This window comes from Triticum aestivum, chromosome 3A (assembly GCF_018294505.1).
Source record: "Triticum aestivum cultivar Chinese Spring chromosome 3A, IWGSC CS RefSeq v2.1, whole genome shotgun sequence".
NCBI lineage: Eukaryota > Viridiplantae > Streptophyta > Magnoliopsida > Poales > Poaceae > Triticum > Triticum aestivum.
Window position 1 is genome coordinate 683467458 of NC_057800.1, and position 72089 is coordinate 683539546.

Sequence of the window (72089 nt, forward strand, 5' to 3'; positions counted from 1 at the left end):
CGGCTGCGACATACGGTGGCTCGCAGTAGAGTAGCAGCGGGTTCAGGTGCTGGCCGCGGTCAGGCGAGCGACGGGCACGACAACGATGCAGGCGAGGAACGAGAGGACGGTGCAGAGCCAAGGAAGCAGCGGAGCTTCTAGCTCGGCTCCATGGCGGTAGGTGCGAGAGGCGCCTCGAGGTAGCAGGGAAGCGGCAACGGCGACCTTGGCGCGGAGGGAGGAGGTGGCGGTGGCCCAAGGGCGCAGGTCATTTGGGAGGCCGGAGAAGGGGCTCGCCGGCGTCAAGGCAAGGAGGCGAGCAGAGGACAGTCGCGGTGGCGGCTTGGCGTTGAGGAAGGACGTGCGGAGGACGACGGATGCGGGCGCGGGTGCTCGAGGAGCTCCTCTCCTCGAGTGCTCGGGCGATGGGGAGATGGGGATTGAGCGTTGGGGAGCTCCTCTCCTTGGCGATGCGAGCCGGCGGCAGGATGATGGAGGGGATCAAGGGAGACCCTGGTGACGGCGCTCGGGAAGGGAGGAAGGGAGCGAGGGGGTTAGGGATATGATACGTCCATTTTGCATCATGCTTTTATATTGATATTTATTGCATTATGGGTTGTTATTACACATTATGTCACAATACTTGTGCCTATTCTCTCTTATTTTACAAGGTTTACATAAAGAGGGAGAATGCTGGCAACTGGGATTCTGGGCTGGAAAAGGAGCAAATATTAGAGACCTATTCTGCACAGCTCCAAAAGTCCTGAAACTTTACGGAAGTCATTTTCAGAATATATAAAAAATACTGAGCGCAAGAAGTTCCGGAGGGGGGCCACACCCTGCCCACGAGGGTGGGGGCGCGCCCCCTGCCTCGTGGGCCCCCTGGTGGCCCTCTGATGCCCATCTTCTGCTATATGGAGTCTTTCGATGAGGAAAAAATCATAAGCCAGCTTTCGGGACGAGACTCCGCTGCCACGAGGCAGAACCTTGGCGGAATCAATCTAGGGCTCCGGCGGAGCTGTTTTGCCAGGGAAACTTCCCTCCGGGAATGGGAAATCATCGCCATCGTCATCACCAACGATCGTCTCATCGGGAGGGGGTCAATCTCCATCAACATCTTCACCAGCAACATCTCCTCTCAAACCCTAGCTCATCTCTTGTATCCAATTCTTGTCTCTAAGTCCGGGATTGGTACCTGTAGGTTGCTAGTAGTGTTGATTACTCCTTGTAGTTGATGCTAGTTGGTTTATTTGGTAGAAGATCATATGTACAGATCCTATATGCATATTAATACTCCTCTGATTATGAACATGAATATGCCTTGTGAGTAGTTACGTTTGTTCCTGGGGACATGGGAAAAGTCTTGCTATTAGTAGTCATGTGAATTTGGTATTCGTTCGATATTTTGATGAGATGTATGTTGTCTCTCCTTTAGTGGTGTTATGTGAACGTCGACTACATGACACTTCACCATTATTTGGGCCTAAAGGAAGGCACTGGGAAGTAATAAGTAGATGATGGGTTGCTAGAGTGACAGAAGCTTAAACCCTAGTTTATGCGTTGCTTCGTAAGGGGCTGGTTTGGATCCATATGTTTCATGCTATGGTTAGGTTTACCTTAATACTTTTGTTGTAGTTGCGGATGCTTGCAATAGAGGTTAATCATAAGTGGGATGCTTGTCCAAGTAAGGGCAGTACCCAAGCACCGGTCCACCCACATACCAAATTATCAAAGTACCGAACGCGAATCATATGAACGTGATGAAAACTAGCTTGACGATAATTCCCATGTGTCCTTGGGAGCGCTTTTCTCTATATAAGAATTTGTCCAGGCTTGTCATTTGCTACAAAAAGGATTGGGCCACCTTGCTGCACTTTATTTACTTATGTTACTTGTTGCTCGTTACAAATTATCTTATCACAAAACTATCTGTCACCCAGTGCTTGCAGAGAATACCTTGCTGAAAACCGCTTATCATTTCCTTCTGCTCCTCGTTGGGTTCGACACTCTTACTTATCGAAAGGACTATGATAGATCCCCTATACTTGTGGGTCATCAAGACTCTTTTCTGGCGCCATTGCCGGGGAGTGAAGCGCCTTTGGTAGGTGGAATTTGGTAAGGAAAAATTTATATAGTGTGCTGAAATTTACTATCACTTGTTACTATGGAAAGTAATCCTCTGAGGGGCTTGTTCGGAGTATCTTCGCCCCGACCAGTAGAGCAAAGAGTTGCTCCTCAACCTATTGAACCTACTGAAAATGAAAATGTCTACTTTGAGATTCCTTCGGGTATGATAGAAAAACTGCTAGCTAATCCTTTTGCAGGAGACGGAACAATGCATCCTGATGAGCACCTAATATATGTGGATGAAGTTTGTGGATTATTTAAGCTTGCAGGTGTGCCCGATGATGTTATTAAGAAGAAGGTCTTCCCTTTATCTTTTAAGGGAGATGCATTGACATGGTATAGGCTATGTGATGATATGGGATCATGGAACTACAAATGATTGAAATTGGAATTTCATCAGAAGTTTTATCCTATGCATCTTGTTCATCTGATCGCAATTATATATATAATTTTTGGCCTCGCGAAGGATAAAGCATCGCTCAAGCTTGGGGAGGCTTAAATCAATGTTATATTCATGCCCCAATCATGAGCTTCCAAGAGAAATAATTATTCAAAATTTATATGCTCGGCTTTCTGATAACAATCGCACCATGCTCGATACTTCTTGTGTTGGCTCTTTTATGATGAAGACTATTGAATTCAAATGGGATTTATTGGAAATAATTAAACTCAACTCTGAAGATTGGGACCTCGACGAAGGTAAGAAGTAGGGTATGACACCTAAGTTTGATTGTGTTAAATCTTTTATGGATACCGACGTTTTCCGTAAATTTAGCACTAAATATGGACTTGACTCTGAAATAGTAGCTTCTTTCTGTGAATCTTTTGCTACTCATGTTGATCTCCCTAGGGAGAAGTGGTTTAAATATCATCTTCCCATAGAACTAAAAGTAGTTGCACCTATTAAAGTTGAAGAAAAGACTGTCACTTATAATGATCCTAGTGTTCCTACTGCTTATGTTGAGAAACCACCTTTTCCTGTTAGGATAAAAGATCATGCTAAAACTTCAACTGTGGTTCATAAAAGCAATATTAGAACCTATACACCTCCTAAGCAAATTAAAGTTGAACCTAATATTGCTATTGTTAAAGATCTCTTGTCTGATAATATTGATGGGCATGTTATTCATTTCTGTGATGAGACTGCTAGAATTGCTAAACCTTGTGCTAAAGATAAACATAGACCCATGGTAGTCATGCCTGTTATTTCTGTTAAAATAGGAGACCATTGTTATCATGGCTTATGTGATATGGGTGCCAGTCCTAGTGCTATACCTCATGACTTATAAAAAGAAATTATGCATGATATTGCACCTGCTGAGATAGAAGATATTGATGTTACCATTAAGCTTGCCAATAGAGATACCATATTACCCATTGGAATTGTTAGAGATGTTGAAGTCTTGTGTGGGAAAACTAAATATCCTGCTGATTTTCTTGTTCTTGATTCCCCACAAGATAGCTTTTGTCCCATTGTATTTGGTAGACCCTTCTTAAACACAGTTAATGCTAAGATAGATTGCGAAAAGGATGTTGTTACTATTGGTTTAGGTGATATGTCTCATGAATTTAATTTCTCTAAATTTCGTAGACAACACCGTGAAGAGGAATTGCCTAGTAAAGATGAAATTATTGGTCTTGCTTCTATTGCCGTGCCTCCTAGTGATCCTTTAGAACAGTATTTGCTAGACCATGGAAATGATATGTTTATGAATGAAAGAAGGGAAATAGATGAAGTATTCTTTAAACAGGAACCCATCCTGAAACACAATTTGCCTGTCGAAATCCTAGGGGATCCTCCTCCATCCAAGGGTGATCCCGTGTTTGAGCTCAAACCGTTACATGATACTCTTAAATATGCTTATCTTGATGAGAAAAAGATATATCTTGTTATTATTAGTGCTAACCTTTCAGAGCATGAAGAAGAGAGATTATTGAAAACTCTGAAGAAGCACCGTGCTGCTATTGGATATACTCTCAATGATCTTAAGGGCATTAGTCCCACACTATGTCAACACAAAATAAATTTGGAGAAAGATGCCAAACCAGTTCGTGATCACCAACGGCGGCTAAATCCTAAGATGAAAGAAGTGGTAAGAAAGGAAATACTAAAGCTCCTTGAGGCAGGTATAATTTATCCCGTTGCTGATAGTCAGTGGGTAAGTCCTGTCCATTGTGTCCCTAAAAAGGGAGGTATTATTATCGTTCCTAATGATAAAGATCCGCAAAGAATTATTACAGGTTATAGGATGGTAATTGATTTCCGCAAATTAAATAAGGCTACTAAAAAAGATCATTACCCCTTACCTTTTATTGATCAAATGCTAGAAAGATTATCCAAACATACACATTTTTGCTTTCTAGATGGTTATTCTGGTTTCTCTCAAATACCTGTGTCAGCTGATGATCAATCTAAGACCACTTTTACTTGCTCGTTCAGTACTTTTGCTTATAGACGTATGTCTTTTGGTTTATGTAATGCACCTGCTACCTTCCAAAGATGCATGATGGCTATATTCTCTGACTTTTATGAAAAGATTTGTGAGGTTTTCATGGACGATTTCTCCGTCTATGGATCCTCTTTTGATGATTGCTTAAGCAATCTTGATCGAGTTTTGCAGAGATGTGAAGAAACTAACCTTGTCTTGAATTGGGAGAAGTGCCACTTCTTATATTTACTAATTGGAGGCACCATACGAGGCACCACGTTAATCCTTAGAATTAAAGAATTTTGACCGTTGGATTAATATATAATCTATCCATAGCCATCAGATGAAGTATAAGAAATGTTGTCTCAAACTACCATGTATGGAAGTCTTGACCCCTTAGGACTCTCTCTATTTCCTAGAAAAAACAAAAATCTGAGCGGCCATATGTTGTCTTATACTACCACGTATGGAAGTCTTGATCCCTTGGGACTCTCTCTATTTCCTAGAAAAAACAAAAAGCTGAGTGGCCATATCAATTAGATGAAATCGTTACATTTGTAGTCCAGCTTCCTCACGTCCAACATTGGTTGAAAGAAAGAAAATCAGCCATGGTTCCATAAAAAGGATAGCCCACTTCCAGAAAAATTGGGCGCTAAAAAAGAAAAAAAACATATCGCATCTAGAAAAGGAAAAAAACAAATCACATCTGTCACGTTATAATTTGGTGAAACAAAACTAGGAAAGACTCCACGGTTCCCTCAAAAAAGAATAATATCCTTCAATAAAAACACCACCGATGAAAAAAAACAGATCTAATCTCCTTGCATAAAAAACTCCAGGGATGAAAAAAAATATGTTTGACTAACAAATCTTTTTTTCCCGATTTAAAAGGAAATAAACACCCACACAAGACTTCCATACGTGGGTGAAAGTTTTTTTTTGAAAGATACGTGGGTGAAAGTTATACGTAACATATAGATGGCCCGGCCAAAAAACCAGGCATCTACATGTAACGTTGGTGAAAAGAAAGTAGGAAAACATCCTCATATAGATGGTTCCTTATATGAAAAGGGATAGCTTCTTTACATAAAAACTACACCGATGGAAAGAAAAAAGAAACAGATTAAACGTAAGAAAGGAATGACATCTCATCCTCAAAGAAAAAAAGGAAAATAACCCCCTCGAATCCTGTACATGGCCACTTAATCCTATATAAAAAGGATTAACATAATTCTTTGGAGGTGTAGATTGTCATATATAGTAAGTACGTACATGTATTTTTTATCCTAATAAAAAGAGAAAAATAATAGCTATTAAAACATCATTATATACATATAAATCGCTGAATTATTAAAAAAAGAATTTGATTGTATCATTAGCCACAAATATCTCATATAAACAGTACAGTTTTTCTATAGCCACTACTGTCCCTCTCATATAAACATGATTGTCTATGTGATATGCATATGTATAGTACGGATAGAAAATATTTAAATTTTCCCATACATGTTAATCATAAGAGAAATTCTTTAATAAAAGTTGGTACATACAAGATCTTATAATCAGAATAATCTATGGTGCTTATAGTATAATGAGAATATACAACTGCCTATTTTTTAAATATGTACATTATTCGCTACGACGTGGCGTATGTTGATAAAAATTCATTCATGTATGTATCCATTATTCTGTATAGAAACAAAGTTTTTAAAATTCTACCATACTTCCGTGGCAAAAAGAAGACGTCTGTCTTTTTTGGCTTAATAAGAAAGTAATATATATGGTGCAATTGGGCACTTTATCTTTATACCTTCTAGAAACTTTTAGATCATAAGTACATGATACATGCAACAACTTCTAGGTCCGTAACCATGTCTTTTACCAACATAACACATATATACCCTTATGTAATCTTGATAAGTAGGACATCCATATGTCCACATATCGGCGATAAATCTGACGTGGATCGCTGTGACATAATTGGATGCAAACAGTCTAATCACAAAATAGTCAAAGCAATGTAACTTCATTGCAACCTATGTGCATGTGTGATAATAATAACTTATATCAACATATGCAAATTATTGTTTGACATTTGGAATCTCTCAAAACATTGTTATATATAATATTAAAATTGCTAGCCCGTGCAGGTGCACGGGTTGACGACTAGTTATGGTTAATGAAGGTATTGTCTTGGGGCATAAAGTTTCTGAAAGAGGTATTGAAATTGATAAAGCTAAGGTTGATGCTATTGAAAAGATGCCATGTCCCAAGGACATCAAAGGTATAAGAAGTTTCCTTGGTCACGCCGGTTTTTATAGGAGGTTCATTAAGGACTTCTCAAAAATTTCTCGGCCTCTCACTAATTTATTACAAAAAGATATACCATTTATTTTTGACGATGATTATGTAGAAGCATTTGAAATACTTAAGAAAGCATTGATCTTTGCACCTATTGTTCAGCCACCTGATTGGAATTTACCCTTTGAAATTATGTGTGATGCTAGTGATTATGTTGTAGGTGTTGTTCTAGGGCAAAGAGTTGATAAGAAATTAAATGTTATTCAATATGCTAGTAAAACTCTAGACAATGCTCAGAGAAATTATGCTACTACTGAAAAAGAATTTTTGGCAGTTGTATTCGCTTGTGAAAAGTTCAGGCCTTATATTGTTGATTCTAAAGTAACTATTCACACGGATCATGTTGCTATTAAATATCTTATGGAAAAGAAAGATGCTAAACCTAGACTTATTAGATGGGTTCTCTTGCTACAAGAGTTTGATTTGCATATTATTGATAGAAAGGGAGCTGAGAACCCCGTTGCAGACAACTTGTCTAGACTAGAGAATGTTCTTGATGACCCGCTACCTATTGATGATAGCTTTCCTGATGAACAATTAAATGTCATAAATTCTTCTCGTACTGCTCCATGGTATGCTGATTATGCTAATTATATTGTTGCTAAATTTATACCACCTAGTTTCACATACTAGCAAAAGAAAAAGTTTTTCTATGATTTGAGACATTACTTTTGGGATGACTCACATCTTTATAAAGAAGGAGTAGATGGTGTTATTAGACGTTGTGTACCTGAGCATGAACAGGAACATATCCTACGCAAGTGTCACTCCGAAGCTTATGGAGGACACCACGCTGGAGATAGAACTGCACATAAGGTATTGCAATCCAGTTTTTATTAGCCTACTCTCTTCAAGGATGCCCGTAAGTTTGTTGTATCTTGTGATGAATGTCAAAGAATTGGTAATATTAGTAGACGTCAAGAAATGCCTATGAATTATTCACTTGTTATTGAACCATTTGATGTTTGGGGCTTTGATTATATGGGACCTTTTCCTGCCTCCAATGGATACACACATATTTTAGTTGATGTTGATTACGTTACTAAGTGGGTAGAAGCTATTCCAACTAGTAGTGCTGATCATAACACCTCTATTAAGATGCTTAAAGAAGTTATTTTTCCAAGGTTTGGAGTCCCTAGATATTTAATGACTGATGGTGGTTCACATTTTATTCATGGTGCTTTCCGTAAAATGCTTGCTAAATATGATGTTAATCATAGAATTGCATCTCCTTATCACCCATAGTCTAGTAGTCAAGTAGAACTGAGCGATAAAGAACTCAAATTAATTTTGCAAAAGAATGTTAATAAATCTAGAAATAATTGGTCAAAGAAACTTGATGATGCATTATGGGCCTATAGAACTGCATATAAAAATTCTATGGGTATGTCTCCGTATAAAATGGTTTATGGAAAAGCATGTCACTTACCTCTCGAACTAGAACATAAGGCTTATTGGGCTATTAAAGAACTCAATTATGATTTCAAACTTGCTGGTGAGAAGAGATTATTTGACATTAGCTCACTTGATGAATGGAGAACCCAAGCCTATGAGAATGCCAAATTATTTAAAGAAAAAGTTAAAAGATGGCATGACAAAAGAATACAAAAGCGTGAGTTTAATGTAGGTGATTGTGCATTGCTATACAACTCTCGTTAAGATTTTTTGCAGAAAAACTTATCTCTAAATGGGAAGGTCCTTACGTTATCGAGGAGGTCTATCATTCCGGTGCCATAAAAATCAACAACTTCGAAGGCACAAATCCGAAGGTGGTGAACGGTCAAAGAATTAAACATTATATCTCGAGTAATACTATAAATGTTGAAACCAATGTTATTGAAACTGTAACCCCGGAGGAATACATAAGGGACACTTTCCGGAACGTTTCAAACTCCGAAAAGGAATAGGTATGTGGTATGGTAAGTAAACCGACTCCAAAACAGTTCTAATGGCATTTTTTCCGTTTTGGAATATTTAGAAAAATAGAAAAATAAGAAGCAGTCCAGGAAGGACATGAGGGCTCCACGAGGGTGGAGGGCACGCCCCCTACCTCGTGGGCACCTCGTGTGCTCTCCGGCTCCATTTTCTTGCACGTTACGTATTTTGGTCGGTAAAAATTCATTATATAATCTCCCGAAGGTTTTAACTCATGTATCACGCAAATATCCTCTATCTTTGTTTCGAGCTGTTTTTCTGACAGATCCAGGTCGTCATACCTTGCGGAAGTGCTGCAACACCCTCAAACCATTGAGATGCGTGAGGGGTTGTTGCACATCTGCGATGTTGAGGGACCAAGGAAGACCAGAAGCACAGAGGCAAGGCTCGAGACATTGGAGCAACAAGTTTTCAAGTGTCAGGAGATGGTGGAGCGTGGACTTGATTCCAATCCCATTATGATCACGGAGTTCACCAACAACCACAAGATGGATGTCAAGGACATTGGGGAGGCCATCTTCAAGCTTCATGAGAAAATCGAGCACCTCCAAGCCCAGATCTATGACCTGCAAAATCAAAACTGTGAGTATGAATATGTTGGGGAACGTAGTAATTTCAAAAAAATCCTACGCACACACAAGATCATGGTGATGCATAGCAACGAGGGGAGAGTGTGATCTACATACCCTTGGTAGATCGACAACGGAAGCGTTTGGTTGATGTAGTCGTACGTCTTCACGGCCCGACCGATCAAGCACCGAAACTACGGCACCTTCGAGTTTTAGCACACGTTCAGCTCGATGACGATCCCCGGACTCCGATCCAGCAAAGTGTCGGGGAAGAGTTTCGTCAGCACGACGGCGTGGTGACAATCTTGATGTACTACTGTCGCAGGGCTTCGCCTAAGCACCACTACAATATTATCGAGGACTATGGTGGCTGGGGGCGCCGCACACGGCTAAGAATAAGATCACATGGATCAACTTGTGTGTCTCTGGGGTGCCCCTGCCTCCGTATATAAAGGGCTAAAGGGGGGGTGCGGCCGGCCTAGGAGAGGCGCGCCAGGAGAGTCCTACTCCCTCTGGGAGTAGGATTCCCCCCCCCCCCAGTCCTAGTTGGAATAGGATTCGCGGAGGGGGAAAAGAGAGAGAGAGAGAGGGGCCGGCCCCCTCTCCTTGTCCTATTCGGACCAAGGGAGGGGAGGGGCGCGCGGCCCATGTTGGGCTGCCTCTTCTCTTTTCCACTAGGGCCCACTATGGCCCATATAGCTCCCGGGGGGTTCCGGTAACCTCCCGGTACTCCGGTAAAATCCCGATTTCACCCGGAACACTTCCGATATCCAAACATAGGCTTCCAATATATCAATCTTTATGTCTCGACCATTTCGAGACTCCTCGTCATGTCCGTGATCACATCCGGGACTCCGAACAAACTTCGGTACATCAAAATGTATAAACTCATAATATAACTGTCATCGTAACCTTAAGCGTGCGGACCCTACGGGTTCGAGAACAATGTAGACATGACCGAGACATGTCTCCGGTCAATAACCAATAGCGGGACCTAGATGCCCATATTGGCTCCTACATATTCTACGAAGATCTTTATCGGTCAGACCGCATAACAACATACGTTGTTCCCTTTGTCATCGGTATGTTACTTGCCCGAGATTCGATCGTCGGTATTCCAATACCTAGTTCAATCTCGTTACCGGCAAGTCTCTTTACTCGTTCTGTAATACATCATCCCGCAACTAACTCATTAGTTGCAATGCTTGCAAGGCTTATGTGATGTGCATTACCGAGAGGGCCCAGAGATACCTCTCCGACAATCGGAGTGACAAATCCTAATCTCGAAATACGCCAACCCAACATGTACCTTTGGAGACACCTGTAGAGCTCCTTTATAATCACCCAGTTACGTTGTGACGTTTGGTAGCACACAAAGTGTTCCTCCGGCAAGCGGGAGTTGCATAATCTCATAGTCATAGGAACATGTATAAGTCATGAAGAAAGCAATAACAACATACTAAACGATCGGGTGCTAAGCTAATGGAATGGGTCATGTCAATGAGATCATTCACTTAATGATGTGATCCCGTTAATCAAATAACAACTCCTTGTTCATGGTTAGGAAACATAACCATCTTTGATTAACGAGCTAGTCAAGTAGAGCCATACTAGTGACACTTTGTTTGTCTATGTATTCACACATGTATTATGTTTCCGGTTAATACAATTCTAGCATGAATAATAAACATTTATCATGATATAAGGAAATAAATAATAACTTTATTATTGCCTCTAGGGCATATTTCCTTCAGTCTCCCACTTGCACTAGAGTCAATAATCTAGATTACATAGTAATGATTCTAACACCCATGGTGCCTTGGTGCTGATCATGTTTTGCTCGTGGAAGAGGCTTAGTCAATGGGTCTGCAACATTCAGATCCATATGTATCTTGCAAATCTCTATGTCTCCCACCTGGACTAGATCCCGGATGGAATTGAAGCGTCTCTTGATGTGCTTGGTTCTCTTGTGAAATCTGGATTCCTTTGCCAAGGCAATTGCACCAGTATTGTCACAAAAGATTTTCATTGGACCCGATGCACTAGGTATGACACCTAGATCGGATATGAACTCCTTCATCCAGACTCCTTCATTTGCTGCTTCCGAAGCAGCTATGTACTCCGCTTCACATGTAGATCCCGCCACGACGCTTTGTTTAGAACTGCACCAACTGACAGCTCCACCGTTTAATGTAAACACGTATCCGGTTTGCGATTTAGAATCGTCCGGATCAGTGTCAAAGCTTGCATCAACTTAACCTTTTACGATGAGCTCTTTGTCACCTCCATATACGAGAAACATATCCTTAGTCCTTTTCAGGTACTTCAGGATGTTCTTGACCGCTGTCCAGTGATCCACTCCTGGATTACTTTGGTACCTTCCTGCTAGACTTATAGCAAGGCACACATCAGGTTTGGTACACAGCATTGCATACATGATAGAGCCTATGGCTGAAGCATAGGGAACATCTTTCATATTCTCTCTATCTTCTGCAGTGGTCGGGCATTGAGTCTTACTCAACTTCACACCTTGTAATACAAGCAAGAACCCTTTCTTTGCCTGATCCATTTTGAACTTCTTCAAAACTTTGTCAAGGTATGTACTTTGTGAAAGTCCAATTAAGCGTCTTGATCTATCTCTATAGATCTTAATGCCTAATATGTAAGCAGATTCACCGAGGTCTTTCATTGAAAAACTCTTATTCAAGTATCTCTTTATGCTATCCAGAAATTCTATATCATTTCCAATTAGTAATATGTCATCTACATATAATATCAGAAATGCTATAGAGCTCCCACTCACTTTCTTGTAAATACAGGCTTCTCCAAAAGTCTGTATAAAACCAAATGCTTTGATCACACTATCAAAACGTTTATTCCAACTCCGAGAGGCTTGCACCAGTCCATAAATGGATCGCTGGAGCTTGCACACTTTGTTAGCTCCCTTTGGATCGACAAAACCTTCTGGTTGCATCATATACAACTCTTCTTCCAGAAATCCATTCAGGAATGCAGTTTTGACATCCATCTGCCAAATTTCATAATCATAAAATGCGGCAATTGCTAACATGATTCGGACAGACTTAAGCATCGCTACGGGTGAGAAGGTCTCATCGTAGTCAATCCCTTGAACTTGCCGAAAACCTTTTGCGACAAGTTGAGCTTTGTAGACAGTAATATTACCGTCAGCGTCAGTCTTCTTCTTGAAGATCCATTTATTCTCAATTGCTTGCCGATCATCGGGCAAATCAACCAAAGTCCATACTTTGTTCTCATACATGGATCCCATCTCAGATTTCATGGCTTCAAGCCACTTTGCGGAATCTGGGCTCACCATCGCTTCTTCATAGTTCGTAGGTTCATCATGATCTAGTAGCATGACTTGCAGAACAGGATTACCGTACCACTATGGCGTGGATCTTACTCTGGTGGATCTACGAGGTTCAGTAGTATCTTGTTCTGAAGTTTCATGATCATCATCATTAGCTTCCTCACTCACTGGTGTAGGTGTCATAGAAACAGTTTTCTGTGATGCACAACTTTCCAATAAGGGAGCAGGTACAGTTACCTCGTCAAGTTCTACTTTCCTCCCACTCACTTCTTTCGAGAGAAACTCCTTCTCTAGAAAGTTTCCAAACTTAGCAACAAAAGTCTTGCCTTTGGATCTGTGATAGAAGGTGTATCCAATAGTCTCCTTTGGATATCCTATGAAGACACATTTCTCCGATTTGGGTTCGAGCTTATCAGGTTGAAGCTTTTTCACATAAGCATCGCAGCCCCAAACTTTTAGAAACGACAACTTTGGTTTCTTGCCAAACCACAGTTCATAAGGCGTCGTCTCAACGGATTTTGATGGTGCCCTATTTAACGTGAATGCGGCCGTCTCTAGAGCGTATCCCCAAAATGATAGCGGTAAATCAGTAAGAGACATCATAGATCGCACCATATCTAGTAAAGTACGATTACGATGTTCGGACACACCATTGCGCTGTGGTGTTCCGGGTGGCGTGAGTTGCGAAACTATTCCACAATTTTTCAAATGTACACCAAACTCGTAACTCAAATATTCTCCTCCACGATCAGATCGTAGAAACTTTATTTTCTTGTTACGATGATTTTCAACTTCACTCTGAAATTCTTTGAACTTTTCAAATGTTTCAGACTTATGTTTCATTAAGTAGATATACCCATATCTGCTTAAGTCATCTGTGAAGGTGAGAAAATAACGATATCCGCCACGAGCCTCAATATTCATCGGACCACATACATCTGTATGTATGATTTCCAACGAATCTGTTGCTCTCTCCATAGTACCGGAGAACGGTGTTTTGGTCATCTTGCCCATGAGGCACGGTTCGCAAGTACCAAGTGATTCATAATCAAGTGGTTCCAAAAGTCCATCAGTATGGAGTTTCTTCATGCGCTTTACACCGATATGACCTAAACGGCAGTGCCACAAATAAGTTGCACTATCATTATCAACTCTGCATCTTTTGGCTTCAACATTATGAATATGTGTGTTACTACTATCGAGATTCAATAAGAATAGACCACTCTTCAAGGGTGCATGACCATAGAAGATATTACTCATATAAATAGAACAACCATTATTCTCTGATTTAAATGAATAACCGTCTCGCATCAAACAAGATCCAGATATAATGTTCATGCTCAACGCTGGCACCAAATAACAATTATTTAGGTCTAATATTAATCCCGAAGGTAGATGTAGAGGTAGCGTGCCGACCGCGATCACATCGACTTTGGAACCGTTTCCCACGCGCATCGTCACCTCGTCCTTAGCCAATCTTCGCTTAATCCGTAGTCCCTGTTTCGAGTTGCAAATATTAGCAACAGAACCAGTATCAAATACCCAGGTGCTACTGCGAGCATTAGTAAGGTACACATCAATAACATGTATATCACATATACCTTTGTTCACCTTGCCATCCTTCTTATCCGCCAAATACTTGGGGCAGTTCCGCTTCCAGTGACCAGTCTGCTTGCAATAGAAGCACTCAGTTTTAGGCTTAGGTCCAGGTTTGGGTTTCTTCTCTTGAGTAGCAACTTGCTTGCCGTTCTTTTTGAAGTTCCCCTTCTTCTTCCCTTTGCTCTTTTTCTTGAAACTAGTGGTCTTGTTGACCATCAACACTTGATGCTCCTTCTTGATTTCTACCTCCACAGCTTTCAGCATTGCGAATAGCTCGGGAATAGTCTTATTCATCCCTTGCATATTATAGTTCATCACGAAGCTCTTGTAGCTTGGTGGCAGTGATTGGAGAATTCTGTCAATGACGCAATCATCTGGAAGATTAACTCCCAATTGAATCAAGTGATTATTATACCCAGACATTTTGAGTATATGCTCACTGACAGAACTATTCTCCTCCATCTTGCAGCTATAGAACTTATTGGAGACTTCATATCTCTCAATCCGGGCATTTGCTTGAAATATTAACTTCAACTCATGAAACATCTCATATGCTCCATGACGTTCAAAACGTCGTTGAAGTCCTGATTCTAAGCCGTAAAGCATGGCACACTGAACTATTGAGTAGTCATCAGCTTTGCTCTGCCAAATGTTCATAACATCCGGTGTTACTCCAGCAGCAGGCCTGGCACCCAGCGGTGCTTCCAGGACGTAATTCTTCTGTGCAATAATGAGGATAATCCTCAAGTTACGGACCCAGTCCGTGTAATTGCTACCATCATCTTTCAACTTTGCTTTCTTAAGGAACGCATTAAAATTCAACGGAACAACAGCACGAGCCATCTATCTACAAACAAGCATAGACAAGCAAGATACTTATCAGGTACTAAGTTTGATGATAAATTTAAGTTCAGTTAATTTACTTAAAGAACTCCCACTTAGATAGACATCCCTCTAATCCTCTAAGTGATTACGTGATCCAAATCAACTAAACCATGTCCGATCATCACGTGAGATGGAGTAGTTTCATTGGTGAACATCACTATGTTGATCATATCTACTATATGATTCACGCTCGACCTTTCGGTCTTCCGTGTTCCGAGGCCATATCCGTATATGCTTGGCTCGTCAAGTATAACTTGAGTATTCCGCGTGTGCAACTGTTTTGCACCCGTTGTATTTGAACGTAGAGCCTATCACACCCGATCATCATGTGGTGTCTCAGCACGAAGAACTTTAGCAACGGTGCATACTCAGGGAGAACACTTCTTGATAATTAGTGAGAGATCATCTTATAATGCTACCGTCAATCAAAGCAAGATAAGATGCATAAAAGATAAACATCACATGCAATCAATATAAGTGATATGATATGGCCATCATCTTGTGCTTGTGATCTCCATCTCCGAAGCACCGTCGTGATCACCATCGTCACCGGCGTGACACCATGATCTCCATCGTAGCATCGTTGTCGTCTCGCCAAGCTTGTGCTTCCACGACTATCGCTACCGCTTAGTGATAAAGTAAAGCATTACATCGCGATTGCATTGCATACAATAAAGCGACAACCATATGGCTCCTGCTAGTTGCCGATAACTCGGTTACAAAACATGATCATCTCATACAATAAAAATCAGCATCATGTCTTGACCATATCACATCACAACATGCCCTGCAAAAACAAGTTAGACGTCCTCTACTTTGTTGTTGCAAGTTTTACGTGGCTGCTACGGGCTTAAGCAAGAACTAATCTTACCTACGCATCAAAACCACAACGATAGTTTGTCAAGTTGGTGCTGTTTTAACCTTCGCAAGGACCGAGCGTAGCCACACTCGATTCAACTAAAGTTGGAGAAACTGTCACCCGCAAGCCACCTATGTGCAAAGCACGTCGGGAGAACCGGTCTCGCGTAAGCGTACGCGTAATGTCGGTCCGGGCCGCTTCGTCCAACAATACCGCCGAACCAAAGTATGACATGCTGGTAAGCAGTATGACTTATATCGCCCACAACATGTTTGGTTGATGTAGTCGTACGTCTTCACGGCCCGACCGATCAAGCACCGAAACTACGGCACCTCTGAGTTTTAGCACACGTTCAGCTCGATGACGATCCCCGGACTCCGATCCAGCAAAGTGTCAGGGAAGAGTTCCGTCAGCACGACGGTGTGGTGACAATCTTGATGTACTACTGTCGCAGGGCTTCGCCTAAGCACCACTACAATATTATCGAGGACTATGGTGGATGGGGGCGCCGCACACGGCTAAGAATAAGATCACGTGGATCAACTTGTGTGTCTCTGGGGTTCCCCTGCCTCCGTATATAAAGGACTAAAGGGGGGTGCGGCCGGCCTAGGAGAGGCGCGCCAGGAGAGTCCTACTCCCTTTGGGAGTAGGATTCCCCCCCCCAATCCTAGTTGGAATAGGATTCGCGGAGGGGGGAAAAGAGAGAGAGGGGCCGGCCCCCTCTCCTTGTCCTATTCGGACCAAGGGAGGGGAGGGGCGCGCGGCCCATGTTGGGCTGCCTCTTCTCTTTTCCACTAGGGCCCACTATGGCCCATATAGCTCCCGGGGGGTTCCGGTAACCTCCCGGTACTCCAGTAAAATCCCGATTTCACCCGGAACACTTCCGATATCCAAACATAGGCTTCCAATATATCAATCTTTATGTCTCGACCATTTCGAGACTCCTCGTCATGTCCGTGATCACATCCGGGACTCCGAACAAACTTCGGTACATCAAAATGTATAAACTCATAATATAACTGTCATCGTAACCTTAAGCGTGCGGACCCTACGGGTTCGAGAACAATGTAGACATGACCGAGACATGTCTCCGGTCAATAACCAATAGCGGGACCTGGATGCCCATATTGGCTCCTACATATTCTACGAAGATCTTTATCGGTCAGACCACATAACAACATACGTTGTTCCCTTTGTCATCGGTATGTTACTTGCCCGAGATTTGATCGTCGGTATTCCAATACCTAGTTCAATCTCGTTACCGGCAAGTCTCTTTACTCGTTCTGTAATACATCATCCCGCAACTAACTCATTAGTTGCAATGCTTGCAAGGCTTAAGTGATGTGCATTACCGAGAGGGCCAAGAGATACCTCTCCGACAATTGGAGTGACAAATCCTAATCTCGAAATACGCCAACCCAACATGTACCTTTGGAGACACCTGTAGAGCTCCTTTATAATCACCCAGTTACGTTGTGACGTTTGATAGCACACAAAGTGTTCCTCCGACAAACGGGAGTTGCATAATCTCATAGTCATAGGAACATGTATAAGTCATGAAGAAAGCAATAGCAACATACTAAACGATCGGGTGCTAAGCTAATGGAATGGATCATGTCAATCAGATCATTCACTTAATGATGTGATCCCGTTAATCAAATAACAACTCCTTGTTCATGGTTAGGAAACATAACCATCTTTGATTAACGAGCTAGTCAAGTAGAGGCATACTAGTGACACTTTGTTTGTCTATGTATTCACACATGTATTATGTTTCCGGTTAATACAATTCTAGCATGAATAATAAACATTTATCATGATATAAGGAAATAAATAATAACTTTATTATTGCCTCTAGGGCATATTTCCTTCAGAATATAGATTCAAGAGGATGAGTTTGGCTGCAGATTTGAGGTTTCAGGAGACTCGATCATCCTTCTATGATGGTGAGCCTATGCCTTGGAAGAGAGATGACAAGCCTACGCCATCAACAAAACCATCAACTCCTTCACCGGCAAAAGAGATATAATCACATGGGTATGGGCACTCCCCTTGGCAACTGCCAAGCTTGGGGGAGTGCCCCGGTATCGTATCACCATCACTTCTATCTTTACCGTTTTTCTTAGTTCGATCCTTTTGGTAATACCTTGATCTAGTAGAATAAAGTTTTAGTATGATCTAGTTGTGAGTTTTGCTTTATGATCCTTCTATGTAATCAAGTCTGTGAGCTATATATAATAAAGATTAGTGTTGAGTCCAGGGCTTGATTATCTTGCTATGATCTTGAGGGAATAAAAGAAAAGAGAAAGAATAAAAAGGAAATAAAAGAGATCATATGGATCTTATGGAGAGTAATGATCTCACATATAAAAAGTATGATGAATAAAAGTTGTTGAGAGTTGACAAACATAGTTTTGGTCATCGTTGCAATTAATAGGAAGTAATAAAGAAAGAGAGGTCTTCACATATAAATATACTATCTTGGACATCTTTTATGATTGTGAGCACTCATTAAAATTTGACATGCTAAAGAGTTGACATTGGACAAGGAAGACAACGTAATGGGTTATGTTTTCTTACATCTGAGATAAATTATATTGCCATGGATCATCCAACATGATTGAGCTTGCCTTTCCCCCTCATGCTAGCCAAATTCTTTGCACCAAGTAGAGATACTACTTGTGCTTCCAAACACCCTTAAACCAGTTTGCCCATGAGAGTCCACCATACCTACCTATGGATTGAGTAAGATCCTCCAAGTAAGTTGTCATCGGTGCAAGCAATAAAAATTGCTCTCTAAATATGTATGACTTATTAGTGTGAGAGAAAATAAGCTTTATACGATCGTGTGATATGGAAGAAATAAAAGCGACGGACTGCATAATAAAGGTCCATATCACAAGTGGCAATATAAAGTGACGTTCTTTCACATTAAGATTTTGTGCACCCAACCATAAAAGCGCATGACAACCTCTGCTTCCCTCTGCGAAGGGCCTATCTTTTACTTTTATCTCCTACCTTACATAAGAGTCTTGGTGTTCCTCACCCTTCCTTTTTACATTTTATCTTTTGGCAAGCACAACATGTTGGAACGATCCTGGTATATATGGCTAATTGGATGTGAGTTTTCATGAACTATTATTGTTGACATTAACCTTGAGGTAAAATGTTTGGAGGCAAAACTATAAGCCCCTATCCTTCTCTGTGTCTGACTAAAACTCCATACCCATAAGTATTGCGTGAGTGTTAGCAATTGTGAAAGACTATATGATAGTTGAGTATGTGGACTTGCTGAAAAGCTCTTATATTGACTCTTTCCTATGTTATGATAAATTGCAATTGCTCCAATGACTGAGATTATAGTTTGTTAGTTTTCAATGAAGTTTATGATTCATACTTGAAATTGTGATTGAATTGTTACTCTAGCATAAGAGATCATATGACAAGAATTATATAAGTTGTTGTTCTAAGAATGATCATAATGCCCTCATGTCCGTATTTTATTTTTATCGACACCTCTATCTTTAAACATGTGTACATATATTTCAATTTCGGCTTTCGCTTGAGGACAAGCGAGGTCTAAGCTTGGGGGAGTTGATATGTCAATTTTGCATCATGCTTTTATATCGATATTTATCACATTATGGGCTGTTATTACACATTATGTCACAATACTTATGCCTATTCTTTCTTATTTTACAAGGTTTACATAAAGAGGGAGAATGCTGGCAGCTGGGATTCTGGGCTGGAAAAGGAGCAAATATTAGAGACCTATTCTGCACAGCTCCAAAAGTCCTGAAACTTCACAAAAGTCATTTTCAGAATATATAAAAAATACTAAGCGCAAGAAGTTCCGGAGGGGGGCCACACCCTGCCCACGAGGGTGGGGGCGCGCCCTAACCCCTTGGGCGCGCCCCCTGCCTCGTGGGCCCCCTGGTGGCCCTCCGATGCCCATATTCTGCTATATGGAGTCTTTCGATGAGGAAAAAATCATAAGCCAGCTTTCGGGACGAGACTCCGCCGCCACGAGGCGGAATCAATCTAGGGCTCCGACGAAGCTGTTCTGCCGGGGAAACTTCCCTCTGGGAGGGGGAAATCATCGCCATCGTTATCACCAACGATCGTCAATCTCCATCAACATCTTCACCAGCACCATCTCCTCTCAAACCATAGCTCATCTCTTGTATCCAATTCTTGTCTCTAAGTTCGGGATTGGTACCTATAGGTTGCTAGTAGTGTTGATTACTCCTTGTAGTTGATGCTAGTTGGTTTATTTGGTGGAAGATCATATATTCAGATCCTATATGCATATTAATACTCCACTGATTATGAACATGAATATGCCTTGTGAGTAGTTACGTTTGTTCTTGGGGACACGGGAGAAGTCTTGCTATTAGTAGTCATGTGAATTTGGTATTCGTTCGATATTTTGATGAGATGTATGTTGTCTCTCCTCTGGTGGTGTTATGTGAACGTCGACTACATGACATTTCATCACTATTTGGGCCTATAGGAAGGCATTGTGAAGTAATAAGTAGATGATGGGTTGCTAGAGTGACAGAAGCTTAAACCCTAGTTTATGCGTTGCTTCGTAAGGGGCTGGTTTGGATCCATATGTTTCATGCTATGGTTAGGTTTACCTTAATACTTTTGTTGTAGTTGCGGATGCTTGCAATAGAGGTTAATCATAAGTGGGATGCTTGTCCAAGTAAGGGCAGTACCCAAGCACCGGTCCACCCACATACCAAATTATCAAAGTACCGAACGCGAATCATATGAACGTGATGAAAACTAGCTTGACGATAATTCCCATATGTCCTCGGGAGCGCTTTTCTCTATATAAGAATTTGTCCAGGCTTGTCCTTTGCTACAAAAAGGATTGGGCCACCTTGCTGCACTTTATTTACTTTTGTTACTTGTTGCTCGTTACAAATTATCTTATCACAAAACTATCTGTCACCTATAATTTCAGTGCTTGTAGAGAATACCTTGCTGAAAACCGTTTATCATTTCCTTCTGCTCCTCGTTGGGTTCGACACTCTTACTTATCGAAAGGACTACGATAGGTCCCCTATACTTGTGGGTCATCAAGATAGCGAGAGGGAGAGAGAGATGGCAGCGCGGGTGGGAACGAGGAGGGAGAGATCGAAGGAGAGGGGGTCGGCCTAGGGTTTAGGTGGGCTTCTGGTGGCTGGCTGCTGCTTGGCCTGAGTGGCATGCGGCTACAGGAGGCCCAAGAGGCAAGGCTGGGCTCTCTTTTCTCTTAACCTCTCTTCGCATAAGAAAAAAATAAATAAAAACAGCACATAAATAAGAAAGAAAAGAAAGGGAGGTTAGGGGAAGGAGTTGGACACGCGGATAAATTTCTCGGACTCACAAAAATGTGCTCGTTCCAATAAAATTGGAGTGGGCAAGATTGCAAGGTTTAAATTCAAACTCATCCGAATTTAATCAAACAGTTTGAACTAGGACTAGGGTTTTGAAGTGCCAAAAATGTTGAGAATTTAGGTGGAGCTCGGGAAAGTGACGAAAGAATTTACAGGAAAAGTTTGGGGACCAAACTTGAAGCAGAAAAAGGCATGTGATTATTTGCAAGTGTGTTTATGGGTGATTCTGAAAATTAACAGAATATTTATTATAGCTCCCTAAATATTGGGAGGATATGTTTTAAAGAGAATTTCACCATGTGAATTTCCCTCGATTTATCAACGATCTATGCAATTTATTTAGTTGAGTTTTTTAAAAAGGGTGCAAGATGACATGATGCAAAGATGAATGCAACGAACCAAACAAATCACACGACGAATCTCGGAAAAACAAGGAAGGCATCTGGAGCACCGGTCTTGGGGCGTCACAAAAGATTCAATAAACAAGCCTATGGTGTTGCCAAGCTTTCGTCAACACGGTGGCCCGATCGTCTAGGACATGCTTCTTTTTCTCTAGTTGAAAGATTGCTTAGGAAAAATAAGCTCCCGTTTGTTGGTGAGCGTCATGTTGAAACTATTTGTGATTCATGTGAACGAGCTAAGAGTCATCAGTTACCTTACCCTATATCTACTAGTGTCTCCATACAACCCTTGCAATTAATCTTCTTTGATGTTTGGGGTCCTGCCCCTAGTTCTGTGGGTAGACACACTTATTATGTGAGTTTTATCGATGACTACAGCAAATTCTCTTGGATCTATCTTCTTAAAAAGAGATCAGATGTTTTCCAAGTCTTTAAAAATTTGCAAGCTCTTGTTGAACGCAAGTTTAATAGCAAAATTATTGATGTTCAATCCGACTGGGGGGGGGGAGTACGAGAAACTAAACTCCTTCTTCCAAACTCTTGGCATCTCACACCATGTGTCATGCCCCCACGCTCACCAACAAAACAGTTCGGCTGAGCGCAAGCATCGCCACATTGTTGAGGTTGGACTTGCCCTCTTAGCAGGAGCCTCCATGCCGCTCAAGTTTTGGGATGAAGCGTTCCTCACTGTCGTGCATATTATCAATATGCTTCTTAGTCATGTCATTAATAATGAAACACCACTAGAATGCCTTCTCCACACCAAACCCAACTATAAGTCTCTCCGTGTGTTCGGATGTGCCTGTTGGCCTAATCTACGTCCATACAATAATCGCAAACTTATGTTTTGCTCCACACAATGCGTGTTCATTGGATATAGTGCCCAACACAAAGGAGTCAAATGCCTAGACGTCTCTACGGGCTGTGTCTATATATCTTGTGATGTTGTCTTTGACGAAACTAAGTTTCCTTTTGTTGATCTCCATCCAAACGCCGGTGCACTCCTTCGCAAAGAAATTCTCCTATTGTCTTCACATCTCACCGGTCTTGATCAAGGGGGAAACAATATTGATGATCAACTATTGACTAATCCTACTAATAGTGTGCATGAGCATTGTGATGATACAGGAGCAAACAATGAAGAAAATCACGAAAATGCAGCTCAGAATGATGAAAATGGTGCAAGGTTTGGGCCTCATTTTATGTGTCCCGAATCAGGAGGCAGATCCTCCCCGGGATCAGCTCCAGGGCAAAGAATCTGATCGTCCTCGGGATCTGTTGCCGCAGACGGACCAGGCGGACCAGGCGCACGCGCCACTGCCTCTGATCCCGCTGGCGACAGGCGGTGTCCTCCCACTCGCCGTGATGCGGCCCCAGCCTCGCGCCAACCATCATCTGACATGTGGCAGCATGCCGCTGGTGCAGGCGACACCCGATTCGGCGGCCAGCCTGTCTGCTACGGGAGGCGAGGCCCAATCGGCTCCACCGATGTGGGCCACAGTACATGCACGGAATCTCGCGTCAATCCCCTGTGCACCCGACAGGCGCGGACTCCCGTGTGGATCTGCCTGCATGCTCGACAGGCGTGGACTCTGGATCAGATTCGCCATCATTGGAGAATGATGGGCCGGCCCACAGGTCGGGATCTTCTATGGATCAGGCCAGTACAGAGGCGCGGCTGTTGGACGCAGAAAATCCTCACGCGGCGGACGCAGAGAATCTCTCCTCAAGATCTGCTGCGGCTGATACTTCTGTGCTGCCTACGGGATCCTCTGTGGCCACAGAATTGCTCACTTCGTCACCTCGGCATACACGTCTACATAAAGGGGTAACGAAACCTGTCAATTACAAGCACATAACCAAGTATGTAATGATTTGCTCTACAGGTGAACCTACAACAGTTCAAGAGGCCCTTGGTGATGAAAAATGGAAGAAAGCCATGACTGAAGAGTACATAACACTTAAGAAAAATAACACATGGCACTTGGTTCCTCCACATCAAGGTAAAAATTTAATTGACTGCAAGTGAGTATTTAGGATTAAAAGAAAATCCGATGGAACCATTGATCGTTACAAGGCTAGGCTGGTTGCAAAACGCTTCAAACAGCGAAATGGTATAGACTATGAAGACACCTTTAGTCCAGTAGTAAAATTTGCTACTATTCATCTTGTCTTGTCCATTGCTATTTCCAGGGGTTGAGTCTCAGACAACTTGATGTACAGAACGTGTTCCTCCATGGTGTTCTGGAAGAGGAGGTATATATGAAACAACCTCCTGGGTTTGAAAATAAAAGTGCTCCCACTCATGTCTGCAAACTTGATAAAGCATTGTATGGGTTGAAGCAAGCCCCAAGAGCATGGTATTCCCGTCTCTGCCATAAAATGCAAGCACTCGGTTTTGTTCCTTCTAAATCTGACACCTCATTGTTCATTTACAACAACTCCAACACATGCATGTTTGTTTTCATTTATGTTGATGATATCATTGTGACAAGCTCATCTAATGAAGCAATTCAAGGTCTGTTGAGAGACTTGGGTGCAGAGTTTGCCTTGAAGGATCTTGGAGACTTGTATTTCTTTCTTGGAATTGAGGTGAAGAGACACAAGGATGGATTGCATCTCTCTCAGGAAAAGTATGCAATTGATCTAGTAAAAAAGGCTGGCTTGCAAGGTTGTAAACCCTCATCCACTCCTTTATCTAGCTCAGGAAAATTGTCTCTTACAGAAGGAACACTACTAAGTCAAGAGGACAGCACAAAATATAGGAGTATGGTAGGAGCTTTGCAGTATCTCACTCTTACTAGGCCTGGCATTTTTTTTGCTGTCAACAAAGTATGTCAATTCCTTCATGCACCCACTACTGTTCATTTGATTGCTGCTAAACGTATAGTAAGATATGTCAAGAACACTTTGGGTGTTGGCTTAAACTTCAACAGATCACCCTCTACTGTTGTCAATGCCTTCTCTGGCTCTGATTGGGCAGGATGTCTGGATGACAGAAGATCAACTGGTGGGTTTGCAGTTTTCTTTGGACCTAATTTGATATCATGGTGTGCACGAAAGCAAGCTACTGTCTCTAGGTCAAGCACAGAGGCAGAATACAAGGCATTAGCAAATGCCACAACAGAAATCATATGGGTCCAATCTATGTTAAAGGAGTTAGGTGTAAAAGTCCAACAAGCTCCTTGTTTATGGTGTGACAATCTTGGTGCAACCTATTTATCTGCAAACCCAGTCTTCCATGCCAGAACAAAGCATATTGAAATTAATTTCCATTTTTTGAGAGAAAGAGTTGCTCAGAAAGAACTTGATATTCGGTTTATACACTCCCAGGACCAACTGGCAGATGGATTCACCAAGGCGTTGCCTGTACGGAGTTTTGAAAACTTTAGATCTAATCTCAACTTAACTAAGTTGTGATTAAGGGAGGGTGTTAAACCAGATGCATATACTCTGTCACGTATGGTTTAGGTAGAGGATATCTTGCGCATGAGATAAGTTCAGGAGGTAGTTTAGACTAGATCTTCTTGTTGTAACTAAACCTATCTCCTCCTCTTTCTTTCTCTCCAAGATGTATCCTCTCAACCAAATCATTTATGCGTTGTCAGGGTTATTGCGCCCCTGCTATATAACATGCAACACGACGCCCAAGTTAGGGTAAGACGTTTCTGCCAGTCGCACAGGCCGGACGAGAACAGTGTTTGTGCACTGTTATTTTTCTGAAGGCGTCGTTTTGGAGAACCTTCTTCGAAGTCTACGTGTCATCACCACTGGTCGTGTTCTTGCTGCTGCGGATTTCTATTTGCTTCGGCGGTGTCTTCATTTTACTTTGACTGTGTGTATCCTTGATGTTTAGACTTAATCTAAGCATTATGTTGTTGCAGAGCCTGGATGTATTTGGTACCATCTTGATATTAATATATCTCCTTTATTTATCAAAAAAGAAAAGAACAACAGTCATTCATGAAGAGGCAACAAAAAGTGGGGTCGATCGACTTTGCGTCGCCCTCTCACGGTGACCATTACCGGGGCAATTGAAAAGTATATAATTTTCATTTTTTTCAAAAATATTTACGCTTCTCTTTGTTTTTTTAATACGGTACAGACGCAAGCGCTCATATACACGTGCATACACTCATCCCTATAAACGCACACACACACATTCTATCCCCATGAGCATCTCCGAAAGACTGAGCCAGCATATCATCTTGGAATTTACGAAGCCACCGTAGGTACCTTGCCGTCGACGGGAACGTCTCCACCCACTAAATGCGCATCATCGGAAATTCTGAAATAAATCCAGAAAATAAATGTGAGCGACAGGACTTGAATCCTGATGGGCTGAGGATACCATAATCCCTCTAACTATCTAACCACAGGTTGGTTCGCACGCCAAATATTGTTGAGGAAGTCCTGGCGCCAAATATTATGGACAGGGAACGCCCCGGCCCTAAAAAATGAATAGACCAGAGCCGTCGCCATTGCTGAGTGCTGACTACTGGAAGAGAAAAGAACGCAAGAAAACAAATTAAGCCCACGAGATGACAAGACGGAGAAACGAAGAATCCCTGCACTGCACACCTCTCGCTCCCAATATCCCACCGGTCTCCCTCCGATAACATCTATTCGCCTCCTTCCCTATCCCCCTGCTCTACTATTCGAGTTGAGATCTTTCTCCCCTCCGGCTACTCCTCCGCCCTCCAACCTTGCTCACTCACCTTGCCAGTAGGCTGCACCCCAGCCTGCCTCTCGTTGAAGAGGGAGATCGATGGCGAGCAGCGTGGAAGGAGGAGGGGACGCAGGGGAAGGGGAGTGGCTCAAGGTGGCCGAGCTGAAGGCCATGGCGGAGGCCCAGGACCCGCATGTCAAGGTACACACGCAGCCGATAGCTCTTTGACAGATGAATCGTCGATTAACTGTTAATTCTTCTTTGATTTCCCACAAAAAAAAAACTTCTTCTTTGATGCTCTGCTTTACGAGAGGATTTCTCTGCTGTCTTAGTTTACTGTCGATGATGCGCAATTAACCGTAGTTACTAAAGAAATGTGCAATTGATCTAGTGGTCTGGTTTGCTTTCCCCGCCCGGCCTCGTCGATCTGTTCCTCGTGACCGGTCAGTTTTCATGTTTCCTCCGTCTAGGGTACAGCTACACTGCTATACTACAGAAGTAGTAGTATTAATTAGTTAGTTTAGAGCGGCAACTTGCCCCCCTTCTACAGCAACATATACTGCTGAAGGGACATCTATTAATGCTAATATGATACCAAATACACTTGGACTTTACCCATGACATGTACCGCTAAAATGTTGGTGTCGTAGTACTCTATTTCTAAATATAAATCTTTTTAAAGATTTTAATATGGACTACATACGAAGCTAAATGATTAAATCTACATTCTAAAATATGCCTATATACATCTGCATATAATCTTCATTGAAATCTCTAAAAACCTTATATTTAAAAACGGTGGAAATAATATAATTACTTTTTTGTAAGAATAGTAAAGAGAACTCAACCGGTAGCTATAGCAACATAACTACTCGTTGAGATCTCTGGGATCATGGCATGGATAAATTAGACTAAGGCCATGTTTGGCAGGCGTCCACTCCCCGCTTTCCAACTCCCAGCTCCATCCAAAAACGAAGCGCACGGAGCGGCACTTTTGCAACTCTGAAAAAGTGGCCTACAAGCTGCTCCGCTCCGCGTTGGGAGAGGCATGGAGTCAGCGTTCGGTGCCACTCCGCAGCTCCTCCCGCACCTCCAGGAGCTGCGGAGCGGAGGCCTGCCGAACAGGCACTAAGCTAGCTGATGGGTTAAATACTGATCAATATCGTTGACTAATCATATACAACTGGTAAAAGAAGATATGAGCAGGCTGTATACCTGGCCATACCTCGGGCCGGGCTGGGCCTAGCCAAGCCCGGCGCAAAAAACCTAGGCCCGGGCCCGGCCCGGCCCGGCCACCGGGCCTGTTTTCTGGGCCCAAGCCCGGCCCGAACATATAAAAGCTCGTCGGGCTCCCGGCCAGCCCAGCCCGACCTTCAGAAAAGTGCAAAAATGACGGGCCCGGCCCGGCCCGGCCATCGGGCTCAAAATCTAAGCCCGAGCCCGGCCCGGGAGCAGCGTCGGGCCAGGCCGTGTCAAGCTTTTTCGAGCCGGGTCGGGCTGGGCTGGCCAGATCGGGCTTCCCATGGCCAGGTATAGCAGGCTGTGTACCACCTCACATCTACCAGGCCACCTGAAGCATGCCCCCTGTAGTTTTCCATCAGAGATAATTGCATCTATAGTCCTCGTAGTTGCTGGCGACGTCCAATTTGGTCCTGCAACTTGCGTATTGCTTTAATACGGTCTCGATGCATGAAAATACGTGGTCAATACGGTCTCTGAGATTGAAACAACAGTCCTAGCTCTACACATTGCATACGTATGTCGTATTTACGTAGGAGACACATGGGCCAAGAAAAAAAAGCAACCCACCAGAACAAAACATGGGCCATGATGTCTGTCAGTGGGCCAAGAAATAAGAGGAAAAAAAGGGCAGCGTCGGGCCGGGCCGGGTCAGGCTTTTTCGAGCCGGGTCGGGCTGGGCTGGCCGGATCGGGCTTCCCATGGCCAGGTATAGCAGGCTGTGTACCACCTCACATCTACCAGGCCACCTGAAGCATGGCCCCTGTAGTTTTCCATCAGAGATAATTGCATCTATAGTCCTCTTAGTTGCTGGCGATGTCCAACTTGGTCCCGCAACTTGCGTATTGCTTTAATACGGTCTCGATGCATGAAAATACGTGGTCAATACGGTCCATGAGATTGAAACAACAGTCCTAGCTCTACACATTGCATACGTATGTCGTATTTACGTAGGAGACACGTGGGCCAAGAAAAAAAAGCAACCCACCAGAACAAAACGTGGGCCATGATGTCTGTCAGTGGGCCAAGAAATAAGAGGAAAAAAAGGGCAGCCCCTGGGATTCGAACACGCGTCTCGATGCATGAAAATACGTGGTCAATACGGTCCATGAGATTGAAACAACAGTTCTAGCTCTACACATTGCATACGTATGTCGTATTTACGTAGGAGACACGTGGGCCAAGAAAAAAAAGCAACCCACCAGAACAAAACGTGGGCCATGATGTCTGTCAGTGGGCCAAGAAATAAGAGGAAAAAAAGGGCAGCCCCTGGGATTCGAACACGCACACCGTGGCACATACTTGCGCGAGCAAGCCACCGTAACAAGCACATGATATTGTACGTAACGGGATGCAAAATTTATTAGTATGTGCGTTCTTGTCTTTTAGAAAAAATTGTGAATTTATAGAATGTTTATGAGTTTTTTTAATACGTTCATCGATTCAAAAAATGTTCTAGCTAAAAAAAATAAAGGTTCGTATCTAAAAGGAATGTCCATGATTTTGTAAAAATATATTTGAAACAATGTACGGGAATTTTTAAAAATTCCAAAAAAGGTCCGTCGCAAACAAAAACTGTTTCAGAATACGAAAATTTGTTCCAAAATTTCAAGAAATGTTCGCCTATGCATAAAAACTTGTTGACGAGTTCTAAAACAATGTACGCAATTTCAAAAAATGCTCGTGAATTCAAAAAATAGTCACAAATTTGTAACAAAAATCATCATTTTAAAAATATTCGCATTTTCAGTAAACAAATGGATTTTTACTACATAAAAAATTCCATAATTGTATGTATATGCACAACATTTTCAAGATTGTATAGTAGCACAATATTACTGTGCAATATTTCATCAATATATGTGCTTGTATGTGACAGATACAAAAAAGATGAATACATGAAAAAGGACTTCTTGAAAAAATATTCATCAAAAACACTAACATTATTTTAAATTCTGGATCATTTTTTAGAAAAGGGGGAATTTTTTTGTATTGCTGTAGAAAATTTAAAATTCAGAAGAAGAATTTATAACCGGGAACAATTTGAAAATCGGAAAAATAAAAATGCAAATGAAAACATTTTTGAAAACTTCTAATAGTTTTTTATACTTTGACCAAAATTTGAAACTTCAAACTATTTTCGTAAAATCTGATTCGTTAAAAAAAATTCTGAACTAGTTTTGAAAGCGTTAACAAATGTTGAATACTTTAAACATTATTTTACAATTTATACTAAACAGAAAAGGAGGAAAATAAAAAAGAAAAAGAAAAGAAACTATGGTTTAAAACCATGCGCAAAAAAATACTACTGTTTTCGCAAAAATAAAAATACTACTGCCAGCTTAATTCGCTAGCACACGCGTTTTCAAAAAATGTGTCTGGGCCTGCTATAGCGGAATGGACAATGATGTTTTTATATAAAGCAGTTCATCATGATTTTGTCCCTACAATGCCCTTAGTGTGGTGGCTTCCGCGCGCAATTTTTTGCTGGGGGTCGCGGGTTCAAAACTTGGCTGCATGCATTCTTCAAATTCTGTTCTCACTTTTTATATTCCTGTACATTGTTTTGAATATTTTTTTATAAAATTGTGGACATATTTTGTAGAAACGAACCATTATTTTTAATCTTGAACATTTTTTTAGTCGACGAACGTTTAAAGACAACTCATGAACATTTTATAAGTTCACGATTTTTTTAAAAGCCAAGAACGCACATACTAATGCAGTACGCATCACGTCATATAATAGATTACGCGCTTGTCCCGGTGGCTTGCTCGCGCAGATATGTGCCACGGTGTGCAGGTTAGAATCCCAGAGCCCGCGCTATTTTTCCCTTTTTCCCGCTTTTTTCACTGTCCACTGTCATATGGGCCATATACAGACGTCACGGCCCACGTTTTGTTCAGGCGGCTTGCGTTTTTTTTCTCAGCTCACGTGTTACCTACGCAAATACGATATACGTATGCAATGTGTACAGTCAGGACTGTTGTTTCAACCTTAGGGGCCGTATTGACCACGTATTTTCATGTACCGAGACCATATTAAAGCAATACGCAAGTTTCAGGAGCAAGTTGGACGTCGCCAGCGACTACAAGGACTATAGATGCAATTATCTTTTTTCCATCACAACGGAATATGCTCGATCATGAAAAAAAAGGGTAAACAAGCTTTCTTCGATTGACCAAGTGAACACGGTTGATCTAGCTAAAATAAACCATGATGCATTAGCTGGGGCTGAGCAGCTGAGATGCTTCGAGGATTTGTGCATTAATCGATCGATGCAGGTGTCGAAAGTGTCCAAACGAGCAAAATTGTAAATTAAATACTCCCTCCGTCCCATAATATAAGAACGTTTTTTGCACTATATTAGTGTCAAAAACGTTCTTATATTATGAGACAGAGGGAGTATCTTACAATATCATGGAAGGCCGACCTGAGATTTATGAGGACCAGAAGTACTTTACGCAGTACTTGCGGCACTGAAACTTCTCGGTTGATTGGAATTTGTTTTTCCAAGTCAATGATTTTAACCTTCTGAATCTATATCCAACATCAGTCTCGAGCAAAATTACCACATTTTCCAAATTGCATGCATTTTTAGTTTGAGAGGAATCCATACTACAACACTTGACTCTTTCATTTGTCCAAGATTCAACCCTAACTATCAAAATTGGCTGGGAATCAACCCTCCCCTCTACTCAATCCGGTTTTCATTGAGTAGGAATTGTTTTGACCTGTTGACCGGCCACCTCCCCTTGAATTAAATTTTGACAAAAAAAAGAATGTGTCCAGATTTTTATTAAACAGATTCTGTAAAAATCAGCACAAATATAGTGATCATTCTAGGAACTGTTCATAATTTTTCAAACATATTTAAAAATATAGTTAAATTACATTTTCAGCAATTGTTTGGTTACATTTTGACCATAAATTACAAGTGTCCAGCAAAAATTAAATCTATTTTCTAAAATCAACACTAATATAGTGAGCATTTTGGGAAGTTTCACCTATTTTTCCAAACAGAATTTATAATACACTTAAATTATATTTTCAGCCCCTTTCCGGTCAAATTTTGACCCCAAAAGTGTCCAAAAAGAATTGAAAAAATGTCGCGAAATCACCATTCATATAGTGATCATTCTGGAAAATTTTCACACTTCTCTTATATATCTACACATATTTAAAAATACACTTAAATTACATTTTAAGCCCCTTTTGGGTAAAAGTTTGACCAAAAAATGAAAGTCTCAATACAAAATTGGAAAAATATTATAAAATCAACACTAATATAGTGACCATTCTGGAAAGTTTCAAACATTTTTGCTGAACAGAATTAAGAATTCCCATAAAATTTGACCAAAAAAGAAACTGAAAATGTAATGTAAGTGTTTTTTCAGAACTGTAAGAAACTTTCCCAGAATGATCACTACATTACTGTAAATTTTTGACCAAAATTATACTAGTGAAGATTTTTTAAAAAAAATATTGTAAACCCAACACTAATATATTGATCATTCTGAGAAGTTCTTCGAATAATTTTGCCTAACAGAATTAAGAATGCCCTCAAAATTTGAACAAAAAAGGGAGCGAAAATGTATTTTGAAATCTGTTTGGGACAATGTGTGAAACTTCCCCAGAATGATCATAAAATTAGTATTGATTTTACAGGATTTTTCAAAAAAAATTGGACTCTTTCATTCTTTTTTTGGTCTAAAAAATGGGCTGAAAATGTAAATTTAGTGGGTTTGCTTATGTAGCTGCTGACTGGGATGCCAGCTGGTCGGTCAATCGGCCCAAATCAGGGCTACTTAGAGAAAATCAGTTTGAGGAAAGGTGAGGGTTGATTCATAGCTACTTTTGACAGTTCGGGGTTGAATCTTAGACGAATGGAAGAGTTAAAGATTGCAATATAAACTGGCTTCTTTAGTTTCAGAAAACGGTCTGCTAATGTAGGCCTGACAGCTGCTTTAGAATGGCAAACCCGTGGAAGCAAGTAATTCTGGTGCTGAACTGCAGGAGGTGGACAACATGACGCTGCGGAGGTTCCTGCGCGCGCGCGACCACGACGTGGGCAAGGCCTCGGCGATGCTGCTCAAGTTCGTGGCGTGGAGGCGGGAGGCCGTGCCGGGCGGCGTCGGCGGCGTGATGCCGGCCGATCTGGTGCGGACGGAGCTGTCGCAGGACAAGGCCCGCATGGGCGGCGTCGACCGCGCCGGCCGCCCCGTCCTGCTCGTCTTCCCCGCCAGGCACTTGTCCGCCGACCGCGACATGGCGGAGCACAAGCGTGCGTGCACGCACATGCTGCAGATGATCCCAAGCTATCTGCCAATGCAATGAAACTTGATCATATCATGCATTTTCGACTCTTTTTTGCAGGACTTGTCGTGTACCTGCTGGACAGGATCAGTGCCAGGATCCCGCGGGGGCAGGACAAGTTCATGTGCATCGTGGACCTCAAGGGGTGGGGGTACCCCAACTCCGACGTGCGCGCCTACATCGCCGCCATCGAGATCATGCAGGGCTACTACCCGGAGCGGCTGGGCAAGGCGCTCATGGTCCACGTGCCCTACATCTTCATGAAGGCCTGGAAGATGGTCTACCCCTTCATCGACACCAACACCAGGGACAAGGTGCGTGTATCCATGTTCAAACAATTACTAGTAGTAAAAATGCCAACGTTGCTCTGCTTCTGCTTGCTTAACTGTTTGCGCGCGCATGCAGTTCGTGTTCGTGGACGACAAGAACTTGGAGGAGACTCTGCGGCGGGAGATGGACGAGAGCCAGGTGCCGGAGATGTACGGCGGGAAGCTGCCCACTGTCCCCCTCACCGACGATTAGCTAGCTACAACGTACGATCGATCCATGTACCTAGTACCGAGACAAACAATGGTCTCCTGTAGATGTAATTGGGGGAGAGATACGTACTAGCTCGCACCGTCACTGTCTGTTTTGTAGGATAATTTCTCATCAAATCCGTTTTTTAGAAAGAAGGCTCGAGACAAAGCGCTTTCAAATTAATGAAGTCATCCCTGACCGGTCAGGGAGTAAATTGCAGGAAACCACCACATTCATGGACCCTAAATCAAAAACCACCAGTTTACGTTTTTTTCAAAAACCCATAAGTATTGTGCTGACAGTTTGGCAAAAACACTGAACGATCGATTAGCACCTGTTGACGTCAAATCTGACCGGTGGGTCCCATCGATGGTGCCATGTAGGCAACATTTGGTTCATGAATTGTGAGGCTAAGGAACCCAAGGCATTACCAGATGAAATTGACCAAACCAATCAAAAATATAGTTCTCACTGTATGACAGAACATGACGTCATGGATGTGGCCTACTTCCATGACGGTCGAACATTCATCATTGATGGTGCTGAAATTGTCATAGAAGTGCCCACACATGGCCCGCTTAACTTATATGACAGAGTTGGTTACAGTTCTATGTCCGTTTTTTAGGTTCTGTCATAGATTGTGTCAACCTCTCTTGGAAGTACACATACAGTAATGCTATACCGACGGACAGTTACAGGGTTTTACGGGGTGAGTTTCATGTGGCAAATCGTGATTGGATTAAGGGGAGTGAGGGGCCCCACCCACCTGAAAATCGAGGGGGGGGGGGCAATGTTTAGTTGGTTAGGAAGGAGCCCGTAGGAGCATGTAAAACCCCATACATCTAGCATTTTTGGTGCACATATACATGCCTATTTTTTTCTCGTCAAGTCATTTCGTCATAGATATCACTATATGTTGTAGTGATGATTGATGAGACTCACTGAAAAGCAATTAGTCTCTCCTAAATAAAAATAAAAATATGCCGTGCACCTCATTGATAACAACGAGACAATATTACTATTTAGAACAAAATGAAAATCATGCAAGAAGTTCAAAATACGGAAGGACACTATTAAAGAGTTATTTGTGGTTTGTCCTCACTCCTTTAATAGTACTTCAAAATTTATCCAAGTTTCGCAACAATTATGTTATGTTCAAATTGCTATACTACACAAATAATAGATTACTACACTACATAAATAGCTAGTTAATGCATAATAGTAGTGTTAGTGTGAACATATCAACATGGACTTGAGTGCACTCAAACAAAGAAACCATATGCAGATAAGAAATATGCTTGTCTTTTATTTCCAAATTAAAACTAGTACAGGTCCGGTTTGCACACGGTAGTGCATGACACTTTATTTGTCGCCACTACATCAATCGAACCATCAACTGATCAACGGCGAACAATCTATCTAGTATTACAGCTCTAGTCAGTTACCAACGATGCCACCAAATGAGTCGGTGATGGTGGAGCGATATTGTGAGACATACGCACCGCACACCGCCGGTAGTGTTTGCAAGACAAACATCCTTATTGCCTCAAATGGAGGTTGGATGGAGCCCTGGCCCGACGGGTATTGTTGTTGAGGTAGCTTGAAGGTGCCCACACCCCACGAGTATTGTTGTTGTTATTGTTGATGATGATGATGCAAAATAATGGCATGGACGACAGTATTGATGGCCAGGCATCATGACTGCTCAGGGAGCTGCATGAACTGCTCACAACACTCTTTCCGCATCACCGCGCAAACATTTTCATGCAACCCCCCCCCCCCCCCCCCCCCCCCCGCACGCCCTTGCATATTTACTAAAGGATATTTTTAGAGGATTAGAAGTCGATGAGGGGAGTGCATGATGAGGCGTTTACGTTCGCGTCACACCAGATGTGATGGAAGTCGGCGTAGTCGGTGATGTTGTACAACGTTTACGTCCTTGTCACACCGCTAATATGTTTGAAGATGTTTCACAAAGTTTAGTGAGTATATGTTGTCTATCTCATGTTATGTACATCTACAATCTACGGAACGTATTAGTGCTTATATTTACACATTGTGTAACTAAATATCGAATGGTTGCAGTTCTCGGTACACAATGTGAGGCACTCCCCCCGTAAAGAAATATAAGAGCATTTAGATCAACACGGAAGAAGTAATAAAGTAATGCGGTGTGACCGGGCTTCCACGAAGTGCTACCTGCCACGAACAATGTGGGGTAAATAATTTCAAAAAAATTAATTTAGCATTTTGATCACTAATTTACAGAGGGAATAATATTAACTATGTTGGAACGAGACGAAAGTTCTTCGGAAACAAGACCAATAGCAGCCGGCTTACGAGAAGTCAAACTTGCATCCGTGCTACAAAAATCTCCACGAGAATGGAACGCAGGAAAACAAATGCACCCGACGCCACGACAAGCAGAGGAACGGAGAATCACTGCATACTCTCCTCTGGCTTATATTCCACCGGTCAAACACGTGTGCATACTAGTAGTAGCTTGCCACTCCCTTTCTATCCTGCATTTCTCCTCCTGCACAGCCAGAGACGAGACAGGCACAGACTCCCCGCTATACGAGTGCTCACGGTGCTAGTTAGAAGGACAGGAGCCGGGAGGAGAGGAGACCGATGGCGAGCAGCGTGGGGGGAGATGCCGGGGAAGGGGAGTGGCTCAAGGTCGCCGAGCTGAGGGCCATGGCGGGAGCCCAGGACCCGCATGTCAAGGTACGTTCCTTCCTTCATCTTCGTCGCTGTCGTACGTCCTCCTTTCGAGAGATGGACTGTGGATGCGTATGCACGCTCGACGGTTTGTCACCGGCGATCGATATGCAACTAACCAGAAATCCCCGGCCGCTTTGCATGCTTAAGCTGTGTTCGGCCGCTCGCCAAAATTTCACTGTATGCCGCTCTGCTTCGCTCAGGAGTTACGGAGAGGAGAGATTCCGAACGGCCTCTTAATTTTAGTAGATTGCGAGCAGAACGCAAACAACCGATTTTCATTTTTTTGATACCGAGACGAAAGTATCAGTAGCATATATGAGTACGTTATACGGCCGGTAACCTGTCACTTTCATTGGTCAATAAGGTATACGGAGGAACTCCCTGCCCTGCTTGAACTACCTCGTGATCATGCAAAAATTCTGCCTGGGTTTGGGTGGCGTCCGCTTGATGATGGAATTATCAAAATCGATACACACAATGCCATCTTTTCTGATCTGTGGAAGGGAGGGGTGGACCGTGGACGGCGTTGTTCGTTCTGCTTCGTCGTTTATTGCTGCATGGAGCAAGCCTTACGAGGATGTTACCGACCCGCTAATCATAGAGACCTTATCCTTCTATGATGGCGTTCGTCTAGCAAGCATCCGCGGTTTTAGTCATGTGACCGCGGAGTTAGATTGCCTGGAGCTAGTTAATCTCTGGCACACTAGGTGACTGTCACGCTCGATGTAGCGTCTCTTTTAGATGAAATAGGAGAGCGTATACCTCAGTCTATTTCTTTTTTCCTTTCAGCATGTAATTTGTACTGCTAACCTCCCGGCTTACCTCTGTGCGAAGTTTGCTTGCACTTCGGATGTGTCCGAGAATTGGCTACATGTTACACCCAGTTTTCTGAACAGTAGCCCAAGGCTGTTTTTGTTGAATAAAGCTCTTCAAGTTTGCCCGCAAAAAATAAGGTATACAGAGCATCTCGGTAGCAGTTCGTTGTATGAACAGATCATGGGGGATTCATCTTAACAAATTGATCCTTAACTGAACAACCAGATGCTCCAGAAAAAGTGATGGGAACAGGCGTATCGTACTCGTAGCTCAACTTTAGCTAGCAGAGCCATGTGGCCACGTGAAGCAAGGGCGCCGCGCCGACCCTACTGTTTTTCGAGTAAATAGGCAAAAACTATCACAGTTGAGACAACTTTTTTTCCCAGAACTACCACTTCCAAATTTTTTTGCCAAAACTTACCAATTTTGTGTTGTTTTTTTCTTTTAAAAATTATCGTATTTTGTTGATGGCCGATTGACCTCAAACTATCGTATTTTGTCAGCTCAATGGTGGTTATGACATATATGGCCCACCCTTTAGGACCGACGTAGCACAAAGCCACAAAGTCAACCCCATTGAGCTGCATTGTAATGTTGACCGTTATGACATGTGGGGCCCACACGCTATTTTCAAGGAGGGGGTTGGAGGGGGGCGCTCGCGCACATGCACTAGGCGAAGCACTTTCAGTTTGTGCGTTCGGTTAACCAACCGCTCGCACGGATGCAGGAGGCGAGGCTAGGTTTAGCAATAATCCTACATCTATGTATCCACTACGTAACCTTACATAATCTTCCTAATATAATTCTCTCTTTCCCCCTTGATTTTTGCGGGATGGGGCCGTGCCATTTTCCCTTCCAATCAGAGCATGCCAAACCAACTCTTACGTAGCTTTACGATGAATCTCTACCCCGGCTGCCTCCAGCCCCGAACACGTGGCGCGTGCTCTGCCTCGCAGGGTGGTCATCCCTCGTGGGCCAGCACGGGTTCCTCTTCGCGGTGCCACTGCGTCGACTCTTCGCGGACGCTTCCCCTTTCCCGGGCCCGGATGTCAGGGAGCTCGGCGCCGAGGGCATCCCTGCAAAGAGCGTCTCCATGGTGGACGTGTATTACAGGCCTCGTGTTGTCCCATGTGGTGGAGATGACCGTGTCACCGCCATGGTTCCTTAGCTCACAGCTCTGCGTCGAGGTCATGGATTACAAGAAGCTAGCGCCGGTGGCGGTGGCGTTCTCTTCGGCGGAGGTCGAGCTGAGCTAGTAGGTCGTCAACCCCGCCCGCGGCCAAGCGATGAAGGTGTCTAGCAGGCATGCGGTCGCCTTGGCCCGGCAATGGTATGCCGGTGAGATGTTGGTGCGGTTCGCGATGGTGCTGGGCAGTTGCAACTTCAAGATCACCGTGACTTGATCCGAAGAGGCCAGACACGTCAGCAAGGTCAGCCTCGCAGTGGAGAATGCCCACGGCGCTATCGTCTACAAGCTGCCCGAGGAAATTTCCCATAGATAAAATGTTTCCAGAGAGAAAATGGTTGATGCTGACATGGGTCCCACCTGTAATAGTGGCTGAATAACGGTCAAAGTTAACAGAGTTGACATTTTATGCCGTGTTAGCCCTGACAAGTGGGGCCAGCATGTCATAAACGATTCTAAGATGCCCAAACCCGTACCCAACTCGAAGGAGTATGTTTTAGCAAAAAGTTAGCGCAAAATTGGTAGGCTATGACAAAAAAAATGTAAAGAGATAGTTCTAGGGAAGGTTGCCCCAATCGTGATAGTATCACTCACGATAACTATCCAAGTAAGCATACAGCGGATCGAATAAGCTCGAATCACCGAGACACGTGGCGCAGAGTAATACTACATCTACAAAGGTTTACTTAAAAAAATTACATATAAACTGATGTGGATGATTGTGATTGGTAATAGAGAGGGGTGAGGGTTCACCCCACTTAAATTTAGGGGATAGAGACTCTTAGAGGGTGTTTGTTTCCAGGGATTTATTGGTCTAGGGACTTCAAAAAGTTCCTATAAATTCCATCTAAATCAAACAGGAAGGACTTATAGGGACTTAAAATGGGCATTTAGGACTTATGAAATAAGACTTTCAAGGAGGGACTTATAGAGACTTATAATTGTAATATGATCTTATAGAGACTTATAAGTCCCAGGAACCAAACAAGTAGAGACTTTTTAGGGATGTGGGACTTATAAGTTGGGACTAAAAAAAGTCCTACAACTTATGAATCAAACATGGCCTTAGTTTGAAAGGTTAGTAAACCTTTGTAGATTCTTTGGAGGTCAATGCTCGCAGCTAGAAGAACTCAGTACAGTATTAACTTAGTTAATTCCATTCAGTATTTTACCTGATCGAATATACTGACGCGTACGTGCAGGAGGTGGACAACCTGACGCTCCGGAGGTTCCTGCGCGCGCGTGGCCACGACGTGGGCAAGGCCTCGGCGATGCTGCTCAAGTTCATGGCGTGGAGGCGGGAGGCCGTGCCGGGGGGCGTCGGCGCCGTCATGCCGGCGGAGCTGGTGCGGGCGGAGCCGTCGCGCGAGTTGGCCTCCATGGGCGGGGTCGACCGCGCAGGCCGCCCCGTCCTGCTCGCCTTCCCGGCCAAGCACTTCTCCGCCAACCGGGACATGGCCGGCTTCAAGCGTACGCACATCGACCCCGCCTTCACCCCCATGGCCTCCGATCTTCGCTTGCTAACGATCGACGATGGAGCTTGATGAGCTTGGTTACCTTCATCCGGTGCAGGGCTCGTTGTGTACCTGCTGGACAGTGTCTGCTCGAGGATCCCACGGGGGCAGGACAAGTTCATCGTCGTGGTGGACCTCAAGGGGTGGGGGTACGCCAACTGCGACGTGCGCGCGTACGTGGCGGCCATCGAGATCATGCAGAGCTACTACCCGGAGCGGCTGGGCAAGGCGCTCATGGTCCACGTGCCCTACATCTTCATGAAGGCCTGGAAGATGGTGTACCCCTTCATCGACGCGAACACCAGGGACAAGTTCGTGTTCGTGGACAACAAGAGCCTGGAGGGGGCGCTGCGGCGGGAGATGGACGAGAGCCAGGTGCCGGAGATGTACGGCGGGAAGCTGCCCGTTGCCCCCCTCACCGACGACTAGGTAGCACCGAAACAAACAGGACAGGGTCTCTTGTATGTTAGATGTAATTGGGGGAGAGAGCTCGCACTGTTACCGTCTTTATGGTAAGGTATTTTTTGACAGAAAGCATTCCTTTCAGCGGTGCGATATGGTAAGGGATTAATGGCATTTTAAACACGACAGAATTTGGACCCGAGTCTTGTTGATAGGATATTCGTAGTACTACCTCCGTTTCAATTTACAAGTCCTATGCGTATACCTAGATTACCAATTTTATCACCTTAACATAAATTATATAACATAAAAATTATACAGTTTGAAAATAAAACATCTGAAGTTTATATTGTTATATTTTTTTATAATATATGACTTGTATTAGGTTGATCAAATTGACGACCTAGGGGCACACGCACGCCCTGTAAATTAAGAGAGAGGTAGTATTATTTAAGAAAACATTCAATTTACCCCATTACTTGAGGACACTGGACTTAAATGTGAGAGTGAAATGCGTCATTAGTCCATTAACTTAGAGAAATGTTATATACTAGCTGACGTCAGTTTTTTGACGATTCCCAATGAAGAACTTGCTCGCTGTCGGATGGCCAACACGAATCCCAAAGCGATGGAGCGTGTCATGTCAGCCGACACCATCTTTTGCCCGGTGCCAGTTCTCGCGCGAACGACCTCTTTAGTACGACCTTGTCCTCTTAGCCACCATACACCGCAGCTCCACTCCCCATTTCTCTCTATTAGAGATATATTTATCATGTGTTTTAAGGAGCAAAATTCCTAAACTTTGCCGTGTGTTCATGGAAAATTCCTAAATTTGACATCTGTTCAAAGAAAAAAAAATCCCCAACTTTGCCATGTGCCCATTACAAAATTCCAAAAAAATCCCCCTCATATTTCGTCGATCATTATTTTTTATGCTTCATTTTTTTTCTTGTAGAGGTTGGATCTGTGCTTTCCATGCTTATTTGAGCTGATAAAATTCATCCTCCGTCGAAAAAGACGCTACAACGAGATGGAAGTTTTGTGGACACCAGTCCGTCCAATAGCAGCCGGCCTACCAGAAGTCAACACTTGCGTACTCCACGGAAAAGGGAACGCAGTCAAATGCAACCCACGCCACGACGAACCATTGCACCACTCCCATCTCCGCATCTCCTTTATATTCCACCCGGCCAAACAATAAGTAACACCTAGCCAATCACGTGGCGTCTATACAGCTAGCTTCCCTGCAGCCAGGGAGACCAGAGAGGCAGAGACTCCTCCGCGCTCCACAAGTACGCGCAGAGTCAGAGTACCAGTAAGAAGGACAGGAGCGGGGAGGAGAGGAGAGGAGATCCATGGCGAGCAGCATCGGGGGAGGGGACGCAGGGGAAGGGGAGTGGCTCAAGATCGCCGAGCTGAGGGCCATGGCGGAAGCCCAGGACCCGCATGTCAAGGTACGCTCCTTCATCTTCGGTAGCTCCGTCCGATAATAAACACTCGTTCTCCTTCGTCGTCTTCCTTTCGCGGGACGTCTCACGCCGAAAATCCCCGTCCCCGGCCCTGTTCTTGTTGTTTCTTTTGCCCGGCCGGTCGATCCAACTGAACTGTTCTTCATGACCATGGGGATGCTGCCGTTTCCTTGCTGTTCCTAGTCTGCCACTCTGGCCTTCTCCTGGCCTTTGGGAGCAGAACACAAACAACAGACTGTATTACTGTAGTATTTTATGGCCGGTAACATGTCACTCTAATTGCCCAGTGATGCGTACAGTGCTACTGACGCTGTCACCAGTCACCAGATAACATCTTGTTAGCAGTTGGTTGTATGGAAAAATCAATTGATTAAGCTAGCTGATGGAGATTCTTCCTAACAAATTGCTCGTTGACCGAATAAGCAAATACTCCAGCACAAGTGATGGGAACGGGTGCACCTCTCTCTAGCTAGCAAAGGCAAAGTCGTGGCCACGTGAAGCATGGCCACGATAATTATTCGAGCAAGGATATAGTATTACAACGGATCGAATATGCCCGAATCACCAGCGCACATGGCGCGTGCAGCTAGAACATCTCAGCAGTAATTTAATTGATTCAGTTCAGTAATTCAATGATCCAACGGACCGAACATAGACTGATCACGACGCGTGCAGGAGGTGGACAGCCTGACGCTCCGGAGGTTCCTGCGGGCGCGCGGCCATGTCGTCGGCAAGGCCTCGGCGATGCTGCTCAAGTTCGTGGCGTGGAGGCGGGAGGCCGTGCCCGGCGGCGTCATGCCGGCGGAGCTGGTGCGGACGGAGCTGTCGCACGAGATGACCTACATGGCCGGCACCGACCGCGCCGGCCGCCCCGTCATGCTCGCCTTCCCCGCCAAGCACTTCTCGGCCACCCGCGACATGGCCGGCTTCAAGCGTACGTTCACATCTCACCTTCACTCTCATGATTGAAGTTTAGACTTGCAGGTGGGCTGAATCAACTGGTCAAAACAGACTCTATTACTATGAGACCCAATTGATTCCTCCAATCCTAGTTAATTGAAGTTTAGACTTATCCAAAGTCAAACTTCTGGATGTTTGACAAAAATTATATTTTAAAATGCGCTAATACCTATAACATCCAATAAGAAAGTATAAAAACATGTTTTGTGATGGAACTATAACGGAATGATGTAATATTGTAGACATTGATATATATATATATATATTTCAATAAACTTGATCAAAGTTGTTTAAACCTTAACTTAGGACAAAGCTAAATATTTACTTTTTTGAAGAATGAAACCATGACATGATGTATTCAATACAAAAACATTTGGAGCGCCCATTGATATAATTTTCTTCTCCTTCCTACAGGCTATATTGTCTACTTGTTCGACGCCATGTGTGCCAGGTAGCGCGTTCATTACCACACCCACATGTCTGTTGATCAGCATGATTTGTGGCAGAGTTTAGCATGACATTGGAATCGAATTGTTGTAGGATCCCTAGAGGGCAGGAGAAGTTTCTGTGCGTCGTGGATCTAAAGGGGTGGGGGTACGCCAACTGCGACGTCCGCGCCTACATCGCGGCCATCGAGATCCTGCAGAGCTACTACCCGGAGAGGCTGGGCAAGGCGCTGATGATCCATGTGCCCTACCTGTTCATGAAGGCGTGGAAGCTGGTTCAGCCCTTCATCGACGCCAACACCAGGGACAAGGTAATTAACCTCGCTGCCCAAGAAGATACCAGTGGTTCATGCATGTTTCTCGTCTCTGTTGTCGATTATTTTTCTTGTGTTTTGGAGCATGTTTACCGGTTGAGCTGGCTGATGAATGTTTGCTGAGAAGTCAAATCCTGGCTAATTGCATTGCGTCGTCTCGATTGACCGGTGCAGTTCGTGTTCGTGGACGACAAGAGCTTGGAGGAGACGCTGCGGCGGGAGATGGAGGACGGCCAGCTCCCGGAGATGTACGGCGGGAAGATGCCCATCGTTCCCCTCGCGTAGAGTGAGGAGGAGCACGGAAGAGGAATGGATGTACCTGAAACAAACTAACCATGTGTGCGATGTCGATGTAACCAGGGGAGGGAGACGAGCGCAGCTTGCTCTCGCTCTCTTGCAGCGCTGTGACTGCTTCGTACGTGTGGCCAGCCCAGCCGGTGCTAACGTCGACGGATCAATAATACGGAAGAACTCTATGGTATATTATATCTTTTATTATCTTTGCTACTCCAGTAGACTACTAGTAGGGGGTAGAATATCTTTGCTAGTGGCAGCCTGTTGCCATCCTTTGTCACTGTTTGAGACCTGGTGTCGTTACCAGAAGACCTGTATGCGTGTTTGGTTTCGTTTTCTATGAAAATGGAGCCGGGGGTGCTCCCCTTTGATCGAAAAAAGAACTCTATGGTACTTAGTGTTAGGTATATATCAATATATGGGATTATGTCTGGTCACGTGAAGATACCACCTTTTGTGCTGTATCACATATCTGTGGGTCTATGCTTCTCTCGTGTAGTTGTGGTGAACAAATGGGAAACTTGTTTATGTTTATGTAATATATGGAATAAATTCAATCACATTAGCCGTCCTAGCTCAGTGGTAGAGCGCGTGGCTTTTAACCACGTGGCCGTGGGTTCGATCCCCACGGACGGCGTTTTCATGTTCTTGGCACACAAACATTTTACTTCTTTTTTTTTGAGAAATACACAAACATTTTACTGAAGCGGCAACTTCTTTTTGGCCCACAACATTTAACCAAACCATAAATTTGATGCATTCTACTTTTTGACCCACAACATTTAACCAAACTACAAATTTAGTAGAAGCATCTTTATGTAAGTATACATGCAACCACGAGCCAAACCACGTGGACGGCGTTTTCATGTTCTTGGCACACAAACATTTTACTTCTTTTTTTTTGAGAAATACACAAACATTTTACTGAAGCGGCAACTTCTTTTTGGCCCACAACATTTAACCAAACCATAAATTTGATGCATTCTACTTTTTGACCCACAACATTTAACCAAACTACAAATTTAGTAGAAGCATCTTTATGTAAGTATACATGCAACCACGAGCCAAACCATAAATTTGGTGCATTCTACTTTTTGGCCCACAACATTTAACCAAACCATAAATTTGATGCATTCTACTTTTTGGCCCACAACATTTAACCAAACTACAAATTGAGTAGAAGCATCTTTATGTAAGTATACATGCAACCACGAGCCAAACCATAAATTTGGTGCATTCTACTTTTTGGCCCACAACATTTAACCAAACCATAAATTTGATGCATTCTACTTTTTGACCCACAACATTTAACCAAACTACAAATTTAGTAGAAGCATCTTTATGTAAGTATACATGCAACCACGAGCCAAACCACGTGGACGGCGTTTTCATGTTCTTGGCACACAAACATTTTACTTCTTTTTTTTTGAGAAATACACAAACATTTTACTGAAGCGGCAACTTCTTTTTGGCCCACAACATTTAACCAAACCATAAATTTGATGCATTCTACTTTTTGACCCACAACATTTAACCAAACTACAAATTTAGTAGAAGCATCTTTATGTAAGTATACATGCAACCACGAGCCAAACCATAAATTTGGTGCATTCTACTTTTTGGCCCACAACATTTAACCAAACCATAAATTTGATGCATTCTACTTTTTGGCCCACAACATTTAACCAAACTACAAATTGAGTAGAAGCATCTTTATGTAAGTATACATGCAACCACGAGCCAAACCATAAATTTGGTGCATTCTACTTTTTGGCCCACAACATTTAACCAAACCATAAATTTGATGCATTCTACTTTTTGACCCACAACATTTAACCAAACCACAACATTTTGCTAAACCACAAATTTAGTAGAAGCATCTTTATGTAAGTATACATGCAACCACGAGCTTGGAGACGAGCTAGCTCTTACCCTGAAATTTAATGATTCAAATTTGGGGGTTGACTATCTAGGAAAAAAATAAACCGTTTGTCCCCTTACTAGGCAATTCCCCATGTCCCAACCTTTGAAACTTAACCCCGGCCTCCTTTGGTTTGGAGGAATTTCATAAGAATTCTAGAGGATAAGATTCTTATAGGATTTTTCCATTAGAGCCCTTTGGTTCATAGAAATAGATTTCTACTCCTACATAGGATTGGTTCCTATCCTCCACATTTTATAGGAAAATAAAAATAAGCCTAGACTCAATGGAAAAATTCCTTTGGTGTCAACCAAATGACATCTCATTTCCTATTCCTACTCATAGGATTTGGGATACATACCATCTCATTTCCTACAAAATTCCTATTCCTATGATAATCCTATCCTATGAACCAAAAGAGGCCTAAACAGTTAGCAATCTTACTAAGTCAAGAAGGAGGCGAGGAGGGGGCGAGTAAACTGCATGTTGGTCGAGGATGCAAGTCGCTGGCCTCGTGGCCAGGTCAGACGCCAACCTCTGTCACCTAGTCATTGGGTTCAGCACCTCGCCCGCAATTGATCACAATTCCCTACGTCGCACATCTTTGAGAAACGAAGAGACGAGGAGCGGCAGCGATCAACCGGTCGTATTTCCTCTCGTCCACAAAAGTTATTTTGGTCGTAAGTTAACTGGGTTGGGCTATGAGCATGTGACTGCTGAAGGAGACTCACACACTTTTGCTCGGGTAAAGCACGATACAAAGCAGGTTTAACCCATTGTGACGGGGTTATCCTTATTGTTGTAGAGCTAGCGAGCCCGAGCAAGTGCCTAGGCCATTGGCTAAAGGGAACCTGGCTTCAGCCCTTACGACTGCCGATAGTCTGTGAACTCATCGTGATTTCAAGCTCCTTTTTGTGACCATGCCACTTTAATCATCGGGGCAAAACAGGTTTAATGTCAAGACACAATGAAAAGTAGAAGGGGATACAACAAATTGTATGGTGTGTAATAACATGCTTCAATGGGCCAAACAACAAACCGGGTCTTTTGGAACATTCTCAAAAAAAACAAAAATGATTAATATGATTATGACACTGATGAACATTTTTCTAATAATTCAGGTTAACCATCTCTGTAAGCAAAGTGTACACAGGCATTCAACCAAAAAGCTTCAGCCTCAATAAAAAATGTATTAAGATGTAAATGTCTCTACATATAGGATCGACTGAAAATGTATAAAGATGTAAATCTATATATAGGCTCAACCAGGCTCTATGTAACTTAACCAAATGTAGGACATGCGCATTACCTTGGTTAGCTGAGAAAACTGAAGGGCGCATGAACTTGGTCAGCCACACATGTGCCTCACAATTAATAAAAGTGGTTGGTCCCCTACATGTGTCCAGCTCTTGATTACTTTAAGGGCGTTCATGCAAGAATGCTTTCGGCAGAGATTGCATGCTTCATCCATCCTGCCTTCCATACTTTTTTACTTCTATTTTTCAATCTATTGCATCTTTTGAACATAACGTTCAATTTCTATACCATTTGCATATTCGTGTTCCTTTCAACAAGGACTTTGAACCAGGACCACTCTTAAATGCATTTTTCACAAGTTTTAGCATCTTACCAAGTTTCAAATATTAAAAGTTGATAATTGTATTAATATTATTTTTGCAAGTTTTAGCAAGTTCCATTTCGCTCTTAGGGTTTACTGTTTAGGGCTTAGGACTTATGGTTTAAGTTTTAATCTGTGTAACTTGGTGAATGTCTCTTCGCTCTTATCAAGTTTTAAAGGTTGAAACTTGGTGAAAAATTTAAAACTTGTCAAAACATATTCAAAGTGGTCATGTTTCAAAGCCCTCATCACAAGGAACATGAATATACATGTGAGACAGAATTTGAACATTTGGTTCGAAAGATATAATAGATTCAAACATGGAAGTCATAAGAAAAACACATGGGAGGTGGGGTGAGTGGAGCATGCAATCTCATTCAAAAGCATGCATGCATGTCCCCTAACGTAAGCAAGGGCTTAAGCCATGCAGGGGACCAACCAACTTTTGGAATCACAAAGTAGATAGGCGGTCCACAATTAGCACTCGTTCAAAGTAAGTTGAGATTCAAACAATTCCCGTAAGCTAGTAAGTCAATCAAAGCTATAAACTCTATTTGTTAGTTTCAGGAGACTAGTACATATTTCTATAATATATCTATATTATTATTTGGTATTTACCAATTTTAGACTAAGCATAAATTCATTTGGAAAGAAAAGGGGAATCCCCTGAAATAAAGGATTTTTACTACATTGCCCCAAAAAGAAGAGTCATTTTTATTAAAAGGATCTCAACCAAGTGTGAAACAAATCATGCAAAATGACAGGAATTGATGGCAAAATTAAAACCACTTTTTAGTAAAATCCACACGAGCCTCACGACAGAACATGTGAAAAATAGATGGCCTATGCTTTCATTGTACAAAATACACATGTTTTGTCCCGTGCTCACTTGCCTAGATAGGTTATGTCTAGCCAAATATCAACCAAAGGAAAACCTTAATTTCAAAGGGAATCTTGACTTTCCATAAAAAATTGTGTGGGAAGCCAGCGGTGTTTGAAATCCGATTTTATACAAATACCTAACAGTAAATACACCATTAGCATAAGCATCCATCTTATTGGATCCTTCCTACCTGAAAGAATGACATCACCATAAAGTGTCCACTAGAGAAGACATTATCTGCTGAGATATCATGATCAAAGAGGATGGTATGTCGCCTTGGGAAGCAAAGCTTTAGAGGTCTGCAGCCCACCCACCTCCCCCTCCCCCAAAATATAGTATTACACCTATTCACAACTAGCTTTTCGCAATACTGATAAAAAATGTCTTTCACAGTCCTGAGACTTGACCAAAACTGAGAGTCGTCGCCATGTCTACTCCTAGTACCAATAAGAGACCAATTCTTAGCATATCCATTCAGTATGAAAGATTGCCACATTCCTTGCTTGTTTCCCAGAGCTAGGAGGGCTTTGTTCATGATGTCCAAATTAGCTACACGTATGTGCCCTTGGTCTTTGGATAGACAAATTATTGTTTAGTTAACTAGGTGGTATTTCTTCATCCCCTTGCCAGACAGACCTAGCCCTAAAAAGGTCACTCCTCTTCATAACTCTAACAGGAATAGGGTAAAAAAGACATCATGTACAAGCGAGTATTACTTATACGGCCTGAAAAAGGGTTAACATATCAACAATGTTTGTTAACTTGCTCTGCGAACATGAACATTTATTCTCCATCTTTTTCTTGACGCCCCTTGAGTGTTTGTAAAAATATGAATCTCTGCATATTTCAAAGGCATGCCATCAAGTTAACAAGTAGAAATCTCTTGGTATAAATCATACTTGCTCCTAGCCTGCCCAAAAGGGAACAATTCACTCTTATGGAAATTAACGGTGAGGCTTGACATTTTCTCGATCGCACGTAAAAAAAAATCATTTTTCCACTGTCCTCACCAACTCTCACCAAAAAATGGTGTCATCGGCATATTGCAAAATATTAATATATTTTCAATTATCTCTCCAAAAATCCATGTTACCACACCATCATGTGTAGTCATATTCCATGATAATGGCTAAAGCATATGTTGTTAGGTCAAACAGAAGAGATAAAGATCCCCACTGTCTAAGAACTTTATAAGAATTAAAATAGGGTCCAACATCCTCATTAAAGCTCACCTCCATCACTACTAGGAAAAGGGCTATAGATGGAATTGACACTAATGGCGCACCAGACATGTGGTGCGCCATTAGTATACTAATGGCGCACCACACCCTGATGCGCCATTAGTGTTGAAACTACTAATGGCGCACCCTGCTCACGGTGCGCCATTAGTACCGAATTTTTTTTTGAACTAGTGCGCCTGTCCAAACATACTAATGGCGCATCCTCTGGTGGTGCGCCATTACTAGTTGTAACTAGTAATGGCGCACCGGCCGGAAGGTGCGCCACTAATGTTATTTTTTTATTATTGTTTTTATTCCTTTTTTTGCAAAAGTACTAATGGCGCACCATCTGGGGGTGCGCCATTAGTAACCTGGATTACTAATGGCGCATTTGTTGCTGGTGCGCCATTAGTAAGTGGGCAGCAACAAGATATTTTGGACAGCCTCTCCTCCCACACTCACTTTCTCCCCACTTCATTCTCTCCACCGCCTCCTCCTTGTCTCGGGTGCCTCCTCTTTTTCACCTCATTTCCACCATAGATTCATTCAAATTAAGTGGTTAAGTTACCTTGTTTTGCTAGGTAAGTAAGGGGGAAGCTATATTTATGTTGTTCTCCCTACAACAATGTGCACATGCACTTTTTATGGCCTAGCTAGATCTATGTATGTTCGTGGTGTTGCATATGTTTGTGGTGTTGCATATGTGTTTGTGTTTGGAGGTGTACCGGTATTTGAAATGCGATAGTTGCCAATATTTTGCCGGAATGTTGATTCATTTCCGTTTCGGCGAGAATTTTGGCATTAAGCATTCTTTTTGGTCCTATTTTTAGGGAAAGTCATGCCAAATTTTTTTCTTGGTTCTAAAATATCGTTTTGCTCTACCCCGCAGGCGACCATGGTCCGCACGATGACCGAAGGCATCGTGAATAGGTTTTTGAGCTCCGCGAAGGCCGAGATGCTTCAAAAGAACGAGACGGAGATAAGATGTCCGTGTCGAAGATGCAAGCTGAATAGCCTTATTGCGGACCCGGATTCCGGGCAGGTGCGGGACCACCTGCTCTTGCGTGGTTTCATGGATGGCTATCGGTGGCAAGGTGATGAAGATGACTACGAAGTCGTCCATGGGGGCCGGGCAAGAAATGAGGAAGGGCAACAAGACAACCACCGCGGCTCGGGGGGGCGAGAAGACGAAGAATCCCCAGGAGATGATCACGACGGTGATGCTGTACACAGTCATCATGTAGAAGATGCAGGACATGATGATGATGCCGGCGGAGCAGACGACGCTGGACCATCGATGGGCTGGGTGCAGGACCCTCATATTCAAGAGCTGCTTCTCAAGCAGACGGATAACGCAAGAGCTGCCGCCCGAGAGAAAGCCAAGATGGATCAACTTGAGTTAGACGCGGTTACTCCATTGTATGAAGGATGCAGGCCCAAGGATACCCGCCTGAAAGTAACGCTCATGGCTCTGGAGATGAAGGTAAAACACAAAATGACCGACGCATGCTTCGACGAGAACATGTCATTCTGGCACGAACGTCTTCCCAAGGGGAACAAGTGCCCGACTAGTTTGGAGGAGGCAAAGAAAATCGTGTGTCCTCTGGATTTACCGCACGTGAAATACCATGTGTGCATGAACAATTGCATCATTTATTGGGATGAGCACGCGGAGTCTACCATATGTCCGATGTGCGGTGTCACTCGATACAAGAAGAGGAAGAAAGCTCCTCGAAAAGTGGTGTGGTACTTTCCGATCACTCCTCGTCTGCAGCGGTATTTCGCGGACCCTAAGGTAGCAAAGCTCCTGCGTTGGCACGCGGATAGGGAGGAGAAGAAGCGAGAAGATGACGCAAATGATCCGGAGATAGATAAAAAAGACAAGATGCTGAGTCACCCTAAGGATGCGAGCCAGTGGCAAGCGTTGAACTTCGAATACCCAGAATTTGGGAACGATCCAAGGAACATCATGCTGGGCGCGAGCACCGATGGAGTCAATCCATTTGGCAGCCAGAGAAGCACACATAGCACCTGGCCTGTGTTCGTGTGGATGTACAACCTTCCCCCCTGGTTGTGCATGAAGAGGAAGTACATTCACATGAGTATGCTAATTGAAGGGCCGAAACAACCAGGGAACGACATCAATCTGTATCTGGGGCTGCTGAAAGAGGAGATTGACACGCTGTGGAAAACGCCAGCCAATACGTGGGACGCCGCAGAGAAAGAATATTTCCCTATGAGAGCCGCACTGCTCACGATGGTGCACGACTATCTAGGTTACGGATATCTTGCGGGGCAGGTAGTCCACGGATTTTCTGGATGCATAAGGTGCATGGATGACACAACGTATCGCCAGCTAGATAGAGATCCTGGGTCTTCGAAAACCGTGTTCATGGGACATCGAAGGTGGCTTCGCGACGATGACCCGTGGAGGAAACGCAAGGATCTGTTCGATGGTGAAACCGAACCCCGAAAACGCCCGTGTACGAGGAGCGGCGAGGAAATAGACAAGCTATTGAAAAATTGGAAAGACTGCCCACTGCCGGGAAAGAAGCAAAAGGCGCCAGAGCCGCTGCTGAAGGTATGGAAAACGAGGTCTGTTTTCTGGGACTTGCCGTACTGGAAGATCCACCGTGTGCCTCACAGCCTTGATGTCATGCATATCACGAAGAACGTGTGCGAGAGTCTGCTTGGTACCCTGCTCAACATGCCAGAGAGGACCAAAGATGGGCCGAAAGCAAGGGCAGACTTGAAATCAATGGGCATCAGGCAGGAGCTTCACGCTATATATGATGATGATGATGATGATGATGATGATGATGATGAGGCGAAGCAGGACACAGAAAGTCGTCGCAAAGGCAAAAAGGCCAAGAAGACCGGAAATGACTACCCTCCCGCGTGCTTCACTCTAAGTCAGGAGGAGATCGAGCAGTTTTTCACCTGCCTCCTAGGAGTAAAACTTCCTTACGGTTACGCGGGGAAGATAAGCAGATACCTAGACCCAGCGAAGCAGAAGTTCAGCGGGATGAAGTCTCACGACTGTCACGTGCTGATGACGCAGATACTTCCAGTTGCAATCCGTGGGATCATGGACGCGCACGTCCGTGAAACGCTATTTGGCCTATGCAACTTCTTCGACGTCATCTCTCGGAAGTCGATTGGCGTGAGGCAACTCAGAAGGCTACAGGAAGAGATCGTGGTGATACTATGCGAGCTTGAGATGTACTTCCCGCCCGCATTCTTCGACGTTATGGTGCATCTGCTGGTCCATATAGTGGAGGATATCATCCAACTCGGGCCGACGTTCCTGCACAGCATGATGCCATTCGAAAGGATGAATGGTGTCATCAAAGGATACGTTCGCAACATGTCACGTCCAGAGGGAAGCATAGCCAGGGGCTTTCTGACCGAAGAGTGCATCTCCTACTGCACGAATTATCTAGGCATCGAGAACCCCGTTGGTCTGCCCGTCAACAGGCACCTCGGCAGGCTCGCTGGATGGGGTCACCGTGAGGGTCGCCGCGAAATGCATGTCGACTTCGAGGGTCGACTCGCCGACTTTGAAAGAGCAAACCTAGTCGCGCTACAACACATAGACGTGGTCGATCCTTGGGTGGTAGAGCACAAAACCTTTATTAAGAAGACGTACAATGACCGAGGCCAACAGAGGACGGACGGAGATATACTCAAAGAGCACAACTCATGTTTCACGCGTTGGTTCAAGCAGAAGCTTCTGTCGTACCCTTTACATGAGGATTCTTCCGCGGAAGAACAACTCATATTCGCCTTGTCACAGGGCGCCGAGCACAACCTGATGACCTATGAGGCGTACGATATCAACGGCTACACATTCTACACCGAGGCCAAGGACATGAAGAGCGATGGTTATCAGAACTCCGGGGTAACGATGGAATCCTACACCGGTAACGACAAGGACAGATACTACGGAAGGATCGAGGAGATCTGGGAGCTGAGCTACGCTGGAGAGAAGGTCCCGATGTTCCGTGTCAGATGGGCCAAGAACGTCATAAAAGAAGACCGATATTTCACCACCATGGTTATACCCGAAGCCAAATCCAAGACCGCGGGCGCAAACGTCACCGCGAAAAATGAGCCATGGGTACTGGCTTCCCAAGTGGACCAATGCTTCTTCATTACCGACCCGCCAAAGCCCAGTCGTGTTGTCGTGAGGAGAGGCAAAAGGAAGATCATCGGAATGGATGGAGTAGCCAATGAGCAAGACTTCGACAAGTACGGCGACCCGAGGATCGAACATGACGACGATGATGAAGTAGCAGCATACACCACAAGAAGAAGCAGGACCACCCTACCTAAAGGACGTCCGTTCCACAGAAGAACTCCATTTGCGAAAAAGAAGGGCAAGAAGATTGTTAACAGATAGCTAGCTAAGATCGATTGTATTTAAATCGCAGCCTTCATTTCTCGATTGTATTTCATGGGCACTTTTTGAACTATCATGAATATTTTTAAATTTCATGGACACTCGATCTCGATCCCCCTCCATCTCGATCGCTATCCCACCTCGCCAGATCCGGTCCCCCTCGCCGCCGAGCACCCCCCGCACCCTCGATTCCCCTACTCAACCGCCGCCGCCGACCCCCCGCACCCCTCCCCTACTCAACCGCCGCCACCGACCCCCCGCACCCCTCCCCTACTCAACCGCCGCCACCGACCCCCCGCACCCTCCCCCGCTCCACCGGCATTACTGTTTGATGATATTTTTTAAAAAAATATTACTGTCTTATAAAAAAATTACTGTCTTATAAAAAAAATTATTGTCTTATAAAAAAAATATTACTGTCTTATAAAAAAAATTACTGTTATGATTTAAACAAGTTTGAACATATTTAAAAACAAATAAGTATGAAACAGCATTTTAAAATGCATAAATTTTTTTATGGAGCCTAGGAATCAAACCCAGGACCTCCTGGTGTGAGAACTGGCACCTGACCAGTCGAGCTAGTAGAGGGGAGTTGATGTGGATGAGGTCACGTGGGTGATAACCTGTTGGCTCGAGCGGAAATAAAAAAATACTAATGGCGCACCAGGCCGTGGTGCGCCATTAGCATGTATATACTTATGGCGCACCGTGGGGTGGTGCGCCATTAGTATTGTGCCCCCCTACTTCGGCCGAGCCCTCGCCCTCGATCCCCTTCCCCTCTCCTCTCCCTCGCCCGAGCCCTCACCCTCGATCCCCTTCCCCTCTCCTCTCCCGACGCCGCCGCCCCGCCGCCCCGCCGCCCTCGACGCCGGCCAGATCCGCCGCCACCTCTGCTCGAGCTGCTCCCATCGATCACGCCGCTGCTCGCGTGCTTCTTCTCTCCCGCGACCCCGCGACCCCGACATCGTCCCTGCGACCACCGTCGTCCCCGCGACCACCGGCCCTCCTCCGCCGCGACGACCAGGCGCCGCCGTCCGCGGACCACCTCGAGCTCTATCCCCGTCCGCGTGAAGATCCCCTCCACTCCGCGGGCAGGGGCTCTTCTCCTGCCGCTGCAGCTACAAGAGGAGAGGAGCACCGGCCAGCCACCACCGACGGACGCCTCCATCCCCCCTTCCTCCTTCGCCCGCCCGAGTCCTCCCCTTCGACGCCAAGCAAGCAGAGCGGCTCCTCCTCTCCCTCGACGCCAAGCCAGGTGAGCTGCCCCCTCCCCCCTCGGCTGCTTGCTTCTATCCATCCTAACCCTAGCCCCTTCTCCATTGCAGCAGCCCACCACACTCCTCTCAAGGAGGAGAGGAGAGGAGAAACCCGCGCAGCGCCGTCATTTCCCCCACGGCCTCGGCACCGTCTCCTCCCCTCCAAGCTCCATTGAATCCAAGCTGCTGCTAAGGTGAGCTTTTGCATCTGAATTCTCCTCCTCTCCTCCCCTCGGCACCTATGTACTCATTTTGCATCTGAATTTATTTGGATCCATTGCACCTTTGCGTTACAAATTATGAAACCGATGCAATTTGTCAAATTATCAAAACAGAATTTTGATCTCACACTCTCAAAAACTAGTTCAAAGTAATTCAAACTACTCAATTTATGTGCAGATAGGCAAACGGCTTTAGTTTGACACCAAATTAGCACGGCGTTTAGTTTAATTTGTCACACAAAATTTCATGGATTTTTTTTCCTGAAAAACATGTGAAAATAACTTTCTCAACAATCTGCTCCCATTGACTTGCCCCCTCCAGAAACTAACTGTCAATGAGAAAAACAGAATTAGGAATTTCTGATAGGTTGTATGCTTTGTAAAAATAATCAGCAATATTCTCTATCTCTTCTGGATGTCCTACTGCTAACACAATAGATGCTACTGCTTTCTCTATCTCTTTTTACAATTGGTGTAATCTTTGGTTAGTACTGATGGTATGGTAGTATGATTTTCATGGTGGGTGTGGAACCACCTATATATATATTTACTATGAATGCTTAAGAGCACAGCTGAAATGAGTGAACCAAACGATACTACTTCCATTGGAGCGAGCTAATCCTTACTTATCAAAATTACTTCGCATTGAACGTAATTCGTTTATGAGATTTTCTTTTTGTTGATTTGCAGCGATCCTCTGTTTGATCAAAATTTACTCAGTTCTGTTTTGTCAGGCTGATATTGACTATACTGTTTAGTTTATACACTAGTTACCCAGAAAGTTGGTCTTCCTCCTAGCAAGAATATACAGTATTAGATAATACATGATGGACAGTACTACTTGTCTATTTACAATGAGACAGGGGGCCCGTGGTATCATTATGGGGCTGTGCTGCTGTATTATGCCTATAAAAACACTTGTTCGGTCAATTAAACAGGGCATTGAAAATTGACAGGGCATTTTTGTTTTCTGTTGAACCTAAGCAATTTCATACGCTTGACAAAGTTGATGCTTTATTCCTGATGTATAATTTGTTTGTCACATGCTACTGTTGATCCCAAGTTTGATGCATAACAATTGTTGTATGAGTTCTCCAAATGAACAGGAGTACTCCTCTATTTTGATATGAAATCACCATGATAGGTCCACATGCTACTGTTGTCAACATGATAAATAGTTTCAGTTAGTTACCTCTAAAACTATTCTTAATTAACTGATGATTTGCTACAACCAGTGCATGCATGCCTTTTTTCTTCTTCATTTTTAGTAAAGTGCTCTATTCTGGGTCATGGACTTTGTGCCATGGACCAGTGCATGCATGCTGCTGCTGCTGTACTACTTGTCAAGTGATGCTGCTGCTGCTATCTGCGAGTTGTTGCTGCTAGTTGTGATTTTGTCAAGTGATGCTGCTGCTACTTGTGATCTTCTAAAATAACCCCTTTCTCCTGAAACGTTGATTAATTTCCGTTTCGGTTGAGAAATGGGGCACTCCTAGGTCAAGAAAATTAGCAAAGGTCATGCCCAATTTTCTTGACCTAGAAGGTGCCCGATTCTCAACCGAAATAAAAATTAATTTGCTTTAGTGGTTGGATTAGTTTAGTATTGTATTCACACACTCAGACACCCTTGCTTGCCATGTGTGATAGAGAGATAGTGAGAGGAGACAATAAGCTATCTGCAGCTTAATTTGCATTGCATACTAGCTAGATAGCTTTTGTTTTTCAGGACCAACCGAACAATACATACATATACCTGTAGGCACCAGCTTAATTTCCAAGGCAGGACAATTACTTGCTTCATTATATTCATCCATCCATCCATTTTGCATCATGTACAGAACCAAAAATAATCGGAGTTTCTGTCTGGCTTCAGAAGTCATAACACATGCATTTGAGTAACCCTAAATGTCAAAATTGCACAAGTCTAGACCCCTTTATGCCATATACTTTCTATTTTTCTTCATCGGAGTTCGACTGCGCATTAACCCAACGTGTGCATGACTCGATGGTCCAGGAAGGAATTTCCTTCATCAGCTAGAAAAACTGCCAACGTTTCAAAACTGCAACTTGATGAAGATTGGAGTATATCTTAATAAGTTTACCCTGTTGGGGCACATCACATACACACATTTGCTCAAGTCCACTCTGGCCCATGTAGAGCTGAAACCCAGTTTAGTTCCTTGTATCACTTGTTGCTGAAAACCGTTTGATTGTTTTCACGGAAATGATTTACAAGTTCAGCAAGTGATGAGGTGTGAGAATAACATATTCATTAGGGTAGGCGTCTCCTGCCCTATGCTGAATGTGGTGCAATTTTCGACGCAGATTCATAATTTGCAGCTTAGCTTATCTCTTGGCCCTCCAATTAAAATATAGGGGTTGACCTTCACCACGGCCGAAGCTTCTCTGCATCTATATATAACGGACATTCCCTAGCTTCTGAACAATCAACACAAAGCAGCAGGCCTGAGTGTCTCCAATAGTCATCCTTGTGTTTGTGTAGGTTTTCTTTCCTTGGTCCATTGAGCCTTCATTCATGGTTATGAATGATATGCAATGATCAGCCTGCTAGCGTTTATCCTCTCCGCGTGTTTGAACACCCTGCGGTGTAGTAAAAAGTAATTACAGATACACTCACCCACATAAGTATTCAACACAATGAAAAAATAGTACAAATTAAGGAAAGGCAATACCATTTCAGACGCTTGTCTTCTAAAAAGAAGAGTGAACTTTCTAGACACACCCCTCAAGAACTAGGTTACCCTGAGAACGTGGACTTGGACCTTAGCAACAACACACTAACAGGTTCTATCCCAAAACACCTAGGCAATATCACAAACATCTCTCAATTGTTCCTTGACAATAACCAACTTTTTGGCGACATTCCTCGAGAATTAGGTTATTTGGTCAACTTAGAGATCTTGTTCCTTGACAATAACCAACTTTTTGACCAAACTTTGTTTCTATTTAGAGAGAAACATGGCCCACAACGATGAGGCCGGGGGTTCGGGCGGCAAGGCATTCTGGGAGCTGTCCCAGGAGATGGAGGAACAACCTCACTTGTATGAGGCCGCCGCCTTCCCCACCGATCCCGAGACCACGGATGGTGCCGCCGAGGATGACCACACTGATGCCACCACTGATGGTGCTGCCGAGGATGCCACCACTGATGATGGCGGCGCACGCACAGATGGCAGCCAACCAAAGAGGCAACGGAAGGACCGGCGCCCGATCGTGCTCCGCACCCTCAAGGAGGAAGTTACTGAAGTGGACTCCAACGGGAATCCAACGGCGCCCGAACGAATAGTCAAGGGGTACTCGCTTCAGCTCGGGTGCATTGTCCGGAGCACCATCTCGATCAACACCGAGAACCTGAGGCATCCTGACCGAGGGAATTTGCGCAACCTCCTCTTCACGAAGCTGCACGAACGATACAAGTTCCCCGCTGAATTTGAAAACACAAGCCTCAAAGGGAATAAAGTGAACAATGCTGCCCTCACGAAGATGAGCAAGGCCCTGTCTACTTGGAAAAGCAATGTGAAGAGAATGATCGAGAAAGGTGAGAGTTATCAGAAGATCAAGGAGAAAAATCCTTCGATCACCGAAGATGACTACAACGACTTCAAGATCAATTGCTTGAGCACCGCAAGCTCCCAATCAAGTGAGTGGGGGAAACAAATGCGGGAGCTGAACATAGGGGAACACACACTCGGTCCCGGCGGTTACAGAGTGGCGGAGCCTATATGGGACAAGGAGGACGCGGACCGTGCCGAGCAAGGCCTACCGCCCCGCTTCGAGAAATACAGCGGTAACAAGCAGATTAGGAACTATGTCAGGGCCTGGTACAAGGAGGACCCGATAACAAAGGAGCTTACCACGGATCCGAAGACCAGGGCGCTTGAGCTTGTTCTGGTAAGGAATACACCCCCGCGTAATTAGCTCCATATGGTTGCATTCTAATTAATGAAGCCAAATTTCTAAATGGTTCACATTCCTTCCGTAGGCGACTGAAAGCAGTAGCGCGGAGTCGACTAAGAGCAACCCTTGGGACACCACTCTAAATAGGAGGTTGAATGTAATGAAGAACAAGGATAAGCTCAGTAAGCCGACGTCAGCTGGTCGTGTGGCCGGCAAAGGCTTGTCGACAAAATGGGGGTCATACTATACCGCTGGTGTGCGGAAGGAGAAAAAGACCAGCTCGGAAAGCCAGGCGCGAGAGGTTCAAGAACTCAAGGCACAGGTGGCGCGGATTCCGGAGATTGTCCAAGAGCAAGTGGAACAACGACTCGGAGCGACGATCACCGCCCTTGTGCCTACCTTGATCTCGGGGTTGAGTGTGTGGATTGCGGGCGGCCAACAGGGGCCGCCCCCGATTCCTAGCTTCACAGCCAGCAACTCGCATAATGCGATGGCGGGGCCATTGGTGCCTCCGGCGGAGGCGGCATTGGTGTCTTCGACGCCGGCACGGGAGCTTAATGCACCCGGGTGTACGCCGGCCGGCACCTCTTCAGCAAGCGGCCCCTCCGTCAACTGCACGCCCGCCGTTGGCGGTGCCTCGACATTAGACGAGCTCGACGCCATCATCACGGTAACTAATTAAGCCTCTCTCGGCCAAGGACTTCATCTCCTTGCCTTTGACTGGGCATCCCTGACGCCCTACATGTTTTCGCAGGGCGCCGCCGACGTTCCATGCACTCTCCTCCACTTCGTGAACAACGAGTTGGTCGATGTTGCCAAGGGCAAAATTGTTCAACCGGACAACCCCTTGTTCCACGGTACCCAGATGCCACCCAACTTGTTTAGGGTTCAACTGGTTCGGGTGCTGCCAGGCTGCGACGACTTGTTACCTCCGATTCGACCCGTCGGGGCCGACGATGAAGACGTGATGACCCTCAGCGCCTGCCTGAGCTGGCCCCTGCTTTGGCCGAAGAGCCAGATTCGTTTGGGGGCGGGGGACACCACCCCAAAGACAACACCGCCAGTCGTGCCGGCGCCAAGTCGGCCCCATGGCAAGACCGCCGTAACGGTGCCGGACATCCCTATGCCACTGGATCCAAACATGCATATGGCACAGGATCAGAACGACGACGACGATGACGATGATACATTTGGCAATGTCGATTAGTACTTTGCCGAGCATGGGTACGATGGCGACTTCATGGGGCCTCCTTCTCAAGAACCAAACCCAACAAAAGACGTGTGCGATCTAGCTCGTACCGCGGAGAAGCCAAGTTGCAACAGGCGCCGTCTGGCGTTCAGCTCTCAGGAGACGCCTCCAGCTGCCGACTTCACCGAGCCTCAGATAGGCGAGGTGCGAAATATTATCAGCCCCAACACACTCAAGAAGGCAGTCTGTGAGCAGAACTCGGTCCCATTACAGGAGAAGAAGAAGGCACGCAAAAGAAAGACTAAGAAGGGTGCGAGCCAGCCGGCACCGAGTACGATCCGTGCTCAGGACGGGCCACCTTCACCGCAGGATATCTCGAGGAGGGTGCATGTGGCGGGTAGGGCGATGCTACCGACAAATATGCTCAATGCTGCAACCGGTGCTATGCGGAGTCTGCATGACAGTGTTCTTGCTTTGGAGAAGCGGCGTCTCAGAGAGAAGGATGTGGCATACCCGGTTTTCGCGGCCAAGGTGCCAGAGGGCAAGGGCTTTGTGGATAACTCCATCGGGCGTACGATCGTCCTGCGTTTTGATGACATCCACGCTATGTTGAACCTTCATCCGCTGCACTACACCTTCATTCGGCTATTTTCGCTGAGTATGGAGATGCGGATCATTCGCGACAAGACCCCGGACATCGTGATAGTCGACCCCTTCTACATGCGTGCCAAGATCTTGGGCAGCGCTGGGGACCGGCAAGTCGCGAGTTCTTACCTCGAAGGCGTCATTCTGGCAAACCAAGATAAGGATAACTTCCTCGTGCCTTACTTTCCCGAGTAAGTCCTCCCCTCAACCGGCCCGTAACATATGAATTCTTACATTTCGATCGTTTTTCTTTTAACATTCCGTGTTTTCTGCAGTGACACACATTGCACGCTCATCCTCCTAAGCCCCAAATATTCTATGGCCACGTATTTCGATCCGGACCGTCAGTCGAATGTAGACTACACAAATGTCAAGAAGGTTCTTGATGATGTTCTCCCCGGCTACGCCCAATCTGGAGGCACCTTCACCAGGCCTATTCGTAAGTACGGCAAGCACGTGTTCTCCCACAATACGATGTTCTGCTGCGTCAAGCAGCCGCCTGGCGGTTAGAAGGGTGCCTACTACGCCATCCATCACATGCGGGCGATCGTACGGGACCATCATCAACTTCTTCTACCGAGTAAACTCAAAGATTGGGCCGCGAGCGTGTCGGCAATCCAGGACGCGGACCTCCGACAAGAATTCTTTCGCATCCAGTCGGAGTTTGCGGAAATCATCCATCAAGATGTCCTTCGTACCTCGGGGCAGTTCTACCTCAGAAATCAACCGTCCAACAGTGACATCGACACAATGCTACAAATGCAGGATGACAACGCCCGTTCTTTCATGACTCCCACGATAGACGGCGGCTTCATCCACGCTCCGGTCCCTTGAGTCGAGTTGTCTAGTTCTGAAACATCGATTGGCTCATGTTGTAAATAAACTTTAATGAACTTGTAGTATGTCTCTTTGGTTTCGAGAGTCGTTCAACTTAGATGTAATCGATGCTATTAATGTCTTGCTTTTCTCTTCCGATCGTTCTGTTGCATACTTATATATTGCTTATGTATTGTCTGTGAATTGGTACTAACGTTTCGTTTGGCTAGTGCATAGCGATGCAGACGTATGTCGTGTACAAGGGTAAGGTTCCCGGAGTCTACGATGACTGGGAGGAGTGTCGGAGACAGGTTCACCGATTCAGCGGTAACAGTTACAAAGGGTACACCACTAGGGCCGAGGCCGAATCTAGATACGCCCGCTATCTAGCGGGAGAGGGGAGGGAGCGTTGGAGGAACCGGATGAAGACGAGTTTCATCGTGATGACCGCAGCTCTCTTCTATGTGATGGTAGTTTAGATGATCGATATCGACTTGTAATGTGAAGACAGACTCACTACTCGCGGTCTCGAGACTTGTAATATAATGTTCTATCTTTGTTCGGTGTTTTCAATTCGAAAACTAATATGATGAATTGTATTCGGAGACTAATATGATGAATTGTATTCAAAGACTATACATTCGATGAATCTGTTGTTGATGTGTGCTGTCTATATTTTGTCAAACTATACATTTTGTAACCTGTGCAAAAAACTGAAAATTAAAAAATAAAAAAAACCTAATATTCATACTAATGGCGCATCACATGACAGTGCGCCATTAGTATGACAGTGCATACTAATGGCGCATCACTGGGCAGTGCGCCATTAGTATGCCGCGGTTACTAATGACGCATCCAAAGGTGGTGCGCCATTAGTATGCCAAAGCACCTGGGTATACATGGCCCCTGGGAGGCATACTAATGGCGCACCCTTGCATATACTAATGGCGCACCCGAGGTGCGCCATTAGTATACCAAATACTAATGGCGCACCAGGTGGTGCGCCATTAGTAAAAATTACTAATGGCGTGCTATCAATGGCGCACCACGGATGCGCCATTAATAGCCATAATAGGTGCGCCATTAGTAGGGGTTTTTCTAGTAGTGCATGTCCTATTGTTTTTAACCATTTTTTGCTACGAGCACCATTAATGTAGAAAACCATCCACCCCGCACCCATTATCGTGTCCAGGGAATACCTATGTTATTTTTTCCTGGCTATGTGTACTGTCTGGTTAGATTTTAGCGAGACCAACTATAAAATTCAGTTGGAATACATATTCATTGCTACAACACGATGTTGTCTTGTAATTGCAGTTCTTTTTTTCGCGCTAGCTCGTGAATATTCAATCGTACACGCATGCCCATGCCACATCACGTCCAGTAATATATAACCGACCGACCCGGTTATTTATGCTACACTCCATTCGTGGATTCTTGAAGCACACACCTATTTTTTCCCCTTTCCTTTGCAACACCATTATAATAATATATAGAGCTTTTCGCACAACACTATTTTTTACACAAAAAGGAGCGAGGGACACAGATGGAGAGAAGAGAGCATGTTCAAATTTCAAAAGTTCAAAGCACCCGAAGTATATGCGCTTTAGAGAGATTAGCAGTAAAATACATCTGAAATACTTATTTGTTTTTATGGCACACCTCTGCCTCATATTTGTAGCTAATGTTGTCACACCAGCTCGTGAAAGTATAATCGCACATGTACGTCGACGCCATGACACGTCGACTAATCTACGTCTTGTTGTCCCAGTTATTAGTGGCTTGAAATATTGAATATAATAATGAAACTAATTTTAACCATTTTTTGTTGCAAAGACCATTAACGTGAAACTGAAAGTGCTAGTTATTGATTTGATGGGGGTGATGTTGGGGACCGTAGCAGAAATTCAAAATTTTCCTACGTGTCACCAAGATCTATCTATGGAGAAACCAGCAACGAGGGGAAGGAGAGTGCATCTACATACCTTTGTAGATCGCTAAGCGGAAGCGTTCAAGAGAACGGGGTTGAAGGAGTCGTACTCGTCGTGATAAAAATCACCGGAGATCCTAGTGCCGAACGGACGGCACCTCCGCGTGCAACACATGTACAGCCCGATGACGTCTCCCATGCCTTGATCCAGCAAGGAGAGAGGGAGAGGTTGAGGAAGACTCCATCCAGCAGCAGCACAACGGCGTGGTGGTGGTGGAGGAGCGTGGTACTCCAGCAGGACTTCGCCAAGCACCGCAAGAGACGAGGAGGGAGAGGGGTAGGGCTGTGCCAAGAAGGAGAGGAACTCGTGTGTCTTGGGCAGCCCAAACCTCAAGTATATATAGGGGGAGGGGAGGGGATGCGCCCCCACCTAGGGTTCCCTTCCTAGGGGTGGCGGCAGCCCCCAGATCCCATCTGGGTGGTGGCCAGGTGGAGGGGGAGAGGGAGGCGCACCAGGCATGGGCCCTAAGGCCCATCTGCCCTTAGGGTTTGCCCCCCTCCTCCCCTTAGGCGCCTTGGGCCCTTGTGGGGGGGGAGGGCGCACCAGCCCACCTGGGGCTGGTCCCCTCCCACACTTGGCCCATGCAGCCCTCCGGGGCTTGTGGCCCCACTTGGTGGACCCCCGGGACCCTCCCGGTGGTCCCGGTATGTTACCGATAAACCCTGAAACTTTTCCGGTGACCAAAACAGTACTTCCCATATATAAATCTTTACCTCAGGACCATTCCGGAACTCCTCGTGACGTCCGGGATCTCATCCGGGACTCCGAACAACATTCGGTAACCACGTATATCTGTTCCTTATAACCCTAGCGTCATCGAACCTTAAGTGTGTAGACCCTACGGGTTCGGGAACCATGCAGACATGACCGAGATAACTCTCCGGTCAATAACCAACAGCGGGATCTGGATACCCATGTTGGCTCTCACATGTTCCACGATGATCTCATCGGATGAACCACGATGTCAAGGACTTAATCAATCCCGTATACAATTCCCTTTGTCTAGCGGTACGATACTTGCCCGAGATTCGATCGTCGGTATCCTGATACCTTGTTCAATCTCGTTACCGGCAAGTCTCTTTACTCGTTCCGTAACACATCATCCCGTGATCAACTCCTTGATCACATTATGCACATTATGATGATGTCCTATCGAGTGGGCCCAAAGATACCTCTCCGTTTACACGGAGTGACAAATTCCAGTCTCGATTCGTGCCAACCCAACAGACACTTTCGGAGATACCTGTAGTGTACCTTTATAACCACCCAGTTATGTTGTGATGTTTGGCACACCCAAAGTATTCCTACGGTATCCGGGAGTTGCACAATCTCATGGTCTAAGGAAATGATACTTGACACTAGAAAAGCTTCAGCATACAAACTACACGATCTTTGTGCTAGGCTTAGGATTGGGTCTTGTCCATCACATCATTCTCCTAATGATGTGATCCCGTTATCAACGACATCCAATGTCCATGGTCAGGAAACCGTAACCATCTATTGATCAACGAGCTAGTCAACTAGAGGCTTACTAGGGACATGGTGTTGTCTATGTATCCACACATGTATCTGAGTTTCCTATCAATACAATTCTAGCATGGATAATAAACGATTATCATGAACAAGGAAATATAACAATAATCAATTTATTATTGCCTCTAGGGCGTATTTCCAACAGTCTCCCACTTGCACTAGAGTCAATAATCCAGTTCACATCGATATGTGATTAACACTTAAGGTCACATCCCCATGTGACTAACACCTAAAGAGTTCTGGGTTTGATCATGTTATGCTTGTGAGAGAGGTTTCAGTCAACGGGTCTGCAACATTCAGATCCGTATGTACTTCGCAAATCTCTATGTCATCTTGTAGATGCAACTACTACGCTACATTTGGAGCCATTTCAAATAACTGTTCTACTTGGAGCTATTCTAAATTGTTGCTCCATTATACGTATCCGGTATCTCTACTCAGAGCTATCCGGATAGGTGTTAAGCTTGCATCAATGTAACTCTTTACGTCGAACTCTTTATCACCTCCATAACCGAGAAACATATCCTTATTCCTCTAAGGATAATTTAGACCGATATCTGGTGATCTACTCCTAGATCACCTTTGTACCCTCTTGCCAGATATGTGGCAAGGCACACATCAGGTACATTACTCAGCATGGCATACCGTATAGAGCCTATGACAAAAGCATAGGGGACGGCCTTCGTCCTTCCTCTTTCTTCTGCCGTGGTCAAGCTTTAAGTCTTAACTTCATACCTTACAACTCAGGCAAGAACTCCTTCTTTGACTGATCCATCTTGAACACCTTCAAGATCATGTCAAGGTATGTGCTCATTTGAAAGTACCATTAAGCGTTTTGATCTATCCTTATAGATCTTGATGCTCAATGTTCAAGTAGCTTAATCCAGGCTTTCCATTGAAATTCTACATCATTTCCGATCAACAACATGTTAACAACACATACTCATCGGAAATTCTATAGAGTTCCCACTCACTTCTTTGGAAATACGAGTTTCTCATAAACTTTGTATAAACCCAAAATCTTTGATCATCATCAAAGCATACATTCCAACTCCGAGATGCTTACTCCAGTCCTTAGAAGGATTGCTGGAGCTTTGCATACTTATTAGCATTTTTCAGGATTGACAAAACCTTCCGGTTGTATCACATACAACCTTTCCTCAAGAAAATCGTTGAGAAAACAATGTTTTTGACATCCTATCTGCAAGATTTCATAAATAATGCAGTAATTGCTAATATAATTCCAACAGATTCTTAGCATCGCTACGAGTGAGAAGGTCTCATCGTAGTGAACTCCTTGAACTTGTCGGAAAACATCTTAACGACATGTCGAGCTTTCTTAATGGTGATACTTACCATCATTGTTCGTCTTCCTATTAAAATCCATTTGTACTCAACAGCCTTACGACCATCGAGCCGTTCTGCCAAAGTCTACACTTTGTTTTCATACATGGATCCTCTCTCGGATTTTATGGCCTCGAGCCATTTATCGGAATCCGGGCCCACCATCGCTTCTTCATAGCTCGTAGGTTCATTATTGTCTAGCAACATGACTTCCAAGACAGGATTACGTACCACTATGAAGTAGTACGCATCCTTGTCATCCCACGAGGTTTGGTAGTGACTTGATCTGAAGTTTCATGATCACTATCATAAGCTTCCACTTCAATTGGTGTAGGTGCCACAGGAACAACTTCCTGTGCCCTGCCACACACTAGTTGAAGAGACGGTTCAATAACCTCATCAAGTCTCCACCATCCTCCCACTCAATTCTTTCGAGAGAAACTTTTCCTCGAGAAAGGACCCGATTCTAGAAACAATCCCTTATTGCTTTCGGATCTGAGACAGGAGGTATACCCAACTGTTTTGGGTGTCCTATGAAGATGCATTTATCCGCTTTGGGTTCAAGCTTATCAGCCTGAAACTTTTTCACATAAGCGTCGCAGCCCCAAACTTTTAAGAAATGACAGCTTAGGTTTCTCTAAACCATAGTTCATACGGTGTCATCTCATCGGAATTACGTGGTGCCCTATTTAAAGTGAATGTGGTTGTCTCTAATGCCTAACCCATAAACTATCATGGTAATTCGATAAGAGACATCATGGTATGCATCATATCCAATAGGGTGCAGTTATGATGTTCGGACACACCATCACACTATGGTGTTCCAGGCTGTATTAGTTGTGAAACAATTTCCATAATGTCTTAATTCTGTGCCAAACTCGTAATTCAGATATTCATCTCTATGATCATATCATAGATCTTTTATCCTCCTGTCACGACGATCTTTCAACTTCACCCTGAAATTACTTGAACCTTTCAATAATTCAGACTCGTGATTCATCAAGTAAATATACTCAACATTTACTCAAATCATCTGTGAAGTAAGAATATAACGATATCCACTACACGCCTCAGCACTCATTGGACTGCACACATCAAAATGTATTACTTCCAGCAAGTTGCTTTCTAGTTCCATTTTATTGAAAACGAGGCTTTCAGTCATCTTGCCCATGTGGTATGATTTGCATGTCTCAAGTGATTCAAAAACAAGTGAGTCCAAACGGTCCATTTGCATGGAGTTTCTTCATGCATATACACCAATAGACATGGTTCGCATGTCTCAAACTCTTCAAAACGAGTGAGCCCAAAGATCCATCAACATGGAGCTTCTTCATGCGTTTTATACCGATATGACTTAAGTGGCAGTGCCACAAGTAGGTGGTACTATCATTACTATCTTATATCTTTTGGCATGAACATGTGTATCACTACGATCGAGATTCAACAAACCATTCATTTTAGGTGCAAGACCATTGAAGGTATTATTCAAATAAACAGAGTAATCATTATTCTCCTTAAATGAATAACCGTATTGCGATAGACATAATCCAATCATGTCTATGCTCAACGCAAACACCAATCTCGATGGTAGAGGGAGCGTGCGATGATTGATCACATCAAGCTTGGAAAAACTTCCAACACATATTGCCAGCTCACCTTTAGCTAGTCTGTGTTTACTCCGCAGCCTTTTAATTCAAGTTTACTAACATTTAGCAACCGAACCGGTATCTAATACCATGGTGCTACTAGGAGTACTAGTAAAGTACACATTAACACAATGTACATCCAATATACTTCTATCGACCTTGCCAGCCTTCTCATCTACCAAGTATCTAGGGTAATTTTGCTCCAGTGGCTGTTCCCCTTATTATAGAAGCACTTAGTCTCGGGTTTGGGTTCAACCTTGGGTTTCTTCACTAGAGAAGCAGCCGAATTGCCGTTTCATGAAATATCCCTTTTTGCCCTTGCCCTTCTTGAAACTAGTGGTTTCACCAACCATCAACAATTGATGCTCCTTCTTGATTTCTACTTTTGTGGTGTCAAACTGTCACATCCCTAGTCTGGTATGACCTAGGCTAGCTAGCCATTTGTGCATCATATTTAAATTTCATTTAAATTTGAAATGAGGATTGGTGGAAACCTCAGAATCATTTTTTGAAAATGACCCAAATAAAAATTTCTCCAAAAGGGTCCAAGAAAATGCTCATGTTGCCCTCTGAAAATATTGGACAGAGATAAAAATCAAAACAATATTTTTAGGAGCTCATGGACATTTATTTTGGCCATTTGGATTAATTCGATAAATATTTGCATTGGAAATATATTTCTATATATATTAAATATGGTCCAAAAATTATGCCAATTATAAAAGAGCTCTGGAATAATACCATTAGCCCCTACAAAAATTGGCATAAGGAAATTAAATGATTTAATATATTTATTAAATCAAAACAAATGTCAGAAAAATTAGAAAACAAAAATAAAAGAAGGAGGGGCTTACCTGGGCCTCCCCTCCCCTGCGCAGCCCAGCAGCAGCAGGCCGGCCCAGCCAGGAGGCGGCCCAGCCCGCCTGGCCCCCCTCCTCTGTCGTCTTCCCCCCCGACAGGGGAACGGCGTGTGCCCGACGCTCGCCGGCACGCGCGCGCGCCACCTCCCCCCCTGCTGGCCACCTCCTGCTTCCTTCTCTCGCCCTCGATGCCCCGGACGAAGCCACGCAGCTGCCCCGCACCGCTCTCACTCTCCCTCGCACTCCTCTTTCCCCCTGCTCTCTCTCCCTCTCACCCGAGAACTACCGCCGCCGCCGACGGGCATCACCGTAGCCACCGGCCTCCCCTCGCCTCCCTGAGACGCTTCCCAGCTCCGCCTCGACCCCCTCTACCTCCTCGTCAAGCCATGCACCTCCGGACGCGCTCCATCGCCGACGCCGTTGTCTTCTTCACCACCGACGCCGGAGATCGACCTCGCCGCCATCACCGTCAATTCGCCGGACGCAGGACGTCCCCGAGCACACCGGCCTGCTCTGCGAGTCCGCCGTGAGCCTCTCTTCTTTTCCCCTCACCTCTCTCTCTCGCGCGTGCCCTGTAGCCGCTGCCCCACGAGCGCCCGAAGCCGCCGTCCGCCATGGCCGGCGAGCTCCGTGCCCCCGAGCACCTCCGCCTCGCGTAGATAGCTCGATATGCTCCTGCTGCCTCGTAGCTACCGCATGTGCCCTCCGTTCGCTCGAACGCGAGCTGCAGCCCCACGCCCGCGTTATCCCGAACTCCGGCCGCCGCCCCGAGCTTCGCTCCGGCGAACTCCGGCGCCCCTGCAGCCCCCCCCATCAGCTCCCCTGGTTGCGGACGAAGACGGGCTACGCCCCGGTGGTCTTAGCGCGATCAAACGCCGTCTGTAACGCAAGTCCGGCGAGTCGCCGCCGCGCTAATGGTTGCCGCCGGCCAGAACTCCGGCGGGCTGACGTGGCTTAGCTAATTAGTCACTAATCCCCCACCTACTGACGCTGACAAGTGGGCCCCAGGGCTTAGTCAAAGCTAGTCAGCCCGGGTTTGACTCGGGGTTAACCCCAGTGTCACTGACGTGTGGGTCCCACACGTCAGGATTGACCTGGACAGCCGCATTGACCGCTGATGCAATGATGACGTCATGCTGACGCAATTATACATTTTCTGGAATTAAAATAATTCAGAAAATCCAGAAATTGCTTTAAACTTCAAAAATTCATATCAATTCAACCGTAGCTCAGATTTAAATAAATTATATATGAAAAATTATCAGAAAAATGCAACCTTTCCATCTGTACTAGTTTCATGCATGAAAAACCAACTTATACATGCTGAATATGGGAAAACACATTATGGCATATATAAGAGACCTAATTTAGAAATGCATTTGAACCTTTGGTTCAAATGGACTTTAAGCTAATTGAACACTAGTTGCATTAGCTCAACAGCATCACATCTACATGCCATGTTCATGCATCATATTGTTGCATATGATTGTGTATTGATTGCCGGCACCGTTCCTTCTCGATAGGTCCTGCTCCGGAGACGTTCCAGAGTACCTGTCTGTGAAGCAGTGCCTCCCTTGTTGATTTACCAGGCAAGCAACCCCCCCTTGTTCATTTCGATAAAACCCTACTCTCTCGCTCCTGCTCTCAGTTATTGCATTAGGACAACAACGATTCATCTGCTACTTTGTGCTGCGGTAGTTGAACCCATTCCTCTGCATGACCTGTCATTGCCACAGTAAATAGTTGAAACCCACTAGCATGTGTAGGAGTTGATTGAAGCCATTGTTGTGTTCCTACCATGCTATGCCTGCTATTGCTTAGAGTGTGTCAGGTCTGGTTCATTGGGAATGAATTGGAGTGTCACGATATGTTCTATTGCTGAGAGTTAAGTGTGTGAACACAATTTGGTAAAGGTAGAGGTGAGAGGCCATGTAGGAGTACATGGTGGGTTGTCTCACTGGAACCGTCCTTAAGCCCTGAGTTCTGTGTATGTTGTCCAATGACTCGATACTACCACACATTGGGCTCCGGGCGCTCCAAGCCCTCTCGACTTATTAACCAACTTGATCTCTGTCCAGGAGTCGCAACTAGTTTCTGGTGTTTGTAGGTAGTGCTATTTTTCTACCAAGTGGCACCCGGCAGGGTGGGCTTGGGACAGACTAGGCACACGTGGCCTGGTGTACCAAGTGGCACCCGGTTGGTGGGCTCGGGAACCCTGTACACATCGTTTGGGGCCGTGAGCGACACCCCGGCCGGATCTCCTTGCGGATGGAACCCGAATAGGCGATAAACCTGGACTAGAGTCTTGTGTGGTTAGTCAGGTCGTGGCCGACACCCTCGCCAGGCTTCCGCTTGAAGGTTGCCGAGATACATGACGTGTACATGGCGGTAAGTGGCGAGAGCGTGTGTGAAGAAGTACACCCCTGCAGGGTTAACATGATCTATTCGAATAGCCGGGTCCGCGGTTATGGACTTCTTGGATGCTTACATGGTACATAGACAACTTGAAGTGGATACTATAAAATGCTCAAGACAAGTGTGAGTGCTATGGATGGCCTTCTCGTAGGGAGACGGGGATGAATCCATAGTAGTGTATTGTGTGGTGATTAGTGGACTCGTGTTCGTTGTTTCACCTCAAAAGTTTCTGGTAGTCGTAGAACAGGATAGCCACAGAGTCAAAGCTGGCTTGCTGCAACTAAACCCCACATTACCCTCTTGATACAAATGCATGTATGATAGGATCTGATGTAAGTCTTGCTGAGTACCTTTGTACTCATGTTGCTTTATTTATGTTTTTGCAGCGGAGACTTCGGTCTTACTAGTGTTCTTGTGGACTTCGACTAGTAGCTAGTACCTCAGCTACGATCTTGATCGGATGTTGTAGATAGTTAGGCTT

General features: G+C 44.4%; 3 protein-coding genes and 1 non-coding gene across 4 annotated transcripts; all 4 read left to right on the plus strand.

Moving 5' to 3' along the window:
• Positions 1-26423: 26423 nt before the first annotated feature.
• On the plus strand, positions 26424-33824 carry LOC123063190 (phosphatidylinositol transfer protein PDR16). Its single transcript, XM_044486921.1, has 4 exons — positions 26424-26732; positions 32787-33054; positions 33147-33400; positions 33492-33824. The coding sequence occupies exons 1-4, from the start codon at positions 26631-26633 to the stop codon at positions 33606-33608; spliced, it is 741 nt and encodes a 246-aa protein (XP_044342856.1). The 5' UTR covers positions 26424-26630; the 3' UTR covers positions 33609-33824.
• A 2326-nt stretch (positions 33825-36150) lies between these two features.
• On the plus strand, positions 36151-40423 carry LOC123063191 (phosphatidylinositol transfer protein 3). Its single transcript, XM_044486922.1, has 3 exons — positions 36151-36332; positions 39534-39801; positions 39904-40423. Exons 1-3 carry the CDS (start codon positions 36237-36239, stop codon positions 40272-40274), a joined length of 735 nt encoding a protein of 244 aa, XP_044342857.1. The 5' UTR covers positions 36151-36236; the 3' UTR covers positions 40275-40423.
• Positions 40424-41401: 978 nt separating this feature from the next.
• LOC123063193 (phosphatidylinositol transfer protein 3) lies at positions 41402-44302 on the plus strand. Its single transcript, XM_044486923.1, has 5 exons — positions 41402-41701; positions 42392-42650; positions 43091-43127; positions 43217-43433; positions 43611-44302. Exons 1-5 carry the CDS (start codon positions 41603-41605, stop codon positions 43719-43721), a joined length of 723 nt encoding a protein of 240 aa, XP_044342858.1. The 5' UTR covers positions 41402-41602; the 3' UTR covers positions 43722-44302.
• On the plus strand, positions 44296-44367 carry TRNAK-UUU (transfer RNA lysine (anticodon UUU)). The gene has a single exon. It is a non-coding gene; the product is annotated as a tRNA-Lys (tRNA).
• The last annotated feature ends 27722 nt before the right edge of the window (positions 44368-72089 follow it).

What these genes read in the sequence shown, in the direction of transcription:
- LOC123063190 (XM_044486921.1), top strand. Translation starts at nt 26,631, where the DNA reads ATGGCGAGCAGCGTGGAAGGAGGAGGGGACGCAGGGGAAGGGGAGTGG. An exon ending in CGACATGGCGGAGCACAAGC is followed by an intron (nt 33,055 to 33,146) that starts GTGCGTGCACGC and finishes TCTTTTTTGCAG; the next exon opens with GACTTGTCGTGTACCTGCTG. An exon ending in ACACCAACACCAGGGACAAG is followed by an intron (nt 33,401 to 33,491) that starts GTGCGTGTATCC and finishes GCGCGCATGCAG; the next exon opens with TTCGTGTTCGTGGACGACAA.
- LOC123063191 (XM_044486922.1), top strand. Translation starts at nt 36,237, where the DNA reads ATGGCGAGCAGCGTGGGGGGAGATGCCGGGGAAGGGGAGTGGCTCAAG. An exon ending in CCCAGGACCCGCATGTCAAG is followed by an intron (nt 36,333 to 39,533) that starts GTACGTTCCTTC and finishes GCGTACGTGCAG; the next exon opens with GAGGTGGACAACCTGACGCT. An exon ending in GGACATGGCCGGCTTCAAGC is followed by an intron (nt 39,802 to 39,903) that starts GTACGCACATCG and finishes CATCCGGTGCAG; the next exon opens with GGCTCGTTGTGTACCTGCTG.
- LOC123063193 (XM_044486923.1), top strand. Translation starts at nt 41,603, where the DNA reads ATGGCGAGCAGCATCGGGGGAGGGGACGCAGGGGAAGGGGAGTGGCTC. An exon ending in CCCAGGACCCGCATGTCAAG is followed by an intron (nt 41,702 to 42,391) that starts GTACGCTCCTTC and finishes CGACGCGTGCAG; the next exon opens with GAGGTGGACAGCCTGACGCT. An exon ending in CGACATGGCCGGCTTCAAGC is followed by an intron (nt 42,651 to 43,090) that starts GTACGTTCACAT and finishes TCCTTCCTACAG; the next exon opens with GCTATATTGTCTACTTGTTC.